Genomic DNA, 71,050 nt, shown 5'->3' on the forward strand with positions numbered 1-71,050 from the left:
GAATCAAATGATACTAGATAGCCTTTGTCACATAATTGACTAACACTAAGCAGGCTATGCTTAAGACCTTCAACAAGTAGAACATTTTCAATGGAGTTTAAAGAGTTTGTACCTATTTTACCAACTCCAAGGATTCTACCTTTGTTGTTGTCACCATATGTTACATGCCCGCTTTTCTTTGGAGAGATATGTGTAAACTTTGATGCATCTCCAGTCATATGTTTTGAGCATCCACTATCTATGTACCACTCCTTCCTCAAAGACACCTACATAATCAAGTTTTTGACTTAGGTACCCAAACTTTATTGGGTCCTTGTGTGTTAGTGTAAACTGAGGATCCTTTTGGGACTCATATCATTTTAATGTTGCTGTAGTTTTTCTTAAAGTAGCAAGTAGATATGCCATGTCCTTTTCTTCCACAGTAAAAACAAGTGATAGAACTAGAATTATATTTTTGTGTTGAAGTAGAGAAGTTTTTATGAAATTTTTGTTGTTTTTCAGATTTATATCCTAGTCCAGCCTTATTAGAGACATATCTTTGTTTTCCTAATATAACATCTAAATTATTTTTACTATAAGAAAATTTTGCAAGTGAGTTTTTCAACTCTTTAATTTCTTTTTCATATTTTTCACAACAACTACAAGAATCTGATATTTTCTTGTCAGAAATAGTAGAGATATGAACTTTTTCATTTGATTTAGAAATTGAGACTTCATTTCTAAGATGATCTAATTCTTTGTTTAATTTTGAAATTTCATTTTTTAAATTTGAAATTGTTTTCTTAGAAGATGAAACTAACTTTGTAAGTTTAATTGACTCTTTATGCAAATCAGCAAATGCATCTTGTAATTTATCAAAAGAAATGGATAAGTTATTTGAAGATGTTACCTCTTCATCACTTTCATAACTTTTAGCCATAAGGCAGAGGTTTATCTCTTCATTTTCTGAATCTTCAGAAGATTCCATATCATTTTCATCCCGTGTGATGTATGCTTTCTTCAATTTCTTTTCACTAAAATTTTTCTTTTCAGACTTCTCCATCTTTTTCTTGAGGATGGGACAATCAACCCTCAGATGTCCAGGTTGATTGCACTCAAAGCACTTTGGAGTAGAGGATGAAGTTTCTGTCCTTCTTTTAAATTTAAAATTGGGTCGCCTTTGATTTCCTCTTACTTTAAGAAACTTGTTGAATCTTTTTACAAAAAGGCTTAGATCATCATCTTCATCTAGATCATTTTCCTTATCACTTTCTTCTTGGATTGAAGATGAGGCTTTGAGAGCAATTCCCTTCTTTTTCTTGTCATTTTCTTTATGTTGGCGTAATCTCAATAATTCCATTGCAGAAAAAGAGGACACAGAAAATAGAAGTAAATGACCAAGGAGTGTACCTACGCTAGACAGAGAGCAACAGAACATAGGCCAACCGACGAAAGCAAGAACAAAGGAAGGAGAAAGAATAGTGCAAGAACAAACCAGGAACAAGAGAAAGGAGCAAGGAAGAAAAATGTGTGGTTAGTCCTTGCACAACAACCCCTTTTAATGGGCCTTACAACCCCTCACTCCACAACTAGTGTAACTCTTCGCGCCCAACCCTAATGACCTGCGGTCTGAACGCTTCATTCCCCAACAGCCACCTCAATAGTCATGTCCACTGAAACAACACGGGAAACTAAATGATAAAACTCCATGGAGGTCACATTGTTACACGCGCCCTATTACGTTTCCCGAAACGACAAGACACCTAAGGGTCATCACGATCAACCATACAGATCAAAACACGTGTTATCCAATGTTTAATATTTCGAAAACATCCTACATCCACGTGACAGTTCTATTTCTATTTATGTAACTCGGCTATACTCGCCATGCCAACTTCGGCTTGTGTATACTCGAGCACTCCCGCACTCGGCACAGTGTTTGAACACCGATGTCCTCGATTTGAGCAGTCTACACCATATTTAGCTCTATCATCCATACATGAATTCAAAGCTTTGGAGGTTTAAGTATCGTATGGCTCGAGAAGCTCGACCAATACTCGAATCGTGGTGGCCCTCAACTCCCCACAACACCTAGAGCAGTTAGTCGGGGTGACTCGACGTGGCCCCTCGAGCAGTTAGTCGGCATAACCCAACATGGTCCATTGAAAAGCGTAACTCCCTAGAGTCAAACGTGTGTGTGTGTGTATATATATATAAAGGCAAGACTATCAAGTACGTCCTATCGATCACTCCATATACAAATACTTAAACACCTCAGACAGTTTGGAACTCTTTTTGCAAGTACCTCCCTCTGCATCAACATAGAAAATTAAAGATTCCGTCGAGACGAGAAGACAAAGGCGAAGAACCAACTCAATTGAAACTCCTCATAAATTAACTGGAACAATAACTAATTTTTTTAAGCCACTTTTCTCTTTACTATTGACCACGATTGGGAAAGAAAAAAAAAACTAACGAAAATCAAATTCCATTTAACCTTTGTCCGTGTGGGTTAAGCTTATGTCGCGGGTCGTCGCATGTTGACATGGTCAGTTTCCATGTGCTCTTGATTAGGTTTATGGCTCCCACACTCTTCATTACATCACTCGCTTCTTCCTCGTCCCATTCCTTCTTTCTTTTTCTCCACAAATCAAAAGAAAAAAAAAATACTACTAATAAAATAGCTTCTTCTGAATATCGTCCCATTCTTTACTCTTTAATTAATGCATAATGCATAGTCTCACAATCCTTTTCGTGGATCATGATTCTGTCTGCAGATCAAGGGTAAGGTTCTGTGCCCACACTGATTATAATTATAATTAACTAAATAAACCAAAACCCATTAAACCTTTATCATCATCCACCACTTTAAAAACAAACAAAAACAATTCAGTAGCATTTAATTTCTAGCACTTTCATTGGAATTAGAATACAACTAGTAGAAGAATTTTCATAGCTATAGAGAGAGAGGTTATTGGGTTTTAGTAGTTCTTACTTGAGGGCTTGGTGATTGGTTCTTTTCCATGTTCCCCTTTCCGGGGATTCTTCTCTTTTCCATGAATTTTCAAAATATCTTTTTGGGCTTTGGGCTTTGGGCTTTGCTTTCTCTTGTGGTCTCTCTCTCTCTCTCTGAAGCATGTGGGTTTTATGCTTTTCCCTCTGGAGGAAATGTAAAACATCACCACACTGCTGAGATAAAGCCTGAGCCTGACTTTTTGAGATGTGGTTTCTGAGCCTCAGATCACACTGCAGAGCATGTCTAGTTTAGTTCTCTGTTTCATGTCAGAATATCCATTCTTATTATTATTTCTTGTTTCTTCCAATGGTTCCTCCCTTCTTCTAGGGTTCTCTTCCACTTGATTCATTTCACTCTCTGCCAAGGTGGAGGCACTTCACTGGCTCATGTAGGATTTTGACTTGAGACCCATTTTTCTTTTCTTTTCTCATTACAGTAAAAAAAAAAACAAAAAAAAAAGAGATGGAATCTGGAGGTAGGTTCTACTCAGTTGACGAGTTCAGATTGGACCCCAAATGGCTGATTGATCCTAACCATCTCTTTGTTGGGCCACAGATTGGAGAGGGAGCTCATGCCAAAGTCTATGAGGGAAAGTAAGTTCATTTCTTCAAACCCCTTTCCTTATTTCCTCTCCACAAGCTTAAATTTTCTATCTTTACTTATTGGGCAATTGCATATGTGGTTGTGTCTATTTTGGGTGCCATTTGATTATTGATTGTGTGCGTGATTTACTGATTTGTTAAGCATCATGCTTTATAGCTTAATGTGTTGACTGGGATAATGTTACATCTTAATTGAAGTTTGGTTGAACTTCAGCTTCATTTCCTTCAACAATCACTGATGGGCCTGACTTATGCTTTATCTGATCCGAGTAATTGTTTTTGAATTTCTTTTTATGAGGATTGCAGTTTTGTCAATCAGCTTCTGATTCTTTTGCTGGGTTTGTTTCAGATATAAAAACCAAACTGTTGCTTTTAAAATTGTACATAAAGGAGAAACGACAGAAGACATTGCCAAGAGAGAAGGGCGCTTTGCGAGGGAGGTGGCGATGTTGTCTAGAGTGCAACATAAGAACTTGGTGAAGGTGGGAATTTGGTTAAGGCTTTTCCTGATTCTTATAATTGTGTCTGTAGTATGTTGTTGAAGGAAAGATATGTATAATATACAGGGAATACTTGTTATATGCCAAGTTTTGAACAAGTGATAGTAAATATTGCCACTCTGTTTCTCAATAGTTTATTGGTGCTTGTAAGGAGCCAGTAATGGTGATAGTCACTGAGCTGTTATTAGGAGGAACATTGCGCAAGTATTTGCTTAGCATGCGCCCCAAATGCTTGGATAGACATGTTGCGATTGGTTATGCACTTGATATTGCTCGGGCTATGGAGTGCCTGCATTCTCATGGGATCATCCACCGAGATCTTAAACCTGGTAATAATTTGGTTTGCTTTCTTTCCAATAAAGAATGTAAAGGCAGATCCAGTAGATGTTGGCTTGTATGCTTTGTATGTAGTTTACATTGATTTACATCCCCCTGAAAATGCCTGAGTGGTATAGCAATAGTATTCTTTATGACACGATTTTTGTCTTTTTAATCAGCTTTATGACTTCTCTTCAATATAAATTCCATACTCAAATGTGTTATTTTTTTTAATCCATCTTTATTTTCTTTTCTTTTAAGTGTATATTTAGGGATCACGTAAGCTCTTATTAGCAGAAGTTAAGTGCAAAAGAATATCACAGTGTGGTTTGAAATTACTATCTTCCCAAACATGGTTGTCACTTGTCACATATGCTTACATGCCTACCATTTTGTGGAGCTAGATACCACTATCAAATAGTTGTTCATTTCTTTATACTGGTCCATGAGCAATTTTTTATTGGAAGAAAAATCAACTCAGTCAGATAACTGGTTTGGAGTATTTCCACAATAGGTTGCTAAGTATGTTCATTATGAGAGATAGAATTTAGAACTTTAAAAGAGTAATACTGAAATGAATATTCTTATGTTATAGTTTCATCTTAAGGAACACTCAAAGTAAACACGAAACAACTTTGAAGACTCATACTTCGTGTATGTTTGTGTTTTATTGGCTCCTAATTGATCAGTTGTTGTCTGCATACGCAATTAGATTTGGCATCTTCACTGGGAATTAAGTTAAAAGTGTTTCAACAGTACAGTATATGACAATGACTGTTAGGAATTATTTAATTTTGTTCTCATCATATAACTGCATGTCTATCTACAAACGTTGTCCTTATTTTCAGTTCTCCCCCCTCCTCGAACTCTGCCATATGTGCTATGTTTGAGTTTGTTTGTATTATCATAAAATTTATACTCTAATGAACAAGCTTTTGATGGATCTTTGCTTCTGAACACTCTTTCTCAGGATTTATTTTTCGTGGGTTGTTGATTAATAATTAAAAACCTGATCCAAGTGCTCCTCTATGACATTGCTACATGACTAGCACGATGTTTGATTATAATATATAACCTTAAATGTCCTTGAAAGGAGTTGGACTAATGGATTGTTTTATTGACCTGGAGAAAATATGGCATCGCTGTTCATATAGTTTTGTGAAAACACTTCTTAATTTCCATGGCAATACGAAATAAGTATTTTTATTCACGTTCTGCTACTAGTTGTTAACTTAAGCTTCTTTTTCTCCTTTGTATAACTTGCCCAAGTGTCAAACATCTACATAATGAATATGAAGATCCTTTTATTTTCCTCTATACAGATAACTTGCTATTGACTGAAGACCAGAAAACAGTCAAGCTAGCAGATTTTGGTTTAGCAAGAGAAGAGTCATTAACTGAGATGATGACTGCTGAAACAGGAACTTACCGTTGGATGGCTCCAGAGGTATATTGACAAATACATGCATTTTCTGTGTCTTCTCTCCATATTTATGAGCATCTATGGACTGATTACAATGACAAAAATTTCAGTTGTATAGTACTGTCACACTAAGGCAAGGGGAGAAGAAGCATTACAACCATAAAGTTGATGCTTATAGTTTTGCAATTGTGTTGTGGGAGCTCTTACACAACAAAGTTCCTTTTGAAGGCATGTCAAACCTTCAGGCAGCATATGCTGCAGCCTTTAAGGTAAAAAGATCATATGCTTATTAAACCTTGTTATCTAATATTGTTTCTTAAGTCAATCTGTCTTATACACTATTTCATATAGCTGATAACTTAAAGTGCTTCTGGTGGTTTCAGAATGTAAGGCCAAGTGCAGAAAATCTTCCCGAGGAATTGGCTGTAATTCTTACTTCATGCTGGCAAGAGGACTCAAATGCTCGACCCAACTTCACCCAGATAATCCAAATGCTCCTAAATTATCTTTACACTGTCGCACCGCCTGAACCCATGACTCCTTCAAGAATATTCAATTCTGAGAACACAGTCTTGCCACCGGAGTCCCCTGGTACTAGCTCCTTAATGGCAAAACGTGATGGCACAGGTGATACACCAAGAGCAAAGGACGAAATCAAGCCTAACGGCTTTCTTTGCTGCTTTAGTCAGTGTTATTAACTCCCAAAATCAAGTCTGAGTTAAAAATGGCATAAAAAAAATGTTAGATAGAATCTAGTGCAAAGTGATCCTTTTGACAACTAGGTAAATGTTCAGATTAATACCTTTGCAATTCCAGTAAAATTTTGTTTCTTTTTTCTTCAATCCCACCTAGCATGTTTTTTCATCTGACATACATGTATGCGTAGGTATCAGTCTGCTGAAGCTGACTAATCATTCAGCATTGTTAAAATTTGCACCTTGAGTTTCTTAATCATTGGATTATATCTTGAATTCGGTTCAAGGGATATATAGTGGACACATGAAATTAGAAGCCTTTGTGTTACATTCATGTTGCAACTAATGTCTCAAGTATGAAGCCAAGGTAAGCAATGGCAGGAGTAAATGATCAAAACTTGAGTATTTTTATAGGCATTGGTTCATGTGTTTTATGATTTCTATTTTCTCACATATATGATGATAAACGAAGCCAAATGGGAACGCGACTATGTTCTTGTTCAATACAAGATGCTTGGGTTTACCAATATTAAGCATTGAAGGAACAATGTTCTTGTAAGTTTGTTCTGAGTGATCTTTCCTCAATTGACTCTCTTTATTGATGAGCTTGCCACTTTTGTTTGCGTGATATCTTAAGGGAGTCGATTGTCACCACCAAAGAATTGTGAATTCGTATGTTATACGGCATTTTTATGCAAGTGTCAGGAGAGAAATTGGTGAAAAGGGTTTGACAAAATGAATGGACAACAAATGAGTCTTTTATCGAGTAAGTATTAACTAATAACAAGAAATAAAGGGACTAAGACGTTAAGAAAATGGCAAGAAAATTTGACATCAGTCATCATGTAGTTTGAGAAAACATGTTTAATTTGTTTCTATTTTCAAAAGTTGATATTTAAACTACTAAAAAATGGGATTAAAATAAATAAAGGCGACAGTGATTGAAGATGCTAATGGCAACAGTGACTAGAGGACAACAAGATGATTGTGACCGAAACTGGAAGACAACAATAGTGGTGATCGAAGATCATTAGTGGTTGGATGATGATGCCAATGATAACGTACGTTGATACAAGGATAGGCCAAAGGCAGCAATGTAGAAGACAAAGGGCACTAGCAGACCAAACAAAGCAACAAATATAATAAACAATAAAATGTAAAATATTAATTTTAAATTTTATATTGAGTAAATAAATTGCAATTCATGGAGTTTAAAGCTAATAGTTAAATGAAATATAATTTACTTATTTTTAATCATAAAATATAACCTATCATTTTAACATTAATATACAAATTAAATCAAACATGATAATTGTAATTAGAATCATCATTCCTATTTTTTATTTTTTATTTGCCAAAAGAATCTTCATTCCTATTATAACTGATTTTAATTAAATCCAATTTCATGTGCCAAACCATATTAGAGGGAGGATATATATTTGTTACTGTTCATGTTTTGACGTATGAATTAAATAGAAGTCTATGTACATGTATATGTAATAAATAGCTATATAGTACGTAATACTGCACCAGGTTAGATGCTAGCTATATAATTAAGTATCGTCTTAAACTTTGCCGGGAATTATAGATGTGAATTCAAGTTGATAAAATCCTTAACAATGGTATCAATCTCGTGTGAATTATATTTTTGGTTGTGTGCCACTTACCACATTTTCTTAATTAAGTTTTTTCTCGTGACTAGCACGTGCCTAGAATTCTATACTCTAGATGGCTCCATGATGTTATTGAAAGCAATATGCGCGAGGAATTTGGAATGAGTTTGCATACTGGCATTAGAGAATAAAAGTAGCTTCAATCTTATAGTTATACGCCAAATAATTGCACCTCTCCATTCAAGAAAAAATCTTAAATAGAGAAAGCCAACTATAAAATTTCCCATATTTTTTTGTTACATAAAAAAACTTAAAAAACTTATTTTGATCACATTAAAACTTAAAAATGTATATATCTCTTTAAAGAATTTGGTTTAATTACCCTTTTAATTCTTATAGGTGCAATGTTTTAACTCTTTTGGTCCTCAAAATTCTTATAGGGTCATGCGCGGCGACAACTGTGCTTGAAACGCTTCCCCATCGTAGCAACATCATTATCTCTTGCAGTGGCCATAATGCCTCCCACCACGAATGAAATACCAGTGATGCTGCATGAAGGTTTGGGTCATCAAAGGAGGTTGCAATATTCACCAGCACATTGTATGAGAGCGTTGAGAAGTCACTGCTCAAAGAGGATGATGGAGTGTTCGTAGAACAGTAGGAATGTGTGGCCAAGAATTTGGAAGTTATTAGAAGGAAAAGAAAATCCTTACTGGCGAAGGGAAGAAAGGAAAAAGAAAATCAAGAAAAAGAAGCTTAGTTTTTTAATTTATGATAGTTAAAAATGCCAATTTTAATTTTAAGAGTTTTACCCGTCAGTATCCATTATATAGCAATTTAAAAGAATCTAAATGTAAAGGATATTAGTCGACTTTAAACGGCGAGGACTAAGATAATTATAAAATTGTAATTATACTAACCAAAATGGGATGTTCTAAAGTAGCTAAACCAAAAATCTTTATTCATCAATTATTATTAATTTTGAGCATTTTTAATTGCCGTTCCTTAAATATTACTTCTCTACTACTCTCTTTCTACAATTATTCTCATGTCAATTATTGGCCTCATAACCTTAAAGAACTATGGATCGATCTAAACTTTAGGACGAATATACTATTTTGATTTGAAGTTAGGGAATTAGATTCAACTTTTTTTTTATCAACTTTAATGTTGAGAATAAAGTACGGCCCAACATGCATGCCTATATATATCCATCCCAATTACCAATTTCAGAATAAGAGCAAATTAAGTACTTGTGAGTGTATACCCAGCACAAACTAAGAGCAACATGGAGTACTACAACCGCGTTTCAGAACTCAACACCACCACGACCAATGATGAGCAACTACCACCCCAATGCCCACTGTGTCCTCAACGAGAAGGTTGTTTATGAGGAAGATGTGATTGGGGGATCCCGCCACCACCACATGCATCACCACCACCCTGAGACTCGTGAGAGAGTCAAGGTGGTGGAGTATGAGCAAGTTCCTGAGAGGCGCGTTGTCTATGAAGAGAAAGTGGCTTATGACAACGATTGTTACTACTCTCCAAAGTATTGAAATTGCACAAATAATGGAACAAGACCTACAACGTAGGTGGTAACATGTGGTTTTTATTAATTAAGCAGGTTAATTACCTAGTATATCAAAAGCACCACTGTGCTTGTATTAAATAAATTCCTGCTTATAGTATAGCCATTAAGTTATCATCATGTATCATTTATAAATAAAGCTATGTTAATTACTATATAGCTGTTTTGTGTATGTGTATAAATTTTCATGCTTATGTGGTGGTTTATTGTTGATTGATTTAAACTCTACCCGCTGTGAGGAAATAATCAATTAAGGATCAACGTCGTCTTGGATCCTTAAAACTAATTAATCAAGATTCTAGTGTCTCCTAAACGATATATATATATATATATATACATAAAACTACGACTGATTCCTCTAAACTTTAAGTTTGGACACTTGCAAATGTTATGTAACCCTAGAGTTCAAATCATGTGAACAATGAAAAACTCGCAAAGATTTCCACGAACTTGTCATTTACATTCTGAATAATCATCTCAAGTGCAGGAGTATGATTTTGGATTTGTTGTTATCATTATCACAGTCACATTAAAATTTGAGATCAAGTTAAATGAAAGTAATTATCTCTTTCTACATATGCAAAGGCAATCCAAAATAAAGACAGATTACTTTGCGATAATTCATGCATGGTTAAAAAAATAACTGATGTAAAAGTGGATTTCCTTACTTATTTTGTTCTGATAAATTTATGAGCTGTTAATTAAAACCTCTTTTCATGCAAGTTTTATGCTAGACAAACTAGCTAGTCAATACTAAGTGTGTATTTGGATGAATATAGATAAAATTGATTTTGAGTAAAATTAATTTTGAAGTAAAATGTAATATTAAGATAAAATTTCACATAGATAAAAATGAACATTTTTTCCTAAATAAACCAATGCGTTTGTTGATATGATAGCATAAGAGATACTCACACACAAGAGCGATATTGCTTACATGATAGAAACAGTAAACAACCCACCCAATTACAAAAGCATCAACCAAAGAGTCAAAAACAATTGTAGACCACGAGACATAAATATCATCCAAGTAAATTTTACTTCTCTTAACAAAGTGTGTTCTCCATAAACATGTCGAGGGAATCGAATTCATGGTACATGCAAATGGTATAAATAACTAAATAAGTACTCGAAATGGTCGCCATGTGTTTCAAAAGCAGCTTTATGAGTGTCTTCTAGACGAACTTGAATTTGATGATTACTCATATGCTTACTCCAGAACCATAATGACATTCAAGGTCCTATAATCCATGCAAAAGCCCCACGTGTAATATTTTTACTATGAGAACTAGAGAGGAGAATCGGTTTATGCTTGGTCTGATAAGGCCTGGATCAAGCATCTCCTTCACTAAATTTTAGTATTTTGAAAATAGTTGTAACAATGTGGCTTGGCCGCGACAAGTGCGGAGGCTATAATGGAATAACATGATCAAATGAGATTTTTAAATACATCAAAAAAGCAAGTCAATAAGGTCTGCAGTTCAGTCGACAAAAAACCTCATATATATGTATGTTGGCAGTTGGCAGTTGGCACCACATTTTCTATTAACATATGGGCGATGCATTTTATCACTCCATTTGTATATTTGAGATCATCATTAATGATCACCTTTTAATTAAAGTGCAATTATGAATGTACGTATATATGTTATAAGATGAAACATATATGTGTTGATTTTCCTCTCTCTCTCTCTTACATTTTTTATTTGTTTTCTAACTTCAAAGAGATTAAATTGTAAAGAATTTTTAAAAAAATAAAAAACAAGTTTTCTTCAAAGTTTTTTCTTACTAAATTGTACTTAATCCTAAGATTATACTCTTACTCTTTCCTTCTAAAACTATAATTTATTTGCACAGTTGTTTAAAACTTTTTTAAAAATAAAATAATTTAATCTATCAAATTAATTTTAAGAATAACAAAACATATAATTCAAACCCTCTCCTCTTTGTCTTTTTAACATATCAAATTAATTCCTGATTCAAATACTTTATTTTGATAATTATTCAATTTCAGAAAATCTTATCTCTTTTTTTTACAACAATAATTATGCTTAATTATTTGACAATAATAATATATTTTTCCTTTATGGGTGTGTGAAACAAGGCTATACGAAGCAACACATAATAAATAATAAAAACACGAATTACTGATTTTAAATTTATTTTTAGTACTTAATATTGTAAAGTTTAGTTATTAAATATAATTCATAGAGTTTAAGTAATTAAATATAATATAATTTAGTTATTTTGTATTCTATAAATTAAACTTAGAATTTTAATTTTAATGTATCTATCAAATATGATAATTGTTAGAAGACACTGTTCCGGAACTATATTCATTGAAATTGCCAATCTTTTTTAATAAAAAATAAAATAAAAATTGCATCATATATTAGTGCCTATACATTATGCTCATTTACTAATTACTATTCTTAATCTTGAATTCTCAGTGAATAGATGACGTGTGTATAACACGTGAAAAACGTATACGAGTATTTTATTACTATTTTTATTTGTCGTATAATAATAATAATATTATGTATATTATTCAATTATTATTGATATCTCAAATTGTCATCCACTGATATAACTGTGTCTTCTGAGGATATATAACTCTCATCATAGACTGACACCACATTTTTTGGATCTAACGTCATTACTTACCAATTCATTAAATTTAAATATATTGTTAGCATATAAAAATTTTATTATATAATTATATATTATCATCATCTATATAAATATTTTTTTATTAGATTAAATGCTTATTAAATTAATTAAAATATTAATATTATATATAATATAATATAATATTCATATTAAAATTTAATGTAGAATTTAATTTCAATAAAATTTTAATGTAGAATTATTAATTTGATCACTATTGTTTTAGTCAAGCTCTATTTATTCCCTATATTTCAAATTCTTTTAAAAAGTCTGTATATTTTTCAAATATTGCGAATTTGCTTTCCATTAGTTTAGTTTATTCCATATTTGGAGATGGACCTTTTTGCCTTGCTTTAAAATTACAAAGGCTTTTTACATTGTTTAGGTACATGTACATTAAAATAGATCACTCTCTTAAAATTAAAAAAAAAAAAACTGTATTCAAGTCTTCAAGATGAACTATTTACGTTGTTCCTTTTGTTGATATCATTGTCCACTATAGGGGCAATAGAAGTATTGTCAATAAACAATTTCAGTTTTTTTCATTATTTATGCAACACTTACATTCTAAAGGCTACTATACAAACTTTTCTGTATCCTTATACTTGATCTTGCGACCTTTTCAATTTCCTTTTGTAAGTTTTTTTGATTTTATAAGTCTTTTTTGCTTCTTTACAGTTTAGGTTGGCTTATGTTTCTCCTGAGTCAAGGGTAGTAGGTGCTGGAGATTTAGTTGATCATCCCAAGAAAATTGCTCTTAATTATCTGAAGGGTTATTTTTTCATTGACCTATTTGTTGTATTGCCTCTACCTCAGGTAAACTTCTTACCATCTCCCTTTTTTGCTTTGTGGAAACTTTCTTTATATAATTTCCTTGGCTGAGTTTGCTCATCGTAACTTAGTATTTTGGGTATTCACTTTTATGTGCCACAAAGCACAAAGTTTATGATGTGAATTATGAGATGTACCAGTCTTACAATTGAACATGAATGCTTATCGGTATTTTCTCTCTACTCATATTGTGTGATATCTGTTCGGTTGAATTTTCAGTGGCTTTGTATCTTTGATTTACTAGAAAATAAGGAGGTCATTGATGTTGCCATATAAAGTTGAGTTTTTTCTTGTTTCTTTCAAAATATCAGTTTTTAGTTGTGATATTCTTATTCAAAATAAATAAGGAGTTCTTGTGATGAGATATTAAGTTTTCTATAATAGGACTATTGTAGTTGCTATTGTCAAGTGCCTTCACATAAATAGTTTTCATCTCTCACAAACTCTGCATGCAAAAACTCTTTCTCCTTGAAGCATACAAATGCCAAAGGCCCACTTATTTTGTAATCAATTTGAAATTAATTTAGAACATGAGAGAATTGGGGATCTGTCCTCTACAATTAGTCATAAAGGCTATGGTACCTTGTTACCAACCAATTACCTTGTTACAATTAGAACTCTGAAGATTTTTGTTGTCATTTTTCTATCTTTATCTTTATAAACTGCTTAGTGTTCTATATCAGCTTTTTCAAATAGAAATGAACCACAAGGATTGAACCTTTCATTGTGTCTGATGAATTAATAGTCTGTGGACGATGAACATGAACATATACTTGAGATCAAGCAGGCAGCAGGGGAAGGAAAGGGTTTTCAATTTGTGAAAAAGACTAATGATTTATTGTGTACTCTTCAAATTCCATGTCATGGCATGTGTGATGAAATATTTGCAGATAATGATATCATTTGTCCTACGAAAGTACTTGGGAATATCAGGAGCAAATTTTGCTAAAAATCTTCTGCGTGCAACAATCCTTTTGCAGTATTTTCCCAGATTATTCAGGTTTCTGCCTCTGCTAATTGGCCAGTCTCCTACAGGATTCATATTTGAGTCAGCTTGGGCAAATTTCATTATAAATCTTCTTTTTTTTATCCTATCTGGCCATGTTGTTGGTTCTGGCTGGAACCTCTTTGGTCTGCAGGTGAGTAAAAATGATATTTGAAGCTTCCATTTTCAAAAAATACAAAATATCTTCCTCACTAAATTTTATAATTTGCTTCAAGTTCTCATGTTGCATTAAAAAGGAGGATAAATACCTTGCACAGTGCAAAATGAAAAAGCAGAAGAAATATTACTTGATTCACTTGAATGCTTCTGATTTTAATTTGGTTGTATATAATATGATAATATGTTACAAGAATCATAAGCAAAATAAACTATGATAGTAGTGTGTTCTCAGAAAAAATTGGATGCCATGAGGTGGACCTTGGAAAGTTTTAATATAAGCAGTTTAATCCTTCTAATTCTTTTGTAATATTGATCATGAAATTCAAATATCAGAATTGTTATGTTTCCTTGGATCTAGATGACCTGTTCAATTAGAATCATGAATTTGATTCTGTAAATGATGGGTAATATTAGATTATTAACTTTCTCTTTTTCAATCCTCTTCCTTCTTCCAGAGGGTTAATCAATGCTTGCGAAAGGCCTGCCAACATTCTAATATTACTGGATGCTCAACATTTATTGATTGTGGCAGTGACCGTGCATCTGACCAATCAGAACTGTGGAACAAAAATGTAAATGCCACTGCTTGTTTGGATTCCAGTTCCGGTGCTTTTCCATATGGGATCTATGTACATGTTGTACCACTTACTATAGAAACTAGGGTGGTCAAAAAATATGTATTTGCACTGTTTTGGGGCTTCCAGGTATGTGTTTCCTTCTTTTCTTTTTTGTTTCTTCAGTATTAATTGTGTACATCTATGAAGATTCAAATAAGCTTAATAATTAACATTCATATATATAGGGGCCACATATCAAGTGAGAGCATGAGATGAACTAATATTGACCTTTCAAGATTATTTCCTCTAATCTCTGACACTCTCATCTGATATATGTCAATCTGTGTGTGTCTATCTATGAAGCTACTACTATCTGTGTGTAAGATCGATATATGTGTGTCAGGATTAATTCCTCTAAGATTATCTGTCTAAGATCAATTGATCTATTTGTGTGTGTTGAGATCTAAGAAGCTCAAACACTTCTAAATAGTGGTTTTTAAATTCAGGGAAATGTAGAGCACATTTCTATATCGAGTGATGCCAAAAATTTAGTTACATCAGATTTTGAGGGTAAACATCTTCAAGTTTGGAAGTGTGATTTAAATTCAGGAAGTCTGTGTAGAGGTCCTACACTTCCCATAAGACATCCTCCATTAGTTTATGTAAAATTTACTCTTTGGCATGATGAGCAGTAGTACTACCACGGTACCACCATCTGAGTATATTTAAGAATTGACTGGTATTTTTTGTACTATCATTTAATGTAGATCAACATGAGGCTGCTGAAGGAGTCCTTCTTGATGATGATTTGAATGAGCCAACAATGGGAGAGAAACTTGCTAGTCTAAGTGTTCTGGATGGGAACAAATCAAGGAGTGATATAGAGCAAGAATCTTGTGTCCTAGCAAAGCCTCCAAGTGCAGACTCTGTACATGTTTTGCTTAAGCAAGCATTAAATGTTGATGATCGCACCCTTCTGCTAGATTGCTTGTTTACACAAAATGAGAAGGTTCTCTTTCTCTCCTATTTCTATTGAATATTATGTATATTTGAATGGAAATTGTCCACTTGCTCAGTTTCTTATATGTTATACATGATGTAACTCCTTTTGCATGTTGTTGTAACTTTTCAAATGTCATGTTGCAGCAGATCTCTAACTTTGTGCAGCATAATAATAAGCTCATGTATATTTAATTAAAAATTATAATCAACAAAGTGTAATTAGGAACTAGTTTTATTATTATTATATGACATTTACCTACAGAAGACCGTAGGTACAAGTAAATTGACTTTTACCTACAGTTAGAGATTATAGGTATAAATTAATATCTTTTACCTACACATTTGAAATAGTAGGTGTTACCTATAGTGATAGTTAAATTTGACTGTAGGTAAAAATATATCCGTAGGTAAAGCCTATAGTGACAGACTATTAGTTGTCACTATATATCCCCTCAAAGTTGACGCAAAAAACGTCTGTAGGACAAAGTTCTTTATACATCTACCTACGGATTTTGGACTTCTAGTGATAGATTTTGACTGTAGGTAAAAGTCATTTTCCTTGTAGTGATAAAATGAAGGAGAGGATATATGTTACTCTTCATTTTATGACTTATAACATAGGAGTATGAATTCGCAGAGCTCTCTATGCCTCACGTATATATAATACAAAAATATAAAATTGAACCGTAAATGTTAAGTAACGTCTTAAAAATATGACTGGGAATTACTGATGGGAACTCAACTTTATAAAAATCCTTAAAAATGGCATCAAACCTGTTTAGAATTAATCATATTTTTAGTTGTGTAATAGCATGCACGTGGCTAGAATTTTATATTCTAGATCCTCATGATATTTATTCCTAGCAATATGCGAGGAGAATTTGGGAAATTTTTGGGACGTAGAGAATAAAGTAACTTTAATTTTTCGTTATATATTTTTATCGTTCTTTTTCGTTATATATTTTTTTATCATTCTTTTTCGTTATGTATGCGCTCAAATAATTGAATCTCTCCATGCATGCAAGAAAAAAAATCTTAAATAGGGGAATCATACTATAAATATTCTTATGTTTTAATTAATTATGTCGAAAACTTAAAGATATATTTGTCTCTAAAAATTTTATATATCAATTATTATTTTGAGCATTTCTAATAGCCGCTCCTTAAGAATTACTACTTTTTTACTGTACCTTTTTTTTAAAAAAATTCGCATGTCAATTATTTTAAAGCACTAAGAATCTAAATTTTAGGACGAATATTTGAAATATTGAAAATAAAGAATAGCAATATATATATATATATATATATATATATATATATCAATTCTCCTCAATTCTCACCAACCAATTTCAATCTTGTGAGTGTATCCAAAACACAAAGAGCAATATGTTCAGATCCGGAGACTACCGCACCCACGTTTCAGAAGTTGAGAGGGAGTCTAGTACTACTGAATTCCCTAATGCTTATGTTTCCCTCAACAAAAAGGTTGTTTACGAGGAAAGTGAGAATGAGGGATCCCATCACCACCACCTCTTCCATAGGCATCACCACCCTGAGACTCGTGAGAGTGTTAAGGTGGTCGAGTATGAACAAGTGCCTCAGAGGCGTGTCGGTGAAGTTGTCTACGAAGAGAACAGCAGGACAGTGTGGCCATGAATGGCTTACTAGCTAGGGTTGAACTTACTATGATGTGGCCATGAATGGCTTACTAGCTAGGGTTGAACTTACTATGATGTGGCCATGAATGGCTTACTAGCTAGGGTTGAACTTACTATGATGTGGCTACTTTGCGAAGCAGGCTACCTAGCTAGTATATGAAAAAATCATCTGTGTGCTTGTATTAAATAAATTCCTGCTGTTATAATCATATATCATTTCAATTTGTTGCTATATATCTCTCTATAGTGTACATAATGCGTGTGCTATATATATAGCATGCGATGATTAATTGTTTTTTCAAATTTTACCACCAAGAATCAAGACCTTCACGGATCCTTCAAATATAGCAGAATCAATCGCGACCCAAGTGTAACCTAAACATATAGCTTTTATTGATTTCTCAAAACTTATAAACAACACATTTTGGATCGAATCACAAAAACATTTTTATTGAATTAAACCACATTTTGGATGGGATTTTGAAAATCGGTCTAATTTAATATAATACATAATTTTATAGGAACGTTTAACTTTGTTAAATTATTATAACACTCATATTTATATAAATAGGTCATTCTAAATTATTATTCCAAATAAGTTTTGTCATCCTTTTACTATCATCATCTAATTAAATCTTATTATTTTAATATTTTGAGTTTATTGATTTGTATAAGCAATTATTTATGAAATTACTTTACTGGTGTATTTTAATATTTTGACCATCCATAATCTTGTTATCTAATCTGAGTGAAGTAGCAACTTCCTGCAAACATTATTATTGAATTTGCATTTAGCTCCTCTAATAAATTAAAGAGACATGTAAAATCAAAAGATAAAAATTTATGGGAAAAATATATTTTTAGTCCATGTGAAATTTTATTTTTAGGTCCTGTAGTTTCATATTTTCATATGCAGTTCCTGTATTTTTGAAAAAACTTATTTTTAGTTTCTCCTTATAAATGGTATTATTGTCATTTTCTATATGACAGATAAATTACATCGTATATATACCATGTGAATTCATGAAAGTAACGTTCTAAGAAACAAACAAAAAAATTAAAAAAAAGACGTAAGAAATAATTGTTAAAGAATGACAATGGAAACAAAAATAAAAATGGAACCCTTCAAAATTATGATTTGTGTTTGGAGGAGATGTACTAATAACTTTTTTTTAAAAAAATATATATAATTTTTCACATCATTTTAATCAATTTTGTTAAACAATATACTTTATTATTAATCTTTTTTTTCCCCAAAATCTATCTATTATTAATCTAAAGTGAGTTAATTTACAAATTTGTCATGTACCATAATAAAAAAAAATAAAGATTGTACCAAATCTAAAATTCTTGTATTATGTAACAAATTTGTCATATGATTGACTATCAAATTAGTCAATCAAAATTGATTTAAATTTGATTGCATGATTTCTTTCCTTTAAAATTAATCCTATTTATGAACACTCTTATGTATGATTTTGATTTTTGTTCAGGTTCAATGTTTGTCTTCAGTCGGGTTTAAATACACTGATTTCAACATACTTTTTAATCACCACTAATTTAAATAATTTACTTATTTACCGCTCATGTCCATATTTAGTTTTGGAATAATTATGTTAATTAGACATACAGATTATTTATTGACTTTTCCAATGATTAATCTTTGCCTAATTGACCATTTGTAGTGAAGTCTCTTTTACCAATTACATTTTTTTTTTCATTTACAAGCTCCAATTTGAAATTTTGGTCAAGGTATCAAAGTCAAGTTTCACTCAAACTATTGATTTATTGGTGATCTATGTCATTTTGTCTTTGGTGTAACTAAGAGATATCTGAAACTTCTTACTTACATCTAACTAATTTTTCTGTCACCCATTTTGAAGTAATATAGTATCTGGATTGTAATTTCATACAAAAATTGAGGGTCAAACCCTTATTTTTAGTTCAAAGACTCAATTATTGAACCATTTATATTTGGTATCTTATCTAAAAACAAAATATCAATGTTACTTGAAAATAGTGGTGTATACAAACCGTGTCGGATCAAATTTGGTGAAACTCATACTCCAAACTTATCAAAATTATACGAATTGGGTTTGATTTATGTCTTTTTTTTTTTTTAATCAACCCAACCCAATCTGATTACAAAACGGTTTGATTTGGATTAGATCACTTGGTCTAAAAATTTAAATATATTTTAAATTTCAAAATATTTTTTCTTAAAATAAAGTGAAATAAAAAGAAAAAAAAATGACTCATCGCACTTGTTCAAGTCCACATTTTATTATATTTCAACGCCTGGACATTCAACCAGGTCTAGGGGAATGGATTCCCTTAATTTATAATAAAAATTTAAGTAAATAATAATCTTAGATTAAAATTAATAATTAAGATGAATTTTAATAAAAATTACTCTTGCGGTTTTACTTCACATAATTTTTATAAATTGAAGATGTTTTAACAAAGTGAGGTTGCCGAGGGAAGAGGGTATTGTTCCGGTGAGGAGGTTGCTGACAAGCTTGAGGGTTTTGAGGCGGGAGAGGGCAGCGAGGCTCGCCGGAATGTCGTCGGAGAGGTCCTAGCCGGAGAGGTCGAGGTGCTGGAGCGTGACCATTCCGGCGAGGGAGTCCCAAATGGGGCCCACGAGGTTGTTCTGGGAGAGGTCGAGGATGACGAGGTTGCGTCACGCCGCAGCAACGACGGCGGAGAGGGTGGAGTTGATGAGGTTGGTGGTGAGGTTGAGGGCGGTTAGGGAGACGATGCGGCAGAGGACGGCGGGAAAGGGGCCGGAGAGGGAGGCGAAGGGGAGGCTCACGGCGGTAACCGTGGCGGTGAGAGGGTAGCAGGTGACGCCGCGCCACCGGCATGGGTTGATAATAGGCGTGATAGGGATCCGATGAGTTCAAGAAATTGAACTTGGCATTTCCTGTGTTATATGCAATAATCCTCTTTTCAAATTCTGGACCATTCTTGGCGACGAACTGGGAGGTTTTATCTACAATGGTCCTAATGTTAGGAGGCGGATGTATAATTCCAATCATTTTGGTGTGGGTGGCGTCGGAACAGGAACAGAATTTGATTTGTTCTGCTCCTCATTATCAATCACTTGAGACTCAAGGAGAGAACCTAGATCTCCATCAGAGGGAGGAGCAGGGACTGGCAATATAGGTAATGAACCTAACATGATGCAAATCCCTAAAACCCTTCAAACTTTTCTCTGTATTCATATAAAGTGAAATGAAAGAAACACCAAACTAACCTCTTGCCCCTGCAAAAGAGAAATCAGTGAAGGAAGAAGAGCATCGAGTCAATAAACTAGCGGCGCTACAAAGGGGGAAAGAAAGGAAGCGCAAGACCACCATAATAGTAAAAACTCTAAAGTAAATAGCAAGTTTTGTTAAAATTTATCTTAATCATTAATTTTAATCTAAAGTTATTATTTGTTTAAATTGAAATTTTGCGATTTTCTTTTTTAATAAATTGAGGGGACCCATTCCCCAGCTCTAGACAATCTAGCACTTATACTTACTATATCATTCAATCAATATGCAACATGAATTTTCTTCCTATTCTCAAAATCTTTTTTAACTTACATACATATTTAAAGAATTCCATAGAGTTTCTGTCACTAATAACTAAAAAGATTGGCTCATAAAAAAAACTAATAACTAAAAAGAATATATTTTTTAATTTTAAAAAATATTCATACATCTATATATATAATAATAATTTTAATATCAATGAGTCGAATTTACGAGTGAGCAAGTTTAAAAACTAAAATTTATAACCTAATCTTGTATGTTCTAGTTGGATTGAATTTGTTCCAAACAGTCACAAAATCTAACCCAAATCATGAATCATTTTAGGTCCAATAATTCACAAATAACCTGCATCAGTGACTGTGAAAGTGGAAAGTGGAAAGCCATTTGTGAAGTTGTTTCGAATGCAATAGTAACGTTGATATAGGGTTTTTCCCGCTCATTTTGAAAGAAAACCCTGGCTGGTTCCATTTCTCATCTTCTTCCCTCACTCCCACAAAACAAAAAATTAGTTGCGACTTGCGAGCAACAAAATGAGTGTTCCAATGGAGACGGAGCTCTCAACCGACCAAAACGGCGCTTCTTCCCAACACTCACTTTCCGTTCCCGAGGACAAAGTTCTTGTCCCTGGTACGCTCCCTCTCACTCTCTCTACCCTATAAATTCTCATTTCTCACCTTAATCTTTCTTAAATCACTCTAATGTTGCTTCTAGTCGAGGTAACCCTAAAACCTTCCAGCACAGCTAAAATCGACGACGTTCGTTCCGCCGTTGAGGGGTAACCCCTTTCTCTTAGCTAAATTGCATATTAAATGTGTGTGTGTGTGTTTTTTTTTTTTTTTACAAATTGTGATTTTCGCTATTCTCGATTTTTCAGGATGTTAGAAAAGAGGAGTTTGAGCTATAACGATGGACCCATTCCGGTGCCTCTTGATGACGCGTTTCTAGCAGATAACGTGCAAAGAATTTGTGTTTGTGGATGTGATACTGGTATGTGATTTGTTGGTTTAGGGTTTAGGAATGGCTAGAAATGAAACTACTGATTTGATTTCTTTTACTCTTTTTGTTTAAATCTAAAATTACATAATGACTTTGGTTTCTTAGCGAGTTGAATTGATTGTTTTAGCAATTTGCCTGAAAAGATAGCAGATTGGTGTTGAAAGCACTAGAATAAACAAAATTTGCCTCTTGATCTTTCGAAGCAATAAATTTCCTCAATATCTACTTTGCTTCTCTGATTCTAATGAAATGTATTTCTTTTGTAGATGAGGGGATGCACAATGATAATGTTCTTTTGTTCTGGCAAGTCAAGCCTGTTGTACATGTCTTTCAGGTGATACTGCTGACTTGATTTTATTGCCTTTGTATAAGTCTCAGTCTCTGTTTTCCTTTGTTGCCATATTCTTTTTTGACTGATATATTCATTGAATTTATGATCTTATGAGTATGAAAAAGATAGATTTAGCTCTTCTAAATTGAGGAGGGTGCACTTTAGAAACTAAAATACAGTTTTAACTATTCTTTGGAATGTGTAGCTCTGATGTTAATATTTCTTTGTCTGAATTTGTCAGCTTAGCGAGGAAGGGCCATGTGAGGATATAAGCTCTGATGGCCAATCTTCCAGCTTCAATGAATGGATTCTTCCTGCAAAAGAATTTGACGGCATGTGGGAAAGGTTTTTACTTTTCAGTAGTTTATGCTTTTCCTTGTCTTATTCTATACTGTTATTATTTTTCTAATGATTAACTATAAATTTCTAAATCATTTACCCTGCACTATCAACCACTGTGTTTGCAGCTTAATATACGAATCTGGTCTAAAGCAACGGTTATTACGATATGCAGCAAGTGCTTTGCTCTTTACTGAAAAAGGGGTTGATCCATTCCTTGTTTCATGGAACCGGTAGGAACTGGAAATATTTATTTAGTTATGGTCTTCAGTTCTGAAACTGTTTTACAATTGCATGCATGATCTCATATTCATGTTCATGATCTTGCCTGGAAGACAATAAGCGTAATGGTTCTTCATGATATACTAAGCAAACTTTGATTTCTGGACATCTGAAAAGCAACTTATTATAACTGATGATTGAGCTTGACATTTGTTTAGAGACTTGCTTTAAATTCCTTGAAGAGAAATAGTTTACAGTGCATGGAACTATAATAAACAAAAGTTTGTTGTCAAAATCTTTATTGAATTCTTTGCAAACCTTAGAAACTAACAAAAGAACGAAAGGAATGAAGGTGAACAAGAACATTCTGATGGTGGACCTATAGTCCTTGCTCTTTTTAGACTCTGACTCTGCTGAAAGTGAATAATTTAGAACTTAATGATATCATTTAGGCTATTTTCTATAAGGAAAAGTTAAACAAAAGCATGTTTCTTATCTTCTTTTTTTATCAGTTTTAATGCTGTTTAATTAAAATTGCTTGGAGAAGCAATAATGGGTAGTTGAACTATAAACTTAAGTGAGATGATTGAAGTCATTGAACTATGAACATACATTGATATTTTTGAAACTTTTAAATATTTGCAGCATAATTTTGTTACATGGACCACCTGGGACTGGAAAGACGTCGTTATGTAAAGCATTAGCTCAGAAATTATCAATTCGATTCAATTCGAGGTGCATTAATATATTATCAATACTTTTTAAATAGTCTACCAATATTTCCCAATGAAACCAAGTAAAGGGAACAATAATTAACTTGCCTGCTTTTGCCCTATTCAGATACCCACAGGCCCAGCTTGTTGAAGTGAATGCACATTCTTTGTTCAGTAAATGGTTCTCTGAAAGTGGCAAGCTGGTATGTATATATGCTTTTATGTTTCTGACTCTTTCTGTCTGTCATGGATTTGCTTACTGACTTCTCTATAATTCATATTTTATAAACTTAATTGCATATTGACTTCAATAATGCTTTCATTGGTGACTTTGGTAATCAAGTTTTGTTGCTAGTTCCTGCCATGTAATATCTTGAGGCCTAGAATTCCCTTTATTTTTTGTTGCTTCCATGAAGTTGATATCAAGTTAGATCAAAAGATTGGTTGACTCTAGCTAGGAACAACCACTATTTGGTAGCATACTAGCATAGAATTGCGCTCTGGAGATGTGAAATTCTTTCTTTATTCCTAAGGATAGGGGGAAAGAACCAAGTCTTTTCGAGTTGGGGAAGTTTTCAAGATCTTTTCCTATATCACTGGAAAAAAAATATTCGTATGCTATTATACCTTAACATGATGGATAAGGATTTTCTGCTTGATACATTTGCTAGAGCAGAGTAATCATATCTAGGAAGTAAACTTAATTATAAACATCTTTTCTCATCTTTCACCTGGACTTAGTAGTATTGTTTGTGTGATGATGAGTAATATTTCTGACTTACCTTGGGAGGGTATTTAGTGAAAATAGGTTCATTTTAGGATCACCTTCTCAGGGCAAAGTAGAGTTCTTACAGTGCACAAGGAAAAGAAAAGAAAAAGCAGAGTTGCAAACTAGTGCTAGTATTTGTAGCAAAAACAAAAAGACTTGTGACCATCATCTTTGTTGTTTTGTTGCTTTGGAAAATTGGAATTGTAGTATATTATTAGTCAGGTTTTGAAAGCCAGTCTGGACTGTGGAGTATTGACTGTGGACTTCTTAGACATAGGGTTTGCAAAATGAAAGCAAGCAGAAGACTGCTTGCTTTGTTAGAAGATGATGCTGGATGTGGATGGTTTCTTTTGGTGCAGGAATCTGGGTAGTAGATATGGATACAAAAATTTAACAAATTGGGGTACAGATATGATTAAAAATAAAAATATAAACCAATAAATAATTGGAGCAGAATATAAGATAAATTATACAATGTCCATAATTTTAATGCTAGTTTTTATAATTATAGAATACTAAGTGAATCAAATATGTTAGGATTGACATAGGTGAAGTAGCGGTTGGTGGCTTGTACTTAATATCTGTTCATTGTGATGCATAACCTAGAGTAACCAAATGTATACAACAATTTTTTTTTTTTTTTTGATCAGCCAAAAATATAATATATTCATTAATGAGTACCAGAGGTACTATAACAGTACATACTTTTTAAAAATGCAATTCGTAGCTGACTCACTAGCAGACCTAGTGATTACACAAACTGATAAATACTACAATCAGGTAATAAAACAGAACTGTATCCTATTTCCCTGTGTTCATGTCCGAAGAAAACCATCTTTAAGATTTGAAGACCACTGATTGAAATGAGATGTGAAATTCTTTTCTAAGTTTCTGAGCCATGTCCATAGTAGAAACACTGCGTCGTCCATTCCCTGTATACAACAATGAATTTGCAAAACAAAAACAAGTATACCCAATGCCTATTGCCTATCCATACTGGATAAGTAGTGGTGCCACAACCATTTAGGAATAGCCATGTTGTGGTGGAAAAGTCTCCATTTTTAAAACATGGAGAAGCTAGGCAATTAGTTGGTCTTTAACTGAGCTGAATGATGTTGTGTAATCCTTGTAGTTGACCTCGCTTAGTGAGATAAGGCTTTGTTGTTGTTTGTAGAGAACCTGGGCAACTATGTTGCAATTTTAAGCCACTTAGATTGTATAATTTCCTTTTAGTTTGAAACTAATCCTATGTTAGAGTTATTAACTGAATAAGTTCTTTCCCTTGGCTATAATTGAAGAGTCCCATAATTATTATTGAGTATCATTTAACTATATTAAATACCAATATAGGAATTTATGGAATTTTGAATCATGGAGATTAATAAGCCAACTAAAATGATGCTTTATACTTACTATAAATAAACTGTTTTTGTATGGTTAATGAATGCATAATTGTGTTTCTTTGTTTTCTACTAGGTAGCGAAACTTTTCCAAAAGATTCAAGAAATGGTAGAGGAAGAAAGCAATCTAGTATTTGTATTGATTGGTAAGGCATAACATGATAAAATTCAACTTATTGCTGATGTATTATTCTCATAGGTTGCTTGAGTATGTGCTTATGATCCTGCAGATGAAGTCGAAAGCCTTGCCGCTGCTAGAAAAGCTGCTTTATCTGGTTCTGAACCTTCTGATTCTATTCGGGTAAAATCCTTCCCATCCTATCTGCAGGAATAAACTCCCTCACTATTTTCTGAAAGTGTTTTAGATTGTTACAACACCACAAATGTATTTCAGAGGTATTGGCCATTTGGCCTTTATTTTTGGGTGCTTGTGTTTTAATACAAGTTCAATCTGAATATGGGACTTTAGGTTGTCAATGCATTACTAACTCAGATGGACAAGTTAAAATCATCGCCAAATGTGATAATTCTAACCACGTCCAACATAACTGCGGCTATTGGTAAGCCTTAATTTCTCATTTATTCAGTTTTGTGGCTTCCTTTTTAAGTTGTGGCCTGCCCTCTCCCATAAATTTCAAGTCAGATCTGTTTAGCTTATAATATGTCAGTCTACTTTATAAGCGAAGATCTGTAGATGTAGCTTTACAATATGAGGAGGTAGTGAATTTCTTTATTTATCATGATTTGTGTTTCATGGTGGAAATTGGTAGCCAGTACCATGTTTAATTTTTTTCTTCACTAAGCACCTTTTTTGGGCATCAAAGTCAAGTTGCAATTAAATAAAGCACGGACTTTTTGTTACCAGCATAATCACAAATGATACTATGTCCTGATCTGAAATTGGCATCACCCCAATATAAAACAGATCACAACAAAAGCGTTTTTCCACTAGGTGGGAACATCACTCCCCTCAAATTTCTTGCTAAATAGTTTATTCAGTATCCATTTCCTCTATAAATTTCATTTGAAACATATGATTTAAAATGTGCAGATCATATAGATTTTTCAATTTTATTGCAGATATTGCTTTTGTTGATCGAGCTGATATCAAAGCATATGTTGGTCCCCCAACTCTTCAAGCTCGGTATGAAATATTAAGGTCCTGCTTACAGGAAATGATGCGTACAGGGATATTGACTAGTTTACAGGTGCAGAGAGTTCTCAATCTTTACAAATGATGCATGAATATTCTAATCTTGATTTTGATTAAGACATTAAAAAAGAATCTTTATTCAGATTCAGATATTTTGGCTTGATAGTCTTATGGCTAATCATACTTGGTTAGGATTGTAAGAACACCATGCTTCCTCATTACGCTAGTGCGAAAGATAGGTTGAACACTCTAGATTTTCATGAGGACGCTACATTCATGCAACTGTGCAAACAACTACTTGAAACTGCAGAGGCATGTGAGGTAGGAAAAAATATTTCTTGTGGATCTTGAACCTCAATCTTTTGGTTGACCTTTAATCTTAACTGTTGTGTTTGATCTGTTTACAGGGAATGAGTGGAAGGTCGTTGAGAAAGCTTCCATTTTTGGCACATGCTGCGCTTGCAAATCCTTTTGAATGCAACCCTATTAAGTTCTTATGTACAATGGTAGAAACAGCAAAGAGGGAGCGTTCTGAGCTTCCTGACTAAAGTAACTAAAATTTCAATTGAAAATGTGTAAATCAAAAGTGTAACGATTGCGTCTACTGCATTTTAGTGCGATAAGTGTTGATAATGATGCAGCAGCAATGTTTATTAATTATAAGCATTTATCAGAGCTTAGTTACCTAGTAGCAGAGATGAGTTAGGATTGAATTAGTTGTGTGATTTAGATTGTTTGAGGTTAATTATATGCTCAATTTTCATTATCACTTATTTACCAAGAAAAAAAAAAGTAAATTAGGGAGCTTTGTGGGGTACAATAGTACAAAGAACGTGTTATCATAAATTACAAACAGGAATGTTAATGACACTAATACAATTGCAGTTCACTCTTTTATTGATTATAAAATCAAGACTGAAATTAATTAAATAATGAGTGAGACCCGTAAAATTGTGGTTTTTAATAAATTTAGTCAATAATAGAATTTTTAAGAGTATTAAAATTGTGATTCGGGACCATTTCCCAGCTAATCTGTGATACGTAGTTACTTTTTTCAGTTGACCAAAAAAATGCCAATATAGTTTAGCTTAGTATCTTTTTAGTTTGGGTAAAATTTTCAGTTTTCGGTTAAACTCAATTATACGCAGTATTTTTAAGCATTAAGTAGGACTTTTATTGTCATTTCCTAATGCTTAGGCCTAAAGTTGAAATCGGCACACTCTCCTTTCGCGTCTCACTTGGAGCAACAATAGAGACTACTTAAAAATGCAAGTTCCTAAATTTCCCATTATACTTTCCTATAATTCATTTTTTTCTTTTATCTCTTCCCTACTGAAACACTTATTTCATCTCATTCATCTATCTTCTCTTTTTATTTCTTTCTTAGTTGTAAGAAAAATTATACCAAAAAAATATCGTATAAATAGATTTTTTTTTAATACAAATATCCAATAAATGATTGAGTACTCAAACTTCTCTGGTCTACTTGTGTTCCTGATCCCCTGCTTATGAACCAAGGACTACCTGTATAGGATTCGTGTTGAACAAACCGTCAAACCAAATAGTGTATGAACGTTAGGCTGACTTGGCTTCTCGTGTGCTACCCAAAATAGCAAGTGGAAGCACACCTTGTATGGTTGGGGACGCCATGGCTACTATTGGGTTAATGTTAATTTGTAGTCTTCCGGAATGAAAATTGCCTTTCACGCTAAGTTTTGATATGATAGCCATTTCCCGTGAAAAGGACACGGACGTGGCAAGCTAGATAGTAACCCTAGTTTTACAAAAATTAATTAATGTAAGCTAAATATTAAATACAATGCAAACCTTCTTTTTTCTAACTATATAAGAGAGAGTAAGGGGATTTAAAATCTAAGCTTTGATTACTAGAGAAGAATATAGATCCTTGATATTGACCACTGAATAGATCAATGAGTATGAATAGATCCAAACTGTTTTTTAAAACTTTTTTTCAATTCAAAGACAACCACCTCAATAAGTATTTGACAATTTGGTAATGAAAGTTTTACATATCCCCTACAAAGAGAAATAATTGGCAAGGGGATTTAAAATCTAATCTTTACAAGAGAAGTTTATAGATCGATCCTTAGTAGCTCAACTTACCATATTGGATACATATAGTACAGTGCAATTTTTCACTTGCTAATATATAGCTACCAATACCTAGCCTCGTAAAGAATCAGATAAAGTTCATACCGGCCACAAGGAAGTAGCACACCCTTCCTTTTGAATCTTGAATAATAAATATGTCATCATATGGATCCCGAGTCTGAGTAGATAAATTCTAATGATCGGATCAGATGCGAAGTATTCATTATGGCACATGAAGAGATCCATATGTTATTGATCGAGTTTATATGCATGCTTTCACTTCTCCTTCACACTATTTTCGTTTTCATTCTTAATTCAAAAAGAACATTCTTTAGTTTGATGCATCAAGTTAAATTAATTTGCCCGCGGATACCTGTATAAATAAATTGGGCCACTTACGTTGTAAAGACTTCACTAAAGCACATATGGTTGGCGCAAATCATTCTTCAATATTCTTAAAATACAATTTATCTAACTGCAAGATTGTACTTAAAAAAATGTTCTCGTTATTAATTATTGACTTCATCCATGTGCAGTACTTCCTTTTTCTCAATCGTTTATGTTTTTTTACAACTCCACAAGAATGCTATCACTGACATGTGCAGAGACATCATTCTCCCCCACAAAGTATTCACTATTCACCAATTCCATATACACACAGCAGGTTGGTGAAGATCACTATGTGCAAAAATCTCTTTAAAAAGTTTTCAGACAAGCCCCACATGCTGCAGGAAGCACTTATAAGCAAAGGGTTTGAAAAAAATTAAAAATTTATAATACTTTTCTAGACACTACCGACCAAAAGAAAAAGGAAAGAAAAGCCAAAACTTGAACCACCATAGACAAAGACCCGTTCGGGGAGGGGTGCAGGCTTTGACACAACTTGTTAACTTTGCCAACAAAAAGAATGCTTCAATCTTCAACACCCTTCACTGTCTATAACCCCTTTCTCTGCTTTCCCTTTTTCTCCCTCTTGTGGAAACGTGCCCGCACTGTACATTAAAGAGAAAAACGTTTGCATGCGGGAATATATAACATAGGCTCTCTCTACAACACTATGCGTGCATCACAATGTTTCAGTACACCTGCCTCATAGAGTTGCTTTTCTGAAACTACATATATATACTAACATGATCTGTAGTGTCTTCTTATTTATTTACGTACAGGACAAAATATATTTTTGTTCCTTCTACTTTGATCAAATTTGGTTTTAGGCTTCATAATTTCAAGTTGAACCTTATACTTTAAAAAAATAGGTGAATTTAATCTTTATTTGATCCTTTAAGTGACATTTCACCGGAACTAAATTTACTTATTTTTTAAAGTATAAAAAACAAATTAATCAATTTGAAAATACAAAACTAAATTAAAATTTGAGAAAAATAGAGAAATTAAAATCATATTTTTCTCCTTATTTATATGTTCACACAAATCAAAATGTCTCCATGTTCTATTTGTTTCTACCACATGGGTCTTTCCCTTGTCGTCTCTCTCTTCCTCCTTTTTGTTAACCATTTTGTTTTGCTAAAGTTCAATGATGTCTTCTATATACTCTCTCAACATCTTCCATGTCTTCTTCACCTTCACCTCCGTGACAATTCACGCACTCATCTTTCTCTTGAGCAAGATAGCATAAAGTGGCACTGCATGCCTTGTTCAACATGGGAAGAGTCTGCAGCAGAGGTTTCCTTAATCTAGAGATCTCTTTTAGCTAACAGCAACCATGAAATGGAAGGCCTAAACTCCATCCATGGGGAATTATGCACTCCTGGTCCGAATGGTTTTTACTTCTTAGTATATTGGTTTCCTTTTTTCTTCCCACTTTTTTTTTCATGGTGTTTTGAAGAATGTGCAACCATGCATACAACTATATGCAGCTAGTGCGCTATAGCTTGGTGACATGCATGTTGTGAAGTTCATTCAGATTTTTTGTGTACCTTTACTGTTAGGCTATAGCTTAACTTGCAGATGAGTGAATAGCTAGATTACTAGTTCTGAATAATGGTTTGTGTTGAGTTGAAGTGTTACCATACCTTGATTAAGGTTAAGGTATGAGAATAGTGTAAAAGCGTCGCTTGCTACTGATTTTTGTTTAATAACATTTCTATATTTGTTGTAGCTTCTTCTTTTTCTTGCTATTGATCTTTTTGTGCGTTTCAATTATTCCATAATGTGATAAATATTTTGATGAGTTTTATGACTACAGCCATTAATTAATACTTGACACCGTTTGCTCATACCACCAAATGAAGTGACGTGGTTATGATTAATTATACTTTTCTTGTATGGCTATATATGGCTAGTTGTTTTATATCCATGACTGATAATAAAAATGAGTATAGCTCCTTTACAAGCTATGTAGATCGCACATTTTGTGAATACAAATTAATAAAATCTTCAGGGTATGCAGTGCAATTAAGAAATTAAATGAAAACTTCAATTTACATTTGAGATATAGTGTTTACAGACTTCAGATTATTAGGAGAATATGGCTTCAACTAAGAGAGCTAACCTTACCTATTATGCATGGGAAGTGAGTCAGTCAGAACTTCCTCTTTCGTTGTGTCTAGGGTAAGATACAGCAGAAATATGTTTACAGTTTTCACTCCATCTTGTGAGAAAAAAAGAAAATCTAAACTCAACGAAACAAATTAAGTTAAGGGTACTATGTACGAGCTAAGCTTGAGCAAAGATACCACAATAAGTTGCAGTAATGTGTGAATTGTGAAAGCAGTACTTTGAGATTTGACATAGAAGTTAGGGACAATGCCAGATTCCTAGCTGATTCATTAATTTGCCTTTTTTTCTAGCCTTCTAGCTAGGTATGAATCCCAATAGACATCATGATCGACCTGTGTTGACTCTTGCGTTCTAATCAACCTACCATACACTTGATTTGAATAAATTTCAACTAAAACTAGCTTTTAGTGTTGATCGGTGGACAATCAAATAGTATATAATGAGTTAAAGGAACATTCACTTTCCTTTTGCTTTTCTTTAATCATGAAGTGTTTTGGTCGACTATGGTTATGTGTGCCGAATGTGCCTACTGAATCCTGGGCAGGCTCCACATACGAGATGCATACCCTATACTCAAACCATGATAAAGCTCATTTTTAACAGCGTAATCATTTGTGTCTTTGGTTTTTGTTTTTTTATGCTTTTCTATTACCTTAATCATAACTAGAAACTATAAAGTGTCAATTTGGGCACGGCGTTCAAAATAAATGGGAAATCTGTTCCTATATTTGGGGCACCATTTTCATGCTTTATTTATATACTAATGTATGTATCGAATGTTAATTGGTAAAAGAAAAAAATTACATAAAAATGATTTTTTATGTAAAACTTACTCATTTCATTTTACATAAATTCTTCATTGATATATAATTGCTTTTTTTTCAAATAGTATTTTGATTCTATAATTGATGCAGACATGCAAGGCACTTGTTAAAATTCTTATTTTCGTATTATGACATGTCCTGGGCATTAATGAAAATAGAATAGAGTTTTGCATTTCCTTCACTGTGCTTGGTCGATCTATACTAAATTACATATGATCTGTTGCCACTTTGATTAAAAGTTTTCAGCTTAGATTTTTTCTGTGTATCGGAACATATACATGCCATAATCAAATGAACTGTCTAATCTATTATTTTAGCTTTAAATGTGTTGCTTTAGGTTTTGCTAATTATTGATTATTTATGCAATTGATACAAGTTGATGCCGATAAAGAATTGTTCTTTAGCTATAATTGGCCGGAGAAATGTTAGATGGTATATGTAAAATTCATAACAAACCCACTTATTAGTAGTTTGCCTAAGTTTAAAGAAGACAATGATATGAGAAATATATTTTTCATCTTATGGGAATTTTGTTAGAAAGGACGGATTGAGTTATATGTAATATTTGATTGATCTCCAGAAAAAATCTTTATCCTAACACGTGAATCAAGTTCCACAGAAGAGATCCTTGTCTTTGATGAGTGAAACAAAGGTGATAACTAGCTTTAATGAAGATATATAAGCCATGACAACCCATACAAATTACCTAGAAGCAATGTATTTGTGATACAACTCCTCCAGCCAGGTTAAACGTACCTTGAGTCCTACTAACGATCATAACATCTGCCTCTTGCTTTGTCGTAATGCTAACCTCAATCATCAAGAAAACTCTATTCACCTGTTTGCCGATGGTCGCGATCGAGGTGGGCGATTAGGGTGCATGTTATATGAAAATATAATAGACTAGATGCATAATCAAAGGTGATGGTCATCTTTTTAACTGACAAGTGAAAGAAGGATGTCTCCTAATGCCACCTCTCAAGAAAGACATTCATTACTTAATTATTTATTTTTTCCTCTACTAAAAACTAACTTACAATTATACTTACCTTCATTTAAAAATTTACAAAAACATAAATGCAAAATATATATTTTACTAAGTTCATTAATTTTTATAATGAAGATTCTGCTTCTTTCCTCATTATCTTATATAAACAAGTGACGTCACAAATGCCAACATCCACAATCAAACTCAAAATCCTTCACCCACTTATACATTTTATGCTTAATAATGTTTTCAGTCCTTTAAATTTTAGTCTCTCAAATTTTTAAAATGTTATTTTTAGTCCCTCCACATAATTAAAAACTTACTCTAATTAGTCACTCAATTCCACTCTAGGGACTAAAAATGATTTTTTATAAATTTTAATTGGACAACTAAAACAAAAAATATCTTAAATTTAAGTGATTAGAAATATATTTAAGCTTACATTTATTTACCTTCTTATTTTCACCCTTCGATTACACCATGCCTTGGTGCATAGTATAGTCATATATCAATCTTTTGCATTGTCTATTATTGGCCCAACATTTTTCCTACCATCTTGTTAACGTCAACTCTAGTTCAGAAAAAGACGAACAATTAAAAACTATCTAAAAATTTGGCCCAACTGAAAATCTACCCACATCCATCCAAATTGGGAAAAAACTGCATCTACATTAAAAAAAATCATCTCCAAGTGTTAAATATGTCATATCCCAATTTTACTAATTACTGTTAGAGATGACAATGGACCATGACCCATTGGATCCGACTCACCTCATAAATGGGTCAACTCAACTCGATTCATTTAAAGTTGATTTCAGAAAAGAAAAAAAAAATGATCCGATCTAACTCATCACGGATTGTGGATTAAATAGGTTGACCCATCAAACCACCTAAAATAAAATAAAAAATATTTATTTTTCTAAAAAGCAAATTCAACAAAAAAATATCAATTTTGTTGTGTTATACAAAATCATGATTATATTATGTTAGACAAATTATTACACAAAAAAATCACGATTCAAATGTGAAGAGAGGAAAAAGAAAAAGGGAGAGGAGAATAAACAAATGAAAAAAGGGAAAGGAAGGATAAAGTATTTTGGGTGGGTGGGAAAGGGTAGTTTGGTAACTATATTTGACTGATAGGGGCCAATAGCAATTTGGTAGGGATTAATAGTACTCCTCTTTTTTAAATATGAGAAGCTTGGCCTATGTTGCTACTTATGTGGTACAACCGGGCACATGAAAGAATGTCAATGCTTACTATGGTAGAAAAGCTGCTTACTGTGGTGATCCTCGTGCTGTAACAAGAATGTCAATGCAAGGTGGTAGTTCAAGTTGGCTACGTGAAGACGGAGCAAGCATGAAGCCATGTCGGACGTCGACCAAGGAACACAATGACGGTTTCAGAACAGGAATTAATTCCATCATTAATCCAATTAATGATGGCTCAATCATTGTGGACGTACAAAAACGGATGGAATTGATGACTTCTGTTTTTAAAAACCATTAAATTCTCTTTCCGCAATTAAAGGATCCTCCTCTCCACCAATACAGAGCCGGCAATTAATCCCACCAATCATTCAAAAGCTGATTGCATGGAAACCGACATAATTGTGAGTGACAAAAAACATAAAACTGTTTATGCTAATTTGCAAGAAATTAATGCAAATTTGAATGAAGGAACCGATGCCTCTTCTACTCCAATGAAAGTGAAAGAGTAGATCTCTATTGGTGAATCTTTTTTAAAGGCGGATCCTAACAAGCAGGCTTATCAAGAACCATGAGTATCCTCATGAGGAGGACGGACACTAACATACAAAGTCTTATCCCGAGAAACATAAGATTATTACAAAAGAAGATAACATGGAATCTAAAAGCAAGATAATGCTGCGTAGACTTAAGATAAAGTTGATATGTAAAGCAGACACATGGCACACGATGAGAATGATAGAATTACGACCATCCTTATCCTGAAAGTTACTCTTTTTATTGCACACCTTTATACAAGATTCCTTTAGCAATCCACTAATCTGATCTAATGATGATGACAAGTTGTAATGTTGCACTTTTGACCGGGTGAGACTTTTATACACTAGGTGACGATAAGGATATCACTTTTTGTGTAACAATTCCTTCATCAATTGAGCATTGTAGTCTTCCAAGTCTTGTTCTAAAGCAGAATTGTCATCAACTAAATCTTTTACTTTTTGAAACTCAGGATCTGGAACATAAATCTCTGTGTGAATTTGATTATCCTTAGCATTATGAAGTATCATTCTATCAGTAGGTTCCGATAGCTTTCTTCTAAGGGATGTGCATGAATAATTGTTAATCTCACAAAGATGACTCGCTAACTAGTTCCAATAGCTTTCTTCTAAGGGATATGCTTCAAAATTTCCCCATATTTGAGCTTCGTTTCTAAACCAAAGTTGTCCTTGTTCCATAAAATAAGAACGGTGAATAATCACAATAGAAATCAAATTTCTTATGTGATCTTTTGAGATTCATCTGTCTTTCAATGTCTAAAATTTGTTTCAGCTTCATATGCCACCAAGCTAAAGAAGAAAATCATTCTAACATTGTCCATAAAAAATATTCATTTTTATATGGATCTGTCAAGATGTGGTATGTCATCAGAGGCTTTAGGGTAATAGGGATAGAGTATTGAACTGTATTACACCAAATAGCTCATATGACATCCTATGAATGCTGAATTCCTTTTGGTGGGAACAGTTTAAATAGCAATATTGGAAGAGGTATAAATTAGTTTAGTCGAGACAAATTTTGCATGCATAAGAAGGTTGGAGGTATGAAATTATGCCATTTTTACAACTTTAAGTTGGCTATGCTAGGAAAGCAAGGTCAAAATCTTTTGACCGACCATGATGTTATAGTTAATAGAGTTTTTGAAATCCAAATATTTTTCACAAGGGAACTTTTTGAGGGCCCAGTTGGATCATATCCCAAGTTTAATTTGTCGTAACACTCATGCTTTTCGAGTTGTCGTCAATGAAGAAGGCTCGAGATGGCAGTTGGGAGTTGCTAATAAAATAATTGTCTGAAATAATCATTGGTTGAGAGATAAAAACCATTTTTTAATTTCAAATTTTGTTTAAAGTTTGGAGCAGTTACTTGTTAGTGATCTAATTGATAAGGCAAAGGATACTACACTTCTTACTCTAAAATGGATTGATCTTATGAAATCACAAAATGTGATTATTGAATTAGATTGCAAATAATTAGTTGATGTTTTATCTCATTCCAGTCTAAATTACATTGAGTTTGGTTCTATTGTGACAATTTGCAGAACTTAGTATCTAGCAAAACATCATGGTTTATTTTATCATGAGACAAGCTAATCAAGTTGCTTTTGCAAGAACGTGAGATTTCACGTTGTCAACAAATTTTAAAGTATTTACTATCTTGTATTAATTTTATTATTATGAATGAAATGACACAAGTCTTTTTTGGTAAAAAAAAATACTGTAATTTTTGCATGAGAGTAAAAAATTATAATAAATGCTACTACCAAATTACTTGAGATAAAAAAAAATCAAACGCCAATTGTTTAATTTTAAACTTAATCCCAATTAAAACCAAAAGTTAAGTTTACATATGCTTTAAGCTTTATAAATTCCTTTTTTAAAAAGAAGATTTATAAATTCAATACTATTATGATCTAAGTAAACGTACTCGGGGTTGAATGGTTGATAAACAATTAGAGGAGAGGGGGTTAATTAAATAAACTTAATCAAAATATAAAAAAAAAATACTTAACATCATGGTCAGGGAATTAAGGAGGCGTCCAATAGGAGGAGGGAAATATTTTTATGGGAATCATGAATCTAATGAATGATGTTTCTTGAAAATGAACAAAATATATTTAATAAAAAATAACATCATATCTTACTATAGTAAAAGAAAAATACAAATAAAATTTTTATTTTTTCTATGAATTTTTTTCGTAAAAATATCTTTCCTCATTAATGTTATTTTTTCAATGCATATCAAAACATGTGAAACTAATAATATGTTTAACAAATGTTTTCAGTTAGTTTCTAATTTCTTTTACAAGCTAAAAAAACTTTTAATTTTTCGATAAATAATTTTTTTTAAGTAACTTTTAGTGTTTTTTAAAACATTATTTGAAGTATTACTTTTTAAACGCTAACTTTTAACTTTTAATTTTTTATATTTTATTTTATTATTATGATTAATATATTTATCAAATTTTTTAGTTATCTTTTTTTGAATAAATTACAATTTTATTATTTTTATATTATTTTATATTTTTCAATTACTTTGACCACTAATTTTATTAAATATTTATAATTTAATAAGTTAATTTTTTAATTTTTTTTTCATTTTTAACTAGTTTTTCCGTTAATTTTGTTAAACATAACTTATATATTTCTCGACCTATGATTCAAAAAAAAAACTAACTTCTATCAAAGCCTGCTAAGAGTTATAAGATTATATGATTGATTTAGTAATTCAAGAAAAAAGAAAAAAAATCATGAGTTTGAACCACACAAAAAATTAACCATTAGCATTGCTTGATTATTGTATTGGGCTCTCTATATTATCGTAATTCATTGCACGGAAAAGCTTAATGTAAACGTGGTTTAATCTGGTAATATATTTTTTTCGCGGAGAATAAGGGGTGAAAGTGGCACGTGTGAGTGATGAAATAGTCAATCTTCTAGTGTGTCAGAATGAGACTTGAGAGTGTCAGAAGGAAAAGAAATGAGTAAGCAAAAAAACACAACCACACCAATCGGAGCAGATGAAGTTATGAGTGATGATGATATTGACGGGAAAACATGTCCTGTCTTATGTTTCTTTCCCTTTGGGTTGAGAATTCCTTGTTGATCACTCACTCACACCCATCTGTTTCTTTCTTCCCAACATCATGGACTTGGACTTCAGGAGGGCTTCAACCATTCATTCCACCAATCATCACTTCTCTTCTCTCCAACCTTCTCGCCTTCACTCTGGTACTCTCTCTGTACTCATTTTCACTTTTGCATTTCTCTGTGTGTGTGTTTTGTTTCCCCCATTTTATTTATTTCCCTTGAGCTATGGTTTTTCTGTTGATCTTTCCTTTCGATGTGAAAACGAATTCCTATAGGCTTGCCTTTTCCCTGGTGGGTACATGTGCGGGAAAAAAGAGAAAGAAAGCATTTGGGTTGCATTGCAATTGCATTGGACTTTTTGGTGAACTGAATAAAAGCCCATATCCCCTTTTGCTATATGATTGACTTCTTGGGTTGGCTTAGTGACAAAGTTTAATGTCAGAGTTCTGTTTTTTTTTTTTTTTTTTAAATTTGGTCATGAGTGCCGCTACTTGAAAGCATGGAGTGTTTCTCTTAATGTCAGAAACGGTTAAGTTTTGAAAATATTTATTGTTTTGAATTCGCCATTGAATTTGTTTCAAGTGGACATCATTTGCATGTAACCGTTTTGATCAGGGTCTGTGCAATTCACGGTTGATGCAAGGGACAGCCAAGATATAGTCTGGCTTTAATGGTGATCAATTTTTTTTCTTCTTAATTTAATCAGTAAATGTAATGATTTCAAGGTTCTCTGTTTATGGCAAGTTGGACTTAATTAGGATAATAAAACAAACTACCCTGGAGGGTTCTACTAAGCTTCCATAATAGGCTTCTCTGACCATACAAGCTCCTTCAATCTGTGATATCATTTTGTATATATAACAAGACTTCTTAAGCCTTCAAAGCAATAGGGAAAAAAGGTTAGAAAGTTGAGTGAAATTGGAGAGTGATGACGAAGGAGTGCAATTCGCCAAAGGAACAGCAGCCTCAAGTTCTTGCCATAAGGAAGAACCTGGAGAAGCTGAAGCTAGAATTGCACAACATCAACCGAGGAATTCAGTCCTATATACTGAGGCAGAGAGTGAATGGAACTTGGGGAGCTCCAAGATATGTTATTGGGGAGGAAGACGATACTGAGTCTAATGGAGGTGAAATTGAAAAAAAATAATTTTAAATTGTGTTTATGTGAAATTTTTTTCTTAGTTGGGGTATATCAAAAGTAATATGTGATCCTATGGCTTCACCTTTTTTGCCTGAGTTTTGGATGTGCCCTGGAAGTTTCTAGTGTGTTTAGATGGAGAAGGGAAAAGGAGGTAGGGATGGGGGGTGGATTGGATTATCATGTAACCCTCCTTTTTTTTCTTTTTTCAAACAAAAAGTTACCCAATTTAAGAGAAACTTAGATGATTTTAAACAAAAAAAATGGAGGAGAATAAAAGCTTTTATTTCTTAACTTCCAATTTTTTCTATTGCTCTTTTTCTTTTGAGCTGTACCTTTTATGGCATTCAAAATGGAACTCTTGTGCCAGAAATAGCTTACTGATGTTGATTCAATTTAAACCACACTGAGAATTATTCACTGCTCAATTATACAGATGATGATGATGATGCTCGATCTCTTCTTCAATGTCCTTCCTGTGATTTTGAGATTGATTTTTCGTCAGCCCATACCCATTTGGAAGAGATGCACTGCTATGACCCAAAAAATCTGGTATGATGGCTCTGAATTTTAAAATTTTATGTTTGGCAGATGTTATTGATAACGACCTAACATGTTTTACACTTTTGTTATACTTTGTTTCCTTTTCCTACTTTCCTTGATTAATTTGGTAGACTGTCCAGTGACTTTATTATGGTTTATAAACTCTAGTTCCTAGCTTAAGTGCAGTTGTAGACACTCAACAGAAATTTTATGTATCTGCTTGATATGGTGAACTGTTCTGATCTGAGAGGGAAAAAAAACAGAAAAAAGATTCGGACAAAATTATCTGGCAATCATTTTAATTAATTGCTAAGAAAGAATGAAATAATGTTTCTGACCATTTCACTCAGGTAATTAAGTTATAATTGAAATTTGGAATCAGACTGAATGCTTCAATGTTCCTGTATCAGCTATGTCCTGTGTGTGATGAAACATTAGGGGAGGAAGCAATCTGGGTTGCACAGAATTCAAGTGCACAAAAGGTACGTATGTTGCTTATCTTGAAAACTTTGTTTTTAAATGTAGCCTAGCTCACTTTTGGTTTTAAGAGAGATTATTTCTTGCCCTACTCAATTCAATATGTTAATATAATGATCTATACTTTCTATAGAGAGCTTGGAAGTCTGACAAATCTAGCATTAGCATCTCGTCAGGTGATTCAGTAGTAGTGCTTGAAAAGAAACTTCCTGCCAGGGGAAGCAAACATGAACCAGTGCCTGATCCAGTTTTGTCACCGTTTGTCGGCAATGTGTCTGTTCCAAACTCCAGTGGCATCCATCCTGGTGAAGGTTCCTCCAGGAATGCCACGTACATTTCCAATGCAAAAGGGTATGATCCTTCTTTCCATCTGTATCTCACTTTTTGGTATTGGTGGTACGTTTGTATAAAGTGAAAAAGAGCAAACATGAGAAACTGATAGTTCAAAGTGTAAAGCGTTAAAAGAATGTAGTTCAAAATCAACGGTTTTTCCCTATGTAGTCATTGCTAATCTCCTGTTCTAGGAAATGCTATAAATGTAGAAATATATTTCACTAGTATCAACTAAATTCAAAAGTGCAGGAGTATGTCTAAATTTAATATTATTGTAACTCATTCATTGTTCTATACATAAAATGTAGTAATAATAATGCTTCTTATGATATGGGTAATTGTATAGCTGATGGTGATACATTATATAGTTCCAAAGTATTGTATTTTATAGTACATTTCTAAATTATCTGTGTGCTGTGGATTTACAAGATATATCACTCGGAGTTTATTCATTAGTTAGTTAACAATAATCTGCATTCTATTCATGATGTGACATTACATATATGAAACAAGACAAACTATATTCTGCTTTGGAATTTTTACTTTATTCTTTCTATGTGAAGGTTACTGAAAGAATAGGGAGGTGTGTGAAACAAGATAATGTGCAGGATTTTTTAGTGTTGTCAGACTTAGAAATGGCTCAGATAAAAAAAAGACTTGAAAATGACAGGAGAGAGGGGAGGGGAGATTTTTTTTTTTATTCAGATTCATCTGCTCGAATTCCTATAAATGATTCTGTAGAGTATATTCATGAAGCTACCAAAATGACTTAGGCATTCGCCTGCTAGTTCCATCTCACTGTTAATATTAAATGTCCTTTCTGATACTTTTTCTGGTTTCACTTGAAGTTGAATACTGCAGACAGTAGATAGCTTGTTTTGCTCTGAAACAAGTTTAGCTAGTCCTAATTAGTAATTGTACCAAAAGGACGTTGATTTCACTTTTCTGAAAAGATAATGATCTTTTGTACCTCAAGTTTTAGTTCTAGTTTTCAAGTATTTGGAAATGATTTACAATTGTTTTTAGTGTAATGCATTTGCTGAGATACAATTCAGATTGTTTTTTGAAGCTCTTGCTCCAAATCTAGCTTTGCATTAACCTACTATAATGGTGATTATTAAATTGGCAATTTATAGGACAACATAAAGAGGTTTACTCAGTAATTTTAGCATTTCTTCCTATCTTACTGAATATGAAAGCTTTCGTTCCGAATCTTGTATTTGGAGTTGTATGATGATACCCTTTTAGCCTGAATTACCTTACTGTCAATGTGATGTGACGCCCTCATTAATATCTCCTGTCATTTGTTTGACAAGCATGTTCTCCTAAGAACCGAATCTATCTTACTCATCTTATTGAATTTGGTTAGTTAATATTTGTGACGAGTCACAATATTTGAAATATTAAATATCATTTTTCCTCTAATACATTCCCAAAATTTATTAATTAAAAATATTTGTTGCATTGATTGTGAGGAGTTTTACAATGTAGGTCCTGCATTTGATACTGCATAAACTTAGTAGCAATGGCTGTATACTGTCTTCAAAGTAGGATAGAAATAAGGTGTATGCAAAATTCTCTACTCAAACCCAATGCTGAAACGTTGCTGGTGGTTTTGTTTGCAGCTCTGGGACAGATGCACCCCAGGATTCAGGTGATGAGCAGGATATTGAAGAGAGAAGGCTGAGGGCATCTTTTGTTCAGGAGTTGTTATCGTCAGCTTTAATCTAGGAAATATGCAACTTAGAATTTATAGACACAGTCATGCATTCGGATAGCCTTGGTGCTCGTTAAAAAAAACAGCGTTTTATTTTTGCTCATGAGTTTAGAATAGCTAAACTAAGCATTGGATAATCATAAAATTGGATGGTTGCCTCGTTTTGCAGGCTTGCATCATTGAACTTTTGAACCTATTTATAGTATATTTTACATCTATTATTATATATAATTTATGTTTTGCATTACTTTATTATTGTAATGCTCCTAATTGTCGACGTTTCGATTGTTCATATCCTATGACATTTCACTCAACTTTTCCTTGGTCAGAATCCTTCATAGGTAATCTTTTTCGAGACCTCGACAATCTGTTTTGGTTGCTTTTAGGATCAATGATTGTCCCCACAAACCAACACGAAAATTTCAGTGTGTTTTGTCCTCACTATCTCATTTCCTCCAGAAGATCACTCATCCTATAATAGTTCCAAATCAAACATGTTTAACTATAAAATTCTTAAGTGATAGTCTACTAAAAATTAGATGCATCTTGTTGGTATATGTAATATCAATTAGTTATTTTAAGTCATCTTTAATTGTATAGTTCTACACATGCATAATCTCTGGATCCTTTTCATTTTAGTGTGATTCGCTCATGGTGTTACATGTTCACCAGCTTCCATTTGATTCGTCTTCAAACCACACCGTATTGGGAGAGAGGTATGCTCTAATACCATTTGTAATGCCCCTTATTGTCGGCGTCTCAATGATTTACACTCTACGACATTTCAAATGGTGACACTTCACTTAATTTTCCATTAGTCAGAATCCTCTGTTACTAGCCCTTTTTGAGACCTCGACAATTTGCTTCAGATGTTTTTAGGATCAATGATTGTCCTCACAAATCAACACTAGACTTTTTAACGTGTTTTATTCTCACTCACATGTTTTGCAAAAAACTTCCTAGAAAGTCACTCATCTCACAATTGTTTAAAGTCAAGGACGCTTAATTGTGGAGTTCTTAAATGATAGGCCACCGAAAAGTATGTGCATCTTATTAGAATAAGTAGTACTAATTAATTCCCTTAAGACATCATCAATTATATAATCACACACTTGCATAGCCTCTTGATTCCTTTCATTTATGTGTGATTTGTCTTGGGTGTTACAATTATCATGTCAAGAATGAACTAGGATTCACATATTTTGCTTGCAATGTTTTTAATAATCCAATTGAAGGTTAAATCGTCAAGACCTCTAGATATAGGCTTGCTTTATTCAGTAGGTTAATCTGATGGTGAACTGATCAATATTATTTGGTGTTTCAACCAGGGTGTTGTGCGAACCAATTTAGAGTTTAACCAAGTGTACTGGCGAATCTTGTGTGTGGAAATGGTGAGCAACTAATGTTCTTTGAGAGAGTACTCATTCCTGCTCATGTAGTATTAGGTTATTGGTTATTCTCTCTATCATGTTAGTATGAGTTTATGAAAAAAACAAAGTAAAATCCGCAATTGCAGTTTTTAGTATTGATTAACCTTGTAAGAAAGGATAATGGAAACCGGAAATAACCAAAGAAGAATCCTTATCTAAGAATTCATTTAGTATTTAAGTTGTTTATCCTTCATGAAGATAGCACACCAGTCATGAGAAGCTGATACATGACGATACTTGCTAATTTTATAATTTTTTTAATTAAGAAATTACCAGTAAATACAAGGATTAGAGGGTTTTAAGACACATCAGTTATTAAGGGTGTGTCTAATTTTCCGTTTTGTTACTTTCAACACCAATCCAGTGTGGAGGGAGGATTGATATTGAAGGCACATTGAAACGCAGGATTTGGCTAAAACAAACAGGCTCAAACATGTCCAAATTCATTCCTTATAGATAGTTTTTTCTTGTTAATATTTTTTTGATAGGTAGTTATTTAAGTAATATTGTTTTACTCACAATCCGGGTTAATCAAAATACAAGTGTTTAAGCATTTATTTGAATGATCAAAGAAGATACGGGATTCCCGTATATATATGATAATCTAATAAAGGCTTTATCTTCTTCCTATTGAAACGTATTCAGTAGGAAGCATTACTGCCCGAGAAAGCCCCGTAGTGTGTATATGGAGAACATTTTCAAAGCTTAGCATGTATTTTTGCTGTACGAAACCAATAACACACGATGAACTAAAATGCAAGAAACTTTCGCTTCTCAAATATGGTGGCTCTGGATTTCGTGCATATGAAATAGAATACAAAGCAGAAGCAAATCCAATTAGCCTATCGTGATAACTTACTTAATTAACTAACACATCACCAACATATTATATAATTGGTACATAATATTATCCTTTAAGCATATCAAAAGTTCCATCTTCATTCATGTGTATCAAAAAATAATATATTTGGGAGAGGTTAATCTCAATACCTTGACGGATTAATTCTTCAATTTCAGTCGAGGGATATCGGATTCACCCAAAAAAAAAAAAAAAAATTAACTACCACATCTCTTGCATATTTAATTTCAACCAAAAAAAAAAACCTTAACTTCAACATACAACAAGGAAGAGGCATAACAAACGAAGAAAATCATTCATCCTTCAATATAAACTTCATCATTGATTGCAATTGAAGGAACTCAACAGCAAAAGAGAAGCAAGTGAAACACTAATAACAAACAAAGACATTTTCATTTGGGATAGAAAAATATTATTATCCAATAATAGGCATCCTACAAATACAATTAAAGTATAAGAAAAAGGGCAAGCAAAGTAGAGAAGCTGTATAAAACGGCAAAAATTAATTAATTAAAAATGAAGTGAGGCAATTTTCACTCAATGATGGATTGGATAACACCTGCACCAACGGTCTTGCCACCTTCCCTAATAGCAAACCTCATTCCCTGTTCGCAAGCCACAGGCACAATGAGCTCCACCACCATCTTCACACGGTCACCGGGCATCACCATCTGCGACTCTTCATCCCTATCGTTGGTGATAGCCGTAACCTTCCCAGTCACATCGGTGGTCCTCATGTAAAACTGAGGCCTATACCCTGCAAAGAAAGGTGAATGTCTCCCACCTTCTTCCTTCTTCAAAACATACACAATCGCTGAGAACTTGGTGTGCGGCGTAATCGTGCCAGGCTTCGCCAACACCATCCCTCTCTGGATGTCCGTCTTTTGAACCCCTCTCAGCAACAGCCCCACGTTGTCCCCGGCGAGGGCTTCGTCTAGAATCTTCTGGAACATTTCCACACCTGTGACCGTTGTGTTTCTTGTCTCTCTCAATCCTACAAGTAAGGTACTCATGGTTTAAATAATCATAATCGTAATTAATAAATAATTAGATTATAGGTAGATATTATAATCGATTAATTCATTAAAATAGTATTCAAAATCCATTTTTGAAAATAATTCTTTTGACACATCCTACCTACAAGGTCAACAGTTTCCCCTACTTTGACGGTGCCACGCTCGACGCGGCCGGTGGCGACGGTCCCACGGCCGGTGATGGAGAAAACGTCTTCGACGGCGAGGAGGAATGGGAGGTCGGTCTGGCGCTGGGGGATGGGAATGTAGTCGTCGACTTCGTCCATGAGTTTGTAGATTTTGTCGACCCACTCGTTGTCGCCGCGTTTGATGGCAGGGTTCGCCATAAGGGCTTCTAGGGCTAAGAGTGCGGAGCCGGAGACGATGGGGGTATCGTCACCGGGGAATTCGTAGGAGGTAAGAAGGTCGCGAACTTCGAGTTCGACTAGTTGGAGAAGCTCTTCGTCGTCGACTTGGTCTTGCTTGTTGAGGAAGACGACCATGTTGGGGACACCGACTTGCTTGGCTAAGAGGATGTGTTCTTTGGTTTGGGGCATGGGGCCGTCGGCGCCGGAGACGACAAGGATGGCGCCGTCCATCTGGGCGGCGCCGGTGATCATGTTCTTGACGTAGTCGGCGTGGCCGGGGCAGTCCACGTGGGCGTAGTGGCGGTTCTCGGTCTCGTACTCGACGGTGGCGGTGTTGATGGTGATGCCGCGGGCGCGTTCCTCCGGGGCGGCGTCGATCTCGTCGTACTTCTTCGGGGCGCTGTTGCCGAGGGCGGCAAGGGCCATGGTGAGGGCGGCGGTCAGGGTGGTCTTGCCGTGGTCCACGTGGCCGATGGTGCCGATGTTCACGTGGGGCTTCTTGCGCTCGAACTTGCCGCGGGCGGCGCGGACGGTGAGGGGGCGGCGCGGGGAGGTGGTGGTAGTGGTGGAGGAGGGGGTGCGGCGGAGGACGGTGGTGGGGTGGAGGAAGGAGGAGGAGAGAGGGGATAGTTTGTGGGTGTTGGTGGAGGAACGGAAGGGTGTGGAGATAAGGGAAGAAGATGAAGCATGGGGGAATAGTATAAGTTTGGAGGAAGCTGATGCAGAAGAAACTGCCATGGCTGGAGAATTTGGATAGACCGAGGATTGAGTTAGTGTAATGAGTAATGTAAATTGTTTAGTGTTGTGTTATCTAGTGGTAGTGTGTGGATGGATGGATAAAAGAGGACCTCATATCACTTCTATCCTCTTTCTGCCTCAATTTTGGAGGGACGCACCGGATCACATCTTTTTCTTTTCTTTTTTTTTCTCTCTCTAGGTCACTGTTAACCCAAGTCGAATGCAAATGAAGCAAGCTGAAGGGATAAAATGGGAAAATTTTTCTCTCCTGGGGTATCACAAACACAAAGTGTCTGTTTTTCTCTGATACTACAAAACTTATATAGGAGCCAAACTAGTTAAAATGTTTTTTTTTATTGTAAATTATAGAATTTATTCATTTTGTTAATTTAGGTTTTGCTTTTTTATGCTTCTTTTGAATTTTGCTTTTAATATTTTCATTTGTTTACCTTTTACTTTTTGTTGCTATATATTTGTTAATTATTCAAGTTTTCGTGTTTACCATATTTATTCATCAAAAGGAAGGGGAAATTCTCTTTTATGATTTAACTTATTAGTATATGGAGAATTAAAATTTTCAAGAAATAAAATTAGACGAAGTTATATAAAAAAAATTACAATGACCAAAGCTTAGATATTAAATTAAATCATTGTCAATAAAAGGTTAGTTACTTCGCAGGGATTGAGTTGATATTCTTTTGAAACGTGAGGTTGAATTTTATTGTTGATGTGAGAATTTTATTAGTAGATAATTTATAATTATTATTGTAAGTGTTCTTTTTAAATCTTGAAATAAATGACTTGTTCTAACCTAGTGAGTTACTAGAACCTAATTCACTTAAATTTTTCAGATCGAAAATTATATTAAATTAAATAAATGAAATGATTAGAGTTTGCATTAAAAGTAAATACTAGACAGTATATGCATTGAAAGTATAAATTATTTTCAACAAGCAACTCGAAAATTAAAATATATACATATATAATAGATTCTTTTTTGTTGCCTGTGAGACTAACTTTTTACATAATTTTTATTATTTTTATTACTCTTCTTCGTTTAAATATTAGTTAGATTTTATAATTTTCATGTAAGAAAATTTATTAAGATAGGTTTTATATTTTGAAATAGTAAAAAAAAAGTTCAAAATCATGCCCTAAAATAAAAAAAAAAGTATTGTTGTTTTAGAAGAACTATTTTCACTCAATTAAAAAAGATAAAAAAATGATTTAAAAAAAAAACATAATCAGCAACATAAAGGCCCGTTTAGGGTGGTTGAGTTTTTAGTTTTAGATTTTTAAATACAATTTTCAAAACAAAACATGTTTAACAAAAATGGAGTTGAAATGATTTTTAAATTATTTTCGAAATACTTTTACACTCATTCAATCAAGAAAAAAGATTTTGTGAATTTGGTTTTTGGTTTAAAAAAATTACATTTTCCACTTTTGACAATGAGACTTTTCTTTTGTCACCATCGCTATCATCACCACAAACACCAACACCGCTACCACCATTGCCACCGACATCACCTTCAATACTAGCATAGCTACCACCACCACCATCAATGTTATCATCATGGTCGTCACCACCAACTTTATTACAACCACCACCAACACCACTAGCATCACTACCACTAACATTTTCATCACCATCACCACCAACATTATTACCGTCACCACCATCAATGTTACTGTCATTGTCACAACCACCACCACTACCAAACAATACCACCATTGTTAGTGTCACTACTACCACAATCACCACCAACGTCATCGCAACCACCACACCGCCATCACTTGTTGTCATCACCACCACTAATACCACCTCTGTCACCGTTACTACCACCAATTTTATCACCACCACCATGTTGTCACTGTCACTACCATCGATATTTCCACTTCTACCGCCACTGTCACCACTACTGCTGACATCACCATTGTCGTCATCACCACACAAAAATATTTTTAAACTAATTTTAATACAATATGAAACTTTCAAAATGAGTTTATTTGAAGTTAATTATATTTTAAAAACTAGTTTAAAATGTTTTTGAAACTAAAACTAAAAACTAGTTGTTATTTTAAAAAAATTTAAAACTCAAAACTAAAAATTACCCCAAACAAGACCTAAAAGACTAAAAGTGTGTTTTAACCTAAACAAATCTTACCGATTCTAGCCATGTAAAGTTTTAGTAGGAGGAATCTAATTCCAAAACTTATCACCCTCCCTCTTTTTCCCTTTAATCATCAAGTCAAGTATAGCTAACCTTATAACTCCATACACTTGAAAATCTTTACTAGGTACATGTTGGATTTTAACTATATCAGTAAGTCTAATATATTCTTCCAGTTTATTAACTATGTTATTAATTTAATATGTTTATCCATTATTTTAACATGTATTGCCACTATTCTTTAAAATATTTATACAAATGTCTCACATATGTGTTCAATATCATCTACAACATGAGCATATTCACTCACAAAGTCAACATAGACTATGTCGCACAAAACTAATTGAAAAGGAAGTTGAAAGTTAAAAAATTAGTTGATAGTTAGAAACTTTTAAGATAACTTATTAAATTATATCTAGTAAAATTAGTTGTTGAAGTAGTTGAAAAATATAAAATAACATATTTAAAAAGGATAATAAGGAAATTGATTAAATATATTAAGGATAAAAAGGAAATAAAAGATAAAAAGCTGGAAGCTAGAAGATAAAAGCTAGCATTTTTAAAAATGATATTTCAAATAATATTTCAAAAAATGACAAAAACTACTTTAAAAAGTTTATTTACCAAACAATTAAATAAATTTTTTTACTAGTAAAAAAATCAGAAGTTAACTAAAAGCCTGAAATAATTTGTTAAACATAATCATACCGGATCAACAATAACATGTTAAAATTTTAGAAAGATTGAAATGGAACAATTTTTTTTTTAAAATGGTCAATTCAAGATTTCACATATTTTAGAAGGACAAAAACATATTTTTATTAAAGAACTATCACTCAAACAATTACAAGTTATATAATAAAATTATAATAATAAAACTAGATAGTACTGCATGGTCCTTATTATAAGACACAATTTTGACAAAAATGAGTGTCCTTTTTATAAGACATTTTATAATTCCTATGTAACATTTATTTGTTTCTACGGGTTATCCTTATTAAAAATTGTAAGTATCTATGTTTCTTATTGATAAAAGTACATAATATTCTTTAACTTAAATATTTTTAATTACCAATAACTAATGATTATTAATAACGATAAAATTAGTATATCAATAAAAATTTTAAAAAATCAATAAAATCAGCTACATTACTAACTTTTTTCATTGTTCCATGTGCATATTTATGTCCAAAGTGTCTTAGGGGGAGTAATTAATTAGCCCAATCATATTTTGATATGTTGAAACTCCTTAAAACATAATCTTTTATAACCTTATAATAAATATTTAAATTTTATTAAATAAAACTTATTATCAATAAAATACTTGATATCTCAATTCAAATACATTTTTTATAGCTACAATCTCACTTCAAATAATTGATACTTAATTATAAGTTTTATTTTAAGTTTATTTTCTACCATATATTACAGTATTTGGTTAATAAATATTAAAAAGAGTTTAATACTATATTTATCATAATATACTAACGAGTTGAATCATCAAAATATCATAATATGTATTTATACAGAAGCCTATGTAAAGAGACATCATTATCGTCTAAAACTAGGTTAATAGTTAAAGGATGAATTGGAATGAAATTAACTTAAATATAAGTTTAGGACGAATTGTCCTATTAAAAAAATTAATTAAGATAAAGTGTATTTTACTCTATTTATTAAGTCAATCTTTGAATAAATAAAAAAACTACTAAGTCAATCCCGCGAGTTATACAAAATTAATAGCAAAAAACTTTAACAAGTGAAATAACAATGACTGAAAGAGGAAAAAGGAGTTGAAGAAAAAATAAAAAAATCCTTGTCAACAACTTCAATGTATGAAACCCAATTTCCACACGTACATAAAGAAGCCTAACCAAAGAGTTTAGCTCTTTTGAGGTGATTCTTTAAACAAGCATTTGAGAGGCTCCACCTCCACGTGGCCTTTTTCCAGCGTTGTTCCTTAATCCTTGATTGCGATGGTTATTTGATTCATGTCTCCACGTTAAGTGGACTTGCTGGAAGCTAGATCCACCGTAAGAGACCTTTTGCTTCTGTCTACATCCTTTTTTGTTTGGATTAAAAGTATAACAAATCGAAAAAAAAGTAAAATTTATTATTTAAATAGATAAAAATTAGAAGAAAAGAAATAGAGCTTTTTTTAATTTATTTAGATGGGTAAAAAGAAAGAAATTTTACAAAAATGTTTTATATTAATTAAAAATGAAATATTACTTGCAAATATGAAATTTGTATAGGATTACTTTTTTAGTATGAATTATTTTATGTATAAAAAATATTTTTTTAAATATTACAAAAATGACACATTTATTCTCATTTTTTTTTTAACCTCTTAATTTACTAAGAGAAAGATACTCTGACTAATCATGTGTTTCATGAGAAAATAAAATTATATCAAAAATTATTTTCATCAAGAATCAAATTCAAAATATTATTCAAACAATTTAATCTATTAATCATTTGTATTCAATCACATTATTTTTCTTCTCTTTTTTTATTTCACAGTCAGAAAAATTATTTTTGGAGTAGATCCCATTAAATTAATTTTCATTCTCCTTAATTTTAGCTTTCTCTCATTTACTTAACTCTTAAAGTCAATATCTATAACTTAAAATTTCATATCATATATTAAAAAAATGAAAAAAATAAGATTCATACTTTATAATGTTTGAAATGAAATATTAAATTTAGAATTCAAATCAAATTTTAAATTTTGTGACTGTGCACGAACATTAACACAATGTTTGGATATTTGGAAGGTAGTAAAATGAAATTACTATATAAAAAAATTTATTGCTATTTCTCTCCGTGTTCCTTTCACAATACCTATTTGGTTTAAAGATGACTTTAGTCTTTGTAAATTTACATTGTTTTTCAATTTTGTTATTTGTAAGGTTTTTTTTATTTTCAATTCTATAAGTTTATATTTTTTTCAATTTAATCGTTTTAAAATTTTAATTTATTCATTTTTTAATTCATGTAAATTTAAGCTTTAGAGATTAAAATACATATTTATAGGAACTAATTTTTTTTAAAAAAAACGTAATCTTACACGAACTAATTTCATATTTAATCCTACCTTTTTATTTAGTAATAGATAAGTGAATTTCCGAAGATACATAGAGGTGCCAAAGGCCCAAGAGTAAGAATTAAGAATCCTTGTTATTGATTTTTTTTCCTGCCCGAACAAATTCTAAAATCAAATCCTAAGTTAATTAAGTCTCTTCCATAATTAGAAGCAACACATTATTATTGTCATTTTATCTGATTATCTTTCGTTCTTTTTTAATTTAAAATGTTCTTTATTGAATAAGTTGGTATCGTGTGTTTAGATTAACTTTAAAAAAACATGATCCCTTGATAGATACCATTATTTATATAAGCAAATTTAAAACATTTATTAACAACCCTTACATAGGCACAAACATAATTTTAAAGCTCGGATAAAAAAAAAAATCCGGACTAACTGGGAACCAAACTGATAAGTGGGTCAAAGTTAAAAATTGGTTTAGGGGAGTTATTATTCATCTCTTGGTAATTGCTCTTAGTTCTTATCAAGAGGTTGAGACTTTTTTATTCCAAAAACATTTTTTCCATGGAATTACCTATTCGTTACCCATCAATTTTTTTCCCTTTATACACAATAGAATTGTGATTTTGTTGTTTATGAGTATAACTGAATCACAACGCCATTGTATTTTTTTTTTAACCCAAACATAACAACAGAATTATGATTTCATTGTTATATTTTATAATATCCCTCTATTAAAATGGAATATTTGTTAACAAAAAATATTCACAATGAAATCTTAAATCCATTGTGATGTTTTTATTGTTCATTTATTGTCTGAGACTATTTTTTTTTTCGTGAAACATATTGACCGAACACCACTTCTTCCAAAACGTATTTATTGAGCAATCGCTTTTCTTGATACACATACCAACTGTATTAAATATAGATGTAATCTAGATGGTTTATGTTTTTTGTGTCATCTGAGCCATTGATATGATATGAGTCACGAGAGAAGAGTAAATCATCTAATATAAATAATAGTAGGGGTTTGATGCAACTCAATACCTTTGCTTGATATTCACCATGTTGCTTAAAACATGGAGAATATATATGCTCTTATGTATCATGATGGTGACATGATTCCATCATCTGAAGGGATATCATTTGAATGTTCTTATGGTCGTTAAGTCATCAAAATAAGTGACCGCATGTCACTTGATGCCTTAAGGCAATTATAGACGACATCGAAGGTTACACAATTTTACTTGATCATTTTCACCATCAACCAATTTACGTTGGTGATGGTTGTATTGAATATAAGTGTATGAAGCTTAAACGTGACGATGATGTAGAAAATATTTTTTATCTTTTCAGAATTTAGTAGCAAATGTCAAATTGAGTTGAATGCAAATTTTGATTGATTTCAAGATAAAATCCTTGCTCTGATGTACAAACCAATGAAACCAAGATTTGTTGATAAGATCATTGATTCAATGCATGTTAGATCTCTATAGTCATGTTTTTACTTTATCAAAATTGTATGTTGTTTGTTTATTTTATTTTCAAAAAAAGTTGTATTATCAGTCTTTGTTAAGTTGTTGTTTATCCAAATGTTTCTTTTATGAATCAATTGAAGAGTTGTTGTTACTACTAGACATGCGTGTTGTTTAAACAGTCGACAAACACAAAAAAAAGTAAATGAAACACATCATCAACCAAAAATACATATATGTCAAAACAATAAAAATATGTTAAAACACAGTATCATCTATAGCCATGGCTGTCAGATCCATACATGATCAATACACTGGTCCCCGTAAGATCGGATCAATGACAAATCAACTAGACCTCCTCCAAATGGAGGTCCAATGATCCTATCAAATGCATGTGTCACTGCTTGTGGCTCTAGCTTTGGCTCTGACGACGGATGTCGTTGGTCACGTGCTGACATAGTTAGCCTCCGATGCCTTTCTCCAACATCCTCCTTGATGTGAGGGGCCTGCGTCCAGCCACGTATGAAACATGTTTGGTCCAAACCATCTGAAAATTAAAGGAAAAACAATTAAACTGTTAATAAAAAAATAACAAAAAATAATTATTATAAATAACAACAAAATTAAAAAAAAAACTTTAATAACCACAATGGAATCACGACTCTATTGTGGTTCTAGCACGAATTACAACGGAATTGTGATTCTATTGTGTGATTTGGCAAAATCTACAATGGAATAACGATTTTGTCGCATGTTCTGGCATGAACCACAATAAAATCGTGATTCCGTTATGGATTTTGCCAGAACACACACAATTTCATTGTAGATTTCTCTACAATAGAATCGAGATTTCATTTGTGTTGTTCAAAACAAAAAAATAATAATAAAATCATGATTTCGTTGATTACAAAACCCAAAAAAAATACCAGATCAAAGGGGCATGCAAAAAGGGAGAATGGAAGGGTTGGGAGGGGAAAGGAAGATTTTGTTTGGGTTGGGTTGGGAAGGGAAGGTTTGGGTTGGAGAATGAATAGAAAGAAAGAGAAGGAGAAGGGGCGAGAATGAGGAAGAAGAAAGAAGCAAGAACAAGAAGGGAAAGGGAAAAGGGAAAAAGAGGGAGGGGTCAGGAATTTTGAAGTTGGGGGTAGAAGGATAATTTCAAGGGAGGTAGAGGTGTCAAAAGCAATTTGTGAAAAAGCCAATAATAACACCCTTGGTTTAAATATGTTATTCTACTTATGATGATATCACCAAGCTAGTCTAAAACTAGGTTTAACCAAGAAAAATTTGATTCCAAATGGACCACACGTGGCTTAAGGTGTTAATCAACACACTTACGTACCATTACACATCGTAAGAATCATTTGTTATATAAATGTTAAATTATAAGGACTAAAAAAATGTTTAAACCTAATATATATTTATATTTTGATTTTATATTACTTATGACTGTTTTATGTTATTTAATTGGTGACTCATTAATTTGGCTATTGATACAAAAATTCAGGACCTTGATTAGTTGGATGACTAGTTGAATGACGGGTCTAATTTTTAAAACGTTAAACTCAAAACTGTCCATTCAGGAGTCAAAGAATATTACTGATTGCCAATGTACCAAAAATAAAAAAATAAAAAAACTAGTACATACTCCCCCTGTTACAAGTTATAGACATGATGTCTCATTTAAACCACATATAGCAAAATAATGCTACCTGCCCCGGCCCCTTAATAGACCCTTTTACTTTAACATGTAGCAATCCCCGTATTTCTATCTCATGTTAGATCTCACAATGGACTTTGCAATGCTACACATCAACAACGCCTTTCCCCATATTTCCATTTCATGTTTTCTTCCTGTAACACCTTTTCCAGTGAGGCCACCTACTCCTAACACCCAATGTTGGTTGCTTTGATTCGTGAGGCCCTTACTTCAAAGCACACAAGATTCATTTCGTGGTGCAATGATATTCACATGATTATCTTCCTTTGCGAACCATGTCCTTATTTGCATTTCCAATTGTATTTACCACTGCAACTTTCATGAATTTCGCTGACTTCTATTCAGGGTCCCATGACAATGATATCACACCTGAGTATAACTAGTAACTATATATATATATATATATATATATATATATATATATATATCAACCCCTTCTGTACCTATTTAAAAATTCTACATTCCCCGCCCTACTCCATGCTGCACACGTACCCAACCCTGCACTATGTAACCTTCCTTCAAAATATCTACCACTCTCCCCAAACATTGTACATTTCCTTTTTTTCCCGTACTTAATTCACACATGATACCCCATTCTTCATTTAATATCAACACATGCTCTAGCATTCATATTAATCCATTCTGAAAATAATGTTGTTGTGTCATCCCTTGCATTAATATTGTTCCATTGCCATAAGCATATCTTTATTTTTATTTTTTATTTTTTCACTTAGACATTCCTCACCTATGTTATGTTATGTGCAGTAAAAATCAAATTACGACTCACCCATGTTAATCAAATCACCATTGCTAGAAATAAGGTATTTTAAGTCGGTCCTACAAGACATTCTAAGAAGGTTTACGACCGTCTTAGAAGGCAGAGTCGTAGTATGGTACTAGTATAACTACGACGGTTATTAAATCGCCTTAGAATATCCCCTGGTCAAAGTCAGTTTTTGTGGCAAACCCGACGTAGTGTTGATGCATGACTACGATGGTTCGGGGACACCCGTCGTAAAGTTGCGTCTGCAGGCAGCCACATCTACGACGGCTCTCAGGAAAACCTGCCTTTGAAATGTCGGTATTCTACGACGGGTGGGAGGCGACCGTCGTAAAAATTGGTCCCCAAGTTGCAACATTTACGACAGGTATTTGCAGAACCGCCTTAGTTTTTTACCAAATCTAAGACGATTATTTTATAACCATCTTAAATTCTGTTTCAATATAAAATGAGAGATATAGATGCTTATTTAGTACATGGTGAAAATCTTGACAGTTTTTTGTTTCTCATGGTACCACAAAATTATATATTTATATTCCTTCTTTTTCCTAGTTTTTGTTTAACGTAGCCATAAGTAGAAGCCATTAAAAAACATAGCATGGAAATATTCATGATTTTGTTACCACTTATCAACCATTAATGCTAATGGACTAAGGTTTGGCATGAAATTCTCTTCAAAGGTGCTAATGATGCATACACTAATTAGTCAAACTACTAAAAGTATAACATTATTGGTTATACATGTTTGATGACAAAATAAAACTTATGAACCCTAAGAAAACAATGTTGAATGTTTAACCTCTTATCAGAAGGGCAGCTAGTTTCCTTTACCTTGTCAAGTGCGAAGGTTGATGCTCCTACTTCGATGGTAAGATCACTAGAGATGTCAGATATTGGCCTGCAAAAAAAAATCTTGCTTAATCATTACATGACATAGAACATAGAAATTTCAACAAGTAGCAACTGCAGGCATACATATTACCAAAATTAAATTTTCAAAGACCATCAAATAACCTTAAGCCACCAACATGTGTTTGCAATTTAATGTAACAATTGGAACTCAAGCCATGTGCTCTCTACAACCCAAAACACAAATTAATCTCCCAATGTCAAAATCTTAGGTAAGATTGGCCCCAACTAAATAAATACAGACTTTGGGCAAGACTAAATACCCATACTACTACAGACACAACATGGTTACATGAGTTTCAATTAAAATTGATATTTCGGGATTATTAGGTTGTGTCATAGTAGTGGAACCTATGAATTCAAATCTAAATGCAAATCTACTGAGAAGGTTGTGCTTCAATTTGGAAAACATAATGGGTTACAAGATTTATTGCTCCTTTTATAGTTGGTCCTTTTGTTTGTCCCAAGCTTCCTGACTCTATTGAAAAAGCTCTGCTTATGGTGTTTGGTATGAAGCCTGCACCTTACTCTACTATGTTTCTTCTTCCAATTTATTTTTCATGTTAAATTAATTCACTTTGATTTCTATCATAAAAAGGTGAACTATGACTTATATGCATGCACTATCTCAAGTGATTTAAAATTCAAGTTTCACTTAAGCTTCTTTGAGTATGCTTCAGTATAACTCTAAAATAAAGCATGAAGAACAAACAATATATAAAGGTAGAAAATATTTTAATAAGCAAAACAGACTTGACAATGACATATACAGAGGCAAGCTAGGCAGATTGATTTTGACCTACAAAGTGTGCGCGACCTCAACCGTTGAGCAGACAGAGGCACGACAGCATGATGGAGTGAGTTCACCAAACGAAGGCACTACAGAGGGCGAGAGGGAGGGAGATTGATTTTCGATCGGGCATGCGCACACCTAGGGCATTTAATTATTTTTAATAAGTCAACAAAGGCAGTTATCAACAAAGACTGTCGTTGTCTTTGTTGAACATTATTACAAAAATGCCACTAGGTCCCATTCTACGTCGGTCTTTTATGACCATAGTAAATTTTGCGACGTAATTCTTAAGTATAACTTCCATAATTACAAAAATGCCACCACGTGGCATTTTAAGGCAGTTCTATAGAACCGTCGTAGATCTTGTGTCGTAAAAAGCTATTTTGTAGTAGTGCACTATGTACAAGACTGTTGTCATCCGACACCTTCTTCCATATGCAACATCATCAAGCAACCCCCAATCAAGATCTTAAAATTTTGGTTGGGAGGAGCAAGATTATTAAGATTGCAATATGTAAATTAAAGGTATAAAAATTATAATATAATTTCTTAAGCATTTAATTATATTATATGAATATTAATTATTATATTAATTAATTGTCTTTTAGGATATAAATATATATATATATATATATATATATATATATATTACTTTATTGGTTTTTTGTAATTTTATACCTTTGGTCTAATAGTAAACATAAAATATTGAAAATATTATTCTTAATTTTTTTAAAAAAATTTCAACAACAACAAAAAATCAACAATATTTGCATAACAATTTTGTAGAAAAAATGCCAATATTAAAAAAAATTACAAGAAAATAAATCATCCTAGTATATATGAAACAAAGATTTATATTAACAAAAGACATCTATGTGTTATATATAGAATTCATCTTATTAATTAATAAAGTAAGTAATGCATAAAAAGTGTTATTCAATCAATCATAAGACTTGATGTTCCAGGAAAAAACAAAAACTTAGAGTACAACATTTTACATAAAATTATCAAATTCATTTTTTATTCTCATCCAATGACTAAAAAATACAACTCAAATAATTAGCGCTACCTAAAAGAATAAATAATTTTTAATTAATTTTTTATAAACAATCTAATGTATTATTATTATGGACCAAAACTAAGTACAAGGTGTATCTTAGTTTGGTTTCACGGGTTTTTGTGTGGTTCACTGTTTTACCCAGTGTGAGTGAGTTCAGCATTCCACCTCCAAAAATCTCATTGCAACAAGTAACAACAATGTATTTAAAAAAAATTTGAGGAATCATCCCTCAACTCCCTGGAGTGTAAGAAATTATGTTGTATCTTTTAATGAAATGTCAAACTAATTTGTCCTAATCAGATCAAACCCACGACTTGGATGAAAAAAACAAACATGCTAACCCATGGATAAAGATGATTTGTTGATATGTTATTTATATATATATATATATATATATATATATATATATATATATAATATAATGATTTAATAAAATTATATATCAACAAAAATGATATCAGGCTAAAAAAACCAAGACTAACATGTGTATATATATGTGTACTCCATCTCTAAGTTAAACACTACTAACTGATTTAATATTTACAAATTTTAATATTTGGTTCAATACATATGCGAGTAACAAGGGAAAAAGAATAGTGGAAGGATATGATCAGACAACAAGCTTAACTTGAAATAGATTGGATGATTGGTTGCTTTGTTTGTGTCTATTCTCTTGTATTGCTTGTGTGTTAACAACTAGGAAGGAAATGAAAAAAAATAAAAATGTGTGTTCCTATTTAGTATCAATCATAATAATTAGTTTTCAATTCCTTTAATTATTTAGCCGTGCAAATCTGTGCAAATCTGTTATTTCCAATTCTGATTTGTTGAGAATTATTAGGAGATTGGTAGCTTGATTCACTACATATTAGGGTTGTTCACTTGTATATATATCACTGGAAACTAATATCAAATTCATTAATAAAATTTACAAACTTATTCCTCTATATGGTATCAGCTTAAACGATCCACCCATTCCCTATTTCTTCAATTAAGGACGTCGTTCCCCACCCTTGCCTCCCATGGCCGACAACAACTCCTTCATTCCCAACCCCCATGAGTCATCCAAACCCCTTGCTTGCATCACTTTCACCAATGTCACCAAACTTCTTCCCAACAATTATCCTAATTGGAAACAACAAGTTGAAGCTCTCCTTGATGGCTATGATCTCCTCCAATATCCAGATGGATCTTTTCCTGCGCCGTCAGAAACGATCCTCACCGCTCCAACATCTTCGACGCCGACTCCGTCGGAAACGACCCCCACCACTGCATCACTTCCGGTAACAACTCAGAATCCTGCTTACCAAACCTGGCGTCGACAGGACTGCCTTATATATGGTGCTCTCCTCACCACTCTCTCTAATGAAGTGGCCTCCCTGGTGTCTCAAACCAAGACCTCGCATGATCTCTGGATCCTTCTCAAAAACACCTATGCCAAAGCATCTCGCAAACCTTTTCTCGGCCGCTGTCAGTGGTGCAACATCAAAGGTCATGTTCTCTCTCAGTGCAAAACCTTCCAGCAGCAGCATCCTAGTGTCCCACCGCCACCTCGTAACTCTCCGGCTCACACTGGACAGGTTCAGGTCAATACTGCAACTGCCGGCCCATCGCAACATGATTTTCTGTTTGACAGTGGAGCGACATATCACGTAACCAATGATCTCGATAATCTGGCGCTTCATCATCCGTACACTGGTCCTGACTCACTGTTTATGGGTAATGGTTCAGGTTTAAACATCACTCATTCTGGAACACTTTTACTTAATGATTTATCCTTGTCTAATGCTTTGTGTGTTCCTTCCATGAAACAAAAAATAATCTCTATCTCTAAACTTACCCAACAAACCAACTCTGCTGTTGTTTTCCTTCCAAACTCTTTTTATGTGAAGGACTTGCAGACGGGTCACACAACCCATAAAGGCTCATGTGTGGATGGACTCTATCTCTGGCCCGCCACCTCACCCTCCGTCCACATGGTTCGAACATAATCCTCTGCATCATGGCATCATAGGCTTGGGCACCCTTCATCTTCTATTTTCAAATTTGTTCAGAAACATTTTTCCTTAGGCTCAAATAAATTTCCGCAATCCGATTGTAACTCGTGTCAAATTAGCAAAAGTCATAAACTTCCATTCCATGAATCCACTCTTAAATCTTGTTATCCATTAGAAATAATTTTCTCTGATGTCTGGACTTCTCATATTTTATCAATTGATGGTCTTCGCTATTATTGCATGTTTGTTGATATTTTTACTCGCTATATTTGGCTATATCCAATGAAACGAAAATCTGATGTGCAAACTATATTTCCCAAATTTAAATCGCTAGTTGAAAATTTCTATCATCACAAAATAAAAATTCTTTACACAGACAATGGTGACGAATATATTGGTCTTCGCCCTTTTTTACTAAATCATGGTATAAGTCATCATACAACGCCACCTCATACACCTGAACATAATGGAATTTCAGAACGCCGGAATCGTCACATTGTTGAAACCGGTCTCTCTCTTCTCCATCACTCGGGCTTGCCCCTCACCTATTGGCCTCACGCCATGACCACCGCCGCTTATCTCATAAATCGCCTCCCAACTCCAATTCTTGGGTACCAATCACCCTATTCTAAATTGCTCAACATTAGTCCGGATTATCATAAGTTAAAGTGTTTTGGATGTTTTTGTTTTCCCTGGATTAAACCATATGCTAACCATAAACTTGCACCAAAGTCTGCTATGTGTGTTTTTGTAGGTTACTCGGCTGATCAACATGCATATTTGTGTCTCGATCCCACAACAGGAAGGATCTACACCTCTCGGCATGTGAAGTTCGTTGAATCTGAATTCCCGTTCAACTCCCTAGTAACTCACGCTAGTCCAAGTCCGGAGCAACAAACAGGCCCACTTCAACTCTCCATCTTACAACCCATGAACCCACCGGAAGATTTATCTCCTGCCCCTTCCTCCCCATCCATCACCAACTCCCCATATATGGCCCAGTCCTCTACCGAACCCACAAACCCCACTCAATCTCCTCCTCCAACCTCACAATCATCCCCGCAACTCTCTGCTCCACCACCCCAAACCATTGTCAACCCAAATGGAGGTGGGATCATCACTCGGTCTAAAAACAACATTATCAAACCCATCCAAAAGCTTAATCTCCATGTCCAAGCCTCCTCTCTCGTTGAACCCAACACCATCACCCAGGCCCTTCGCGACCCTGATTGGCGCTCAGCCATGCAAGCCGAATTTGATGCCTTACACCACAACAACACTTGGGATCTTGTCAGTCGGTCCTCTGATCAAAATTTGGTTGGCTGTAAATGGGTATTTCGAATCAAACGAAATCCAGACGGATCAATTGATCGTTACAAGGCTCGGTTAGTCGCCAAAGGGTTTCACCAACGCTCTGGTTGGGACTATACAGAAACTTTTAGCCCCGTTGTTAAACCGGTGACCATTCGCATTGTCCTAACTCTTGCAGTTCGTCAAGGGTGGCCCATACGTCAGCTTGATGTCAACAATGCATTTCTTCCAGGGACACTTAAGGAGGAAGTCTTCATGATACAACCACCTGGTTTTGTCAACAAAAACTTCCCTGATCATGTTTGTCGCCTCAAAAAGGCACTCTATGGGCTGAAGCAAGCACCCCGCGCCGGGTATACGGAGCTTCGCGTATTCCTGCTCTCCCTTGGTTTTGTCAATTCCACTGCAGATGCATCTTTTTTCATCTACCAAAAACCAGAGGTTACACTTTACTTATTAGTATATGTTGATGATATAATTATGACTGGAAATTCATCTGCAGAGCTGTCCAAACTCATTGCCACACTTGCTGCTCGGTTTTCGTTAAAAGATCTTGGATGTCTCAGTTATTTCTTGGGTGTCGAAGTAATTCCTTCCGCTGCAGGAATGTTTCTTTCACAAAGGAAATATATCATTGATCTGCTACATAAATCAGGCATGACAAATACAAAACCAGCATCCACTCCTTTGTCAGCGAGTGTTCAATTACTTAAGGATTCTGGTGATCTCCTACCCTCTCCAAAGGAGTACCGCACACTGGTTGGAAGCCTTCAATACTTGAGTCTTACACGTCCAGACATCGCCTTCAGCACTAACAAACTCGCACAGTTCATGCAAAATCCAAGAACGGCGCATTGGTCTGCACTCAAACGAGTGCTCCGATATTTGGCGGGCTCTTGTGACAAAGGAGTCTTCATCTCAGCGACTGCTCCTTTGACCTTTCATGCCTACTCGGATGCTGATTGGGCTGGTGACAAGGATGATTATGTTTCAACCACTGGTTACTTGTTGTATCTCGGTAACACTCCCATCTCCTGGAGCTTCCGCAAACAACGTTATGTTGCTCGATCATCAACTGAAGCAGAATACAAAGCCTTGGCTGACACGGCTAGTGAACTATTATGGGTTCTTTCCTTGTTCACAGAACTTGGTCACATGCCCACTGCCAATCCAGTCATATACTGTGACAATCTTGGTGCCACAAATCTCAGTGCTAATCCTGTCTTCCACTCTCGGATGAAACATATAGCCTTAGCCTACCACTTTGTCCGAGAACATGTTCAACATGGCAAGTTTCGAGTGTCTTTTGTGTCTACCAATGATCAACTTGCTGATATTCTAACAAAGCCTCTGCTTCGCCCTCGGTTCGAATCGCTACTGTCCAAGTTGCATCTCTCATCCAGATTATACAACTTGCGGGAGGATATCAATCATAATAATTAGTTTTCAATTCCTTTAATTATTTAGCCGTGCAAATCTGTGCAAATCTGTTATTTCTAATTCTGATTTGTTGAGAATTATTAGGAGATTGGTAGCTTGATTCACTACGTATTAGGGCTGTTCACTTGTATATATATCACTGTAAACTAATATCAAATTCATTAATAAAAGTTACAAACTTATTCCTTTATATTTAGTTGTTTGGTTTTGTTATTAAGCACAATCTTTCTAATCCACTCTTTATTTTTACCTTGTTTGTCCAAAGACAAATTTATTCAATGATTTTTTTTTATGATTATGTTATTGAAAGAGTTTAATCATCTTTGGTAACTCTTTTAAATATAAAGACTTACAAAATTTTATGATTTTTTTAATAATTTTCAACTAACCATAGACTATTTTTTTTTGTTGGTACAAGAAGTAGCAATGAGCTATTTGACCATTTTGTTAGTCTCCCATTTCCATATCATTCTTCCCTAAAATTTTATATTTAGACATGTTGAGTGAAAAGTGATTTAAGTGATTTTAAAAATAAATACTTTAATTGGACTGTTCTATACAAAGGACATTTTATATAAAATTATAAAGTATGAAAATATTTATATAAGTTAGTTATTAAATTTAAAATAAATTTTTTTGGAAATAAGATGAGAAAATAAAAATTAATAAAAAAAATAACTTAATAACTTACCATCATAAGTTTCTAAGTTTTACTTGCAATAAAAGGGTTTTTCTCATAATTTAATTTTATCACTTTGATATTTTTTTTCCAAATAAATTAGAATATTTATTTAAGAGAAACCTTTTACACTTAAAAAAATATTCCCATGGAATTCATCAGTACGCATGTACTTATTGTTGTCCTCTCCTATTTTATTTGTTATATATATATAAAGCTGTTTGGTTATGATGATTTTTTTAGTTTTATTATTATTAAGTGAAAAAATAAAATTAATAGAATGAAAATAATATCCAGTATTTCTGGGACCTTGAAATATGAAAACAATAATACTATAACGGTGACGTTCTAATTCATTAAGGTTGAAATATCAAAGCAACAAGCTCAAATTTCTTCCTACTATATTTTTTGTCTCTATAAATATAATTTAATTTAATTTAAAATTTTTAAGATATCTTTATTCCTCATAAATTTTAAATTTTTTAAAATAATTTCTCTTGTCATTTGGTTATTTATAGTCTGAAAATGTTAAGAATCACATAGTTTTCTTAAATTTCTCTCCATCTATTGAGTAGAAAAAAATCTTTCTATCGATAATTTATTTTTTTTCTTATTTTATTATGCTAGTGTGTAGTCCCTCAGAAATTAACATTTTGTTTTTATTTTAATATATACAATTTTATATTATTTAAGATAAATATGAAGTATTATTTATTAGTACGTAAATTTATCAATTATTTGTTTTAATATTTATTGTCATAAAAAAGGAATATAAATTTTAAAAATATTAGTAAAATTAAGTATGATGTTGCTTATTTTCATGTTAATATTGTAGTGAAATTTGTATTTTTAATATATGCGTATGTATAAATCGATCACTCAAATGATAATTTTTAAATACAAATATTGTATAAAAAATACCAATAATGTTTACCAATATGATTTGATAGTCTGATAGACTAAATTGTTAGAAAGAATAACAATGGTATGAGGTGATCTAATAGTAATTCCTCATCATCATCAAATCATATGAAAGTACACCATTTGTTTATCTCATACTTGGACCAATGTTTTCTTATGCTGGTATCCATGTATATGTATAAATATTTGCAAGTATATGAACGATATTCATGAATATTTCTTAAAATAAAACTTTAAAATAAAAATAAAAGCAAAATTAAATTAAAAATTATCAGACCAATATTGTAATGATATTAAGAGAAAATATTCACTTAAATATTATAGTGAGCATTAAGAATCCAAAAATATTTTTTAAAAGAAATTATTACTAACAACTACTTGAATTAATTAATAAAAAGTTTTAATACCATATTAAATCATTTTAATTATTAAAAAATAGGGTTATTTTTAATATAATAAATATTTCTATTTCACTTTTTATATTTTTTCTATAAACAATAATAATAATAATAACAATTTTGATTATAAGTCTTATAAAGATAATAATTTAAAATTATATAATGTTTTATTGAATGTCTTGAACCATTTCTTTCATCTCAATTAATTATCATTTCAATTCTATTTAACAAAATAATTGTTATTTATACAAATAAAATTTGTCATGTTTAAAAGTGATTTTATAAAACTAAAATAATTAGTATATGAATAATTTAATAAGTATCTTATAAAAATATGAAGAAGAAATTACAATGAAAATCTTATATGAACCATTTTTTGGAAATTATCAATTTACAATAATAAACGTATTAAAATAGATAAAATAATCATCATTCGATAATATTTATACTAACCTAGAAAATCAATTAGTAAACCTGAAAAAAAATTAATTATTAGATCAAATGAAATTGATTATTTTTTATAATAAACATCAACCCATACATATCAAGAAATAGATATTATATAACATTTTATCACATACATCCTCCATAACTTAAAGGGATTTAGATAAACTTATAGAACTATCTACCATCACATATAGACCTCTCTCACAAGAGACAAAAATCAAGAATAAACCATTTTAAGATAGATGTAAACCAATTTCCTGTTTTTTATATGACTATTTGATGTAGGTTAATTAGAAATGTATAAATGAAAATATCATTATATATTAATAATTAGGATGGTAATTTAATTGAAATAATTAATACATTTTATGGAAATGAGTATTCAGAAACAATATATTTACAAATTTGTAAATTGATTGTGATATTTTTTTAACGTCCTAATTTAATTCCGTAATACTGTTCAATTGCGTAAAATCTTTAATTGATTTGAATATTTATAATTGATTGAGATTAGTATTTGTTTAAATTAATGAATTTTCATAATAAAAAATATATTGATAATAATAAAAATATTTAAAAATATATTAATTTTTTTCTTATTTTAAATTTAATTATAACAAAATTAATATCTAAAAAATATTTTATTTTTTACTGTTTAGAATTAATTAATTTTATAAACGTAGTTTTAAATTCAGTTTAAACATACATATTTTTAAAAGATCTTAAATGTGTGATTTAAATATTCATCCGATTATCCTGAACAAAATTAGAATTGATTGAAAATAATTAAAATTAAATATTTATTAGTTAGATTACATATAATTGACATATAACATAATGAAAATACTAGTTAATTACCTATTTTTACATTAATTAATTATAATAAAATTTTCAAATTAATAAATTTCAATTTTATTAGATTATGACAGAACTACATATTATAACAAAGTCTTTTTACTGCTTAACTATACAATTTTGCATTTATTTATATAATTTTTCAAATTGAATTAATTTTCATATTTTTTTATGAATTTAAAATTTTCATATTAATAGAACACAAACATTTTTATTAGAAAAGTAATTATTTTTAATTTATACATGAAAGATTTATTAAAAAATTTCTGTTTGTAAATTTAATTATAAAAAGCTATTCTTTAACAATATACTAAAAATATTTTTAATGACCAATAAATATTTTATATAAAAACAAATTAATTAATAAACATATTTTTTAAATACAGTTCAAATTATAAAAAAATAGTTAAATGAAACAATTTTTTATGACCAATAAATATTTGAATTTTAAAATCAATTTATCAATTAATTATATAATTAATTTGTCCCAGTTATATTAATTATTCATTACGCACTAATTTGTGACATTCAAACCTTAGAAAAATTACCTTGTTTCGGCATGTCTCATTTTAAAATCTTAAATTTATATATATATATATAGATAGATTTTATTGTGACGGAGAAAACAATTCAGCTTAAAACTATATTATTGACATGCTTATCAAGATTAAAAATGCAGATGTTTGGTTTTAGAAAACTAAAATGAAATTTAATCTTAGAACCACATTTAATTAGAAGTTGAAAAGAAGTGTAGTTTTTATATTAAGTTGAAATTTTATAATATTTTTTCTATAAAATTATTTTTAAAACAAAAATATAAAAATATAAGTCATTTTCCTTCAAATCTAATTGTAATAAAAATCAATTTTATAGAATAAAGATCCATTTAAAATCAAGTTTACAAATACTGCCCAAACACAAGTCAGTAATACTAAAATTATAATCCAGGGGAATAAATTTTAAATTTCCAGTAGTTGACCTCCAAGCCCAGAAATACCAAATGGGAAGAAGACCTTCCTGTAATACTAGATGGGAAGACCTTCCTGTTAACTGAAACAACAGCAAGTAGTTACATATGTACAATGTATACTTTTCTATAGTTTAATGAATTGTACTATTTACAGATGTGAAATGAAATCCATATAATCCAGTCTTGCGACCTCTCAAAGCTAATTTCTCATTTCAACCCCATGTTTTTTGGGTAAATGCAGAAATAGCATAAGTCCTCCAAGTTCTTAGGACATTAAGTCGTCCCTCAATGAGATTTCTCCTACAAAGATGACTATGACTCCCCAGTTCTCAGTTAACCCACCTGCAATTCCTCTTGACAACATATATACCAAGAACCTCGTGCCATTAAAAAATTACCCTCTCATGCATGAATTATGAAACCCAAAATATCAACAGTGCACAAGTTCCGAGCAACAAGCAAGATCACAACTTCTAAATTTCACTCCTAAGATGAGCTTTCTAAGTGAACTACTACCATAAACCACACAAAGGGTCATTTAGATTAATGAAGGACAAGCATCGCCATTTCACCGTCAGGCATCTGCAGGTTGCATACGTTTAGGACCTTCTGGCACATTTCTGGAGGAATTTCCATCAAAAGATCTGAGACAGCTAATTTGTGCTTCCTCTTTAGTTCATCTAACTCCTCTCTTTGTTTAACCAACAAATTCTCCAATTTAGTTGTTATTTGATTGATGTATTCCGTTTCAGAATCTTTTAGACTTCGAGATATTTCTTTCTGAGAAGATTTTTCACTAGTTGCTCCCGATGTAATACTTATCTCACTGGAAGGGGAATCAGCAATCTCATCACATTCCCGCTCAGCAGTACCATCAACACAATCATTAGCTGAAATATCACCATTTGTAATCAGGTTGCCTTCCTCAGCATTCACACCTGTTTCATTAGACAAGATTGAAGTAAAATGTTGAGATGGAGAGTTTCCTCCAACTCCCCTTGGTGAATCTGACCAGTACCTACGACCTGAAGGTAATATTTCTAATGCAAGACTGCCAGGAGAAGCAATGGAATCATTTTTCATAGGAGAGGTCTCTGGCCTAGTTTCAGAGGTACAGCTTGAATCTTGATGGTTAATGTCAAGAGGAGTTTCACTGAAATTCCAACTAGGAATGTGATATCGAATTTCAGAATCAATCATCCTAGCAATAGTTGTAACATCTTGATCAGTGAGTTCCAACTCCTCAACCATTTCACTAGCAACAGAGATTGATGTGTCTGCTTCAATATCAAAAGGAAAGTGGATATTGCGAATATTACCTACACGGAAATGAACATCAGAACCAACGAAAAAGCAAATAGATAAACCCTCTTTGGATTAAAAAAAAACAAGATAAAATTGAGAGAAGACCTGAGGAATCTGCAATTCGCAATTTTAAAAATATTGTATGATTATCTCTCCTCTGACCTTCCACCGTGAATTCCCTACTTGGCTCAACAGCTATATGAGAACTATTTCCTGCATTCGATACATCAGATGGTAAACAAAATAAGATAGTTAACTATAAAATTTAGATGCAGATTATATTTACCTGAATGATGGGTTTGAGATCTTGAAGATTGACCTACACTATCATTATCATTATCTGACTGAAGGAAGGGATCCATCAGGAGGTCTTTTGCAGACAACCGTTCCGATACATCAGCAATACACTTTTCAATAAATGCTTTAACTTCAAGATCCGCCACCTTTGCCAATGACGCTGGCTTTATTCCCTATGAGAAAAGGAAACACCAATAATGAACATAAAGATAATAAAAGACAATAAGGGTCCGTTTGGTTTGAGAAAATGGTTTTTTAACTAATAATTGAAAAAACACCTTTTTTCTGCTTTAACTTTGCTTCCTATTTTTAAAGATTAAGACGAGAAGGTGAAAACAATATTCCTTGAACCAAACAAGTCCATAAATACCAGGAGTACCATTCAACCAAAGACTTCTGAACAGTTATTTGATTCTTTGCACAACATATCAACAAGACTATATAGACAGACAAATATATTTTTATGATTGAATAAAAAATTTCCAGAATAATATTTTAATTCTACAAGTTTTACAACCCTTAAAGGCTGTAATCTAACCACTTCTGAAGTCCACTTAAAACCTCTAGATCATATCTCAGCAATTTCATACATAAGAAAAGCTATAACATAACATGATTTTTACTGAAGATATGTTAACCATTATTCTCTGAAGAGGAGCACTATTGCCACTCCTTCTAACACTCTCTTTATTGGAGACTACAATATCATGAGCAGGGCTCAATAAGTAGGAAGTGAGACCATAAAATTTTGTGATTTCCAATCAATTCCAACCAATTCTGGAGAGTGTGTTCAAATGAATGTATTCCTAGAATTTCTCATTCCCTAGAAGCAAATTAAAATTTGGATTCAGAAACTGGAGAAGAAGAAAAAACACCAATTCAGGTATTCTAGGATTTGTTTTTTTGTCTGTATGCCATCCAATACTTTTGACTAGCTGACTGATAAAAACAAGCAATGGGGGCAAAAAAGAGCTATAATTTGGACTGTATAATTTAGTAGTTCAAAAACATTCAGATCATGAAAATGTCATGGTTTTACATCTTATTTACAGAAGGACCAGCAGAAGTGGTCTTATGATCTCATATTCTTATCAAGCTGAAGTGTAAATTGTTGTACTATTATCCAAAGGGTTTGACAAACATCACAGACTCTAAAAAACTAAAGAGCTTTAGCAGTTCATTGAATATTATATACATCTACATTGAGATGGAATTAATAATTCTAATACCAGTGTGCATCACATGTTAAGTAAAAACATGAGTCTTGTAAGAAAAAAAAAAGCATGTTAAGTAAAATAGTCCCAACATTTTGAAAACAGAGCACTTCACTTACAGATGTCACTTTCTTGTATATTTGAGCAGCATTGGTACATTCAATATATGGGTACTCAACAGTTACCAACTCTAGCAAGCACATGCCAAAAGCATAGATGTCAACAAGCTCATTGTATTCCTCTTCATAAAGTTCTGG

General features: G+C 32.8%; 7 protein-coding genes, 1 long non-coding RNA gene and 1 pseudogene across 19 annotated transcripts in view; 5 read left to right on the plus strand and 4 right to left on the minus strand.

Moving 5' to 3' along the window:
- Positions 1–2,547: 2,547 nt before the first annotated feature.
- Positions 2,548–7,127, plus strand: LOC114409872 (serine/threonine-protein kinase STY13-like). Of its 8 annotated transcripts, XR_003666230.1 has the most exons (8): positions 2,676–2,763; positions 3,432–3,588; positions 3,947–4,079; positions 4,231–4,426; positions 5,738–5,862; positions 5,949–6,107; positions 6,222–6,620; positions 6,725–7,127. XR_003666230.1 is itself a non-coding variant. In XM_028373515.1 (7 exons), exons 1-7 carry the CDS (start codon positions 2,710–2,712, stop codon positions 6,534–6,536), a joined length of 1,020 nt encoding a protein of 339 aa, XP_028229316.1. In that variant the 5' UTR covers positions 2,548–2,709; the 3' UTR covers positions 6,537–7,127. The 8 variants fall into 8 exon arrangements, 7 of the variants coding, with proteins under 7 accessions (XP_028229316.1, XP_028229312.1, XP_028229314.1 ...); XM_028373515.1 differs by having other exon boundaries at positions 2,548–2,763; positions 3,551–3,588; positions 6,222–7,127; XM_028373511.1 differs by having other exon boundaries at positions 6,222–7,127.
- A 2,307-nt stretch (positions 7,128–9,434) lies between these two features.
- On the plus strand, positions 9,435–9,894 carry LOC114408210 (annotated as a pseudogene).
- A 3,078-nt stretch (positions 9,895–12,972) lies between these two features.
- On the plus strand, positions 12,973–16,296 carry LOC114409873 (probable cyclic nucleotide-gated ion channel 20, chloroplastic). Of its 2 annotated transcripts, none has more exons than XR_003666231.1 (4): positions 12,973–13,220; positions 14,126–14,235; positions 14,856–15,104; positions 15,725–16,296. XR_003666231.1 is itself a non-coding variant. In XM_028373519.1 (4 exons), exons 2-4 carry the CDS (start codon positions 14,129–14,131, stop codon positions 15,767–15,769), a joined length of 540 nt encoding a protein of 179 aa, XP_028229320.1. In that variant the 5' UTR covers positions 12,975–13,220; positions 14,126–14,128; the 3' UTR covers positions 15,770–16,296. The 2 variants fall into 2 exon arrangements, 1 of the variants encoding a protein (XP_028229320.1); XM_028373519.1 differs by having other exon boundaries at positions 12,975–13,220; positions 14,126–14,374.
- Positions 16,297–20,040: 3,744 nt separating this feature from the next.
- LOC114410876 (pre-mRNA-splicing factor sap114-like) lies at positions 20,041–20,675 on the minus strand. Its single transcript, XM_028374786.1, has one exon. It carries the CDS (start codon positions 20,656–20,658, stop codon positions 20,041–20,043), a length of 618 nt encoding a protein of 205 aa, XP_028230587.1. The 5' UTR covers positions 20,659–20,675.
- An 11-nt stretch (positions 20,676–20,686) lies between these two features.
- Positions 20,687–27,848, plus strand: LOC114409874 (pachytene checkpoint protein 2 homolog). Of its 2 annotated transcripts, XM_028373520.1 has the most exons (15): positions 20,687–20,785; positions 21,484–21,786; positions 21,871–21,934; positions 22,034–22,146; positions 22,422–22,489; positions 22,728–22,831; positions 22,954–23,058; positions 23,693–23,782; positions 23,888–23,963; positions 26,006–26,075; positions 26,160–26,230; positions 26,399–26,489; positions 27,010–27,137; positions 27,275–27,403; positions 27,490–27,848. In XM_028373520.1, the coding sequence occupies exons 2-15, from the start codon at positions 21,690–21,692 to the stop codon at positions 27,628–27,630; spliced, it is 1,347 nt and encodes a 448-aa protein (XP_028229321.1). In that variant the 5' UTR covers positions 20,687–20,785; positions 21,484–21,689; the 3' UTR covers positions 27,631–27,848. The 2 variants fall into 2 exon arrangements, with proteins under 2 accessions (XP_028229321.1, XP_028229322.1); XM_028373521.1 differs by lacking the exons at positions 20,687–20,785; positions 27,490–27,848 and having other exon boundaries at positions 21,428–21,786; positions 27,226–27,391.
- A 5,328-nt stretch (positions 27,849–33,176) lies between these two features.
- On the minus strand, positions 33,177–35,272 carry LOC114409875. Its single transcript, XR_003666232.1, has 2 exons — positions 34,809–35,272; positions 33,177–33,376 (listed from the first exon to the last, which is right to left on the minus strand). It is a non-coding gene; the product is annotated as an uncharacterized LOC114409875 (long non-coding RNA).
- Positions 35,273–38,211: 2,939 nt separating this feature from the next.
- Positions 38,212–42,821, plus strand: LOC114409876 (protein DEHYDRATION-INDUCED 19 homolog 5-like). 3 transcript variants are annotated; one of them, XM_028373524.1, is made up of 5 exons: positions 38,212–38,523; positions 39,942–40,072; positions 40,474–40,545; positions 40,674–40,891; positions 42,499–42,821. In XM_028373524.1, exons 1-5 carry the CDS (start codon positions 38,439–38,441, stop codon positions 42,602–42,604), a joined length of 612 nt encoding a protein of 203 aa, XP_028229325.1. In that variant the 5' UTR covers positions 38,212–38,438; the 3' UTR covers positions 42,605–42,821. The 3 variants fall into 3 exon arrangements, with proteins under 3 accessions (XP_028229325.1, XP_028229326.1, XP_028229324.1); XM_028373525.1 differs by having other exon boundaries at positions 38,214–38,523; positions 39,957–40,072; XM_028373523.1 differs by lacking the exon at positions 38,212–38,523 and adding an exon at positions 38,550–39,509 and having other exon boundaries at positions 39,957–40,072.
- A 2,421-nt stretch (positions 42,822–45,242) lies between these two features.
- Positions 45,243–47,258, minus strand: LOC114409877 (elongation factor Tu, chloroplastic-like). The gene is made up of 2 exons (XM_028373526.1): positions 46,017–47,258; positions 45,243–45,873 (listed from the first exon to the last, which is right to left on the minus strand). Exons 1-2 carry the CDS (start codon positions 46,996–46,998, stop codon positions 45,413–45,415), a joined length of 1,443 nt encoding a protein of 480 aa, XP_028229327.1. The 5' UTR covers positions 46,999–47,258; the 3' UTR covers positions 45,243–45,412.
- Positions 47,259–67,904: 20,646 nt separating this feature from the next.
- Positions 67,905–71,050, minus strand: part of LOC114409878 (probable serine/threonine-protein kinase WNK3) — a 4,601-nt gene continuing 1,455 nt past the window's right edge. The window contains exons 5-8 of the mRNA XM_028373527.1: positions 70,913–71,050; positions 69,569–69,752; positions 69,388–69,495; positions 67,905–69,296 (exon numbers count right to left, since the gene is read on the minus strand). The exon at positions 70,913–71,050 is cut by the window's right edge and continues 20 nt beyond it. Coding sequence (XP_028229328.1) covers positions 68,521–69,296; positions 69,388–69,495; positions 69,569–69,752; positions 70,913–71,050 — 1,206 coding nt within the window. The 3' untranslated portion in view covers positions 67,905–68,520. The remainder of the gene's footprint in view (positions 69,297–69,387; positions 69,496–69,568; positions 69,753–70,912) is intronic.

The sequence above is a fragment of the Glycine soja genome, chromosome 4 (genome assembly GCF_004193775.1).
Source record: "Glycine soja cultivar W05 chromosome 4, ASM419377v2, whole genome shotgun sequence".
Classification (NCBI taxonomy): domain Eukaryota; kingdom Viridiplantae; phylum Streptophyta; class Magnoliopsida; order Fabales; family Fabaceae; genus Glycine; species Glycine soja.

Bases quoted from the DNA above. Each gene is read 5' to 3' on its own strand.
- LOC114409872 (XM_028373511.1), top strand. From the start codon at position 3,458: ATGGAATCTGGAGGTAGGTTCTACTCAGTTGACGAGTTCAGATTGGAC. The intron at 4,427-5,737 runs GTAATAATTTGG...TCCTCTATACAG, and splicing joins CCACCGAGATCTTAAACCTG to ATAACTTGCTATTGACTGAA. The intron at 6,108-6,221 runs GTAAAAAGATCA...TGGTGGTTTCAG, and splicing joins CATATGCTGCAGCCTTTAAG to AATGTAAGGCCAAGTGCAGA.
- LOC114409873 (XM_028373519.1), top strand. From the start codon at position 14,129: ATGATATCATTTGTCCTACGAAAGTACTTGGGAATATCAGGAGCAAAT. The intron at 14,375-14,855 runs GTGAGTAAAAAT...TCCTTCTTCCAG, and splicing joins GGAACCTCTTTGGTCTGCAG to AGGGTTAATCAATGCTTGCG. The intron at 15,105-15,724 runs GTATGTGTTTCC...CATTTAATGTAG, and splicing joins CACTGTTTTGGGGCTTCCAG to ATCAACATGAGGCTGCTGAA.
- LOC114410876 (XM_028374786.1), bottom strand. From the start codon at position 20,658: ATGATTGGAATTATACATCCGCCTCCTAACATTAGGACCATTGTAGAT.
- LOC114409874 (XM_028373520.1), top strand. From the start codon at position 21,690: ATGAGTGTTCCAATGGAGACGGAGCTCTCAACCGACCAAAACGGCGCT. The intron at 22,147-22,421 runs GTATGTGATTTG...TTTCTTTTGTAG, and splicing joins TGTTTGTGGATGTGATACTG to ATGAGGGGATGCACAATGAT. The intron at 23,964-26,005 runs GTATGTATATAT...GTTTTCTACTAG, and splicing joins TCTCTGAAAGTGGCAAGCTG to GTAGCGAAACTTTTCCAAAA.
- LOC114409876 (XM_028373523.1), top strand. From the start codon at position 39,311: ATGACGAAGGAGTGCAATTCGCCAAAGGAACAGCAGCCTCAAGTTCTT. The intron at 40,546-40,673 runs GTACGTATGTTG...TACTTTCTATAG, and splicing joins AGAATTCAAGTGCACAAAAG to AGAGCTTGGAAGTCTGACAA. The intron at 40,892-42,498 runs GTATGATCCTTC...TTTTGTTTGCAG, and splicing joins TACATTTCCAATGCAAAAGG to CTCTGGGACAGATGCACCCC.
- LOC114409877 (XM_028373526.1), bottom strand. From the start codon at position 46,998: ATGGCAGTTTCTTCTGCATCAGCTTCCTCCAAACTTATACTATTCCCC. The intron at 45,874-46,016 runs GTAGGATGTGTC...CCTTACTTGTAG, and splicing joins GGAAACTGTTGACCTTGTAG to GATTGAGAGAGACAAGAAAC.